This window comes from Triticum aestivum, chromosome 7A, assembly GCF_018294505.1.
Source record: "Triticum aestivum cultivar Chinese Spring chromosome 7A, IWGSC CS RefSeq v2.1, whole genome shotgun sequence".
Taxonomy (NCBI): domain Eukaryota; kingdom Viridiplantae; phylum Streptophyta; class Magnoliopsida; order Poales; family Poaceae; genus Triticum; species Triticum aestivum.
Window position 1 is genome coordinate 363,260,545 of NC_057812.1, and position 72,089 is coordinate 363,332,633.

The 72,089-nt window shown below is 42.6% G+C and overlaps 1 protein-coding gene across 2 annotated transcripts; it reads left to right on the forward strand.

Moving 5' to 3' along the window:
• The first annotated feature begins 19,268 nt into the window (after positions 1–19,268).
• Positions 19,269–23,801, forward strand: LOC123154873 (YTH domain-containing protein ECT1). 2 transcript variants are annotated; one of them, XM_044573486.1, is made up of 9 exons: positions 19,269–19,533; positions 20,348–20,421; positions 20,503–20,677; positions 21,212–21,288; positions 21,375–21,657; positions 21,783–21,850; positions 22,008–22,496; positions 22,711–22,923; positions 22,999–23,801. In XM_044573486.1, the coding sequence occupies exons 1-9, from the start codon at positions 19,497–19,499 to the stop codon at positions 23,353–23,355; spliced, it is 1,773 nt and encodes a 590-aa protein (XP_044429421.1). In that variant the 5' UTR covers positions 19,269–19,496; the 3' UTR covers positions 23,356–23,801. The 2 variants fall into 2 exon arrangements, with proteins under 2 accessions (XP_044429421.1, XP_044429422.1); XM_044573487.1 differs by having other exon boundaries at positions 19,288–19,533; positions 22,011–22,496.
• The last annotated feature ends 48,288 nt before the right edge of the window (positions 23,802–72,089 follow it).

The window sequence follows — 72,089 nt, forward strand, 5'->3', positions numbered from 1 at the left end:
AATCATCGCCGCGGGCCATGTGGATATGAAGGAGATAATCCTCGATCCATACCACAGGATCTATTGTGCCATCATATGATTCGATGTTTATGGGTTTGAAACCCTCGGGGATTTGATGATCCATTATTTCATCTGTGAAGCATAGTGGGTGTGCGGCGCCTCTGTATTGGGCTATATCATGACGTAGCTCCAATGAGCTTTGTCTACTGTGTTCGGCCCTGCCGAATTTGTGGCCGGCGTGACGGTTACCGTCTCGAGCCGTGGGGCGCCCCCGCGATCCGTAGATCGATCTTGTTTGCCTTGCCTTGTCCTCCAACATATCTCATAAGTCCGGCGCATATTCCCGTGCCTTGGTACGGGGTGCGGCTTGAGTGGAGGGCCGAGAGGCCTCTCTGTCGCGGCCACGGGGTGGCCGGTCGGCCGCATCAAGTGCTTCCTCCTCTAATCGGGGTAGCCACCTGCGCTTTGGGTAGTTCTTGGAGGGGCGTTCGAGTTTATGCTCTTCGGCCGCAAGGACTTCAGTCCATCTGTCGACTAGCAAATCTTGATCAGCTCTAAGTTGTTGCTGTTTTTTCTTGAGGCTTCTTGCCGTGGCCATAAGCCTACGTTGAAAACGCTCTTGCTCGATGGGATACTCTGGCACGATAAATTCATCGTCGTCGAGGCTTGCCTCGTCTTCGGAGGGAGGCATATAATTATCATCCTCGACCTCTTTATCTGCTACTCTCTCATGAGGGCTGGTTTCTCCATCCTCCTATGCTAAATCTTGCTGGAGGGGGTTTTCTTCAGCACTTTCCGGAGTATTATTATCTCCCGTGCTGGAATCACCGTATTTGTTTTGGCGGGATTTTGAGCGGCGCCGCTGACGCCGGCGCTTAGGCTGTTTCTTGGAGGGGTCGTCCTCCGCTGTTCCATCACCATCTCCCTCTTTTGGGGTGCCCACCATGTATATGTCATATGACGAGGTGGCTTTCCAGGGCCTAGTAGGCGCTGGTTCTTCATCATCTCCTTCATCGGCGTCCATACCGTCGATGTCTTCGGAGTCGAAGTCGAGCATGTCGGTTAAGTCATCGACAGTGGCTACAAAGTGGGTGGTGGGTGGGTTTTGAATTTCTTCATCGTCCGTACCCCAACCTTGCTGACCGTAGTCCGGCCAGGGCTCTCCTGATAAAGAGAGAGACTTCAGTGTCTTCAGAACACCGCTGAAAGGCGAGTGCTGAAAGATGTCCGTGGCAGTAAACTCCATGATCGGCGCCCAATCAGATTCGATCGGCAGGGGCACGGAGGGTTCGGAGTCCAGAGAGGAGTCCGGCTCCTTGGAGTCACGAGTCTCGCAGAGTACGGGGCTGGTGTTCGGCTCAATCGCCATTTGGATCGCAACCCTCGAGGTGGCGTCCAACCGCCCATCCTCGATCGGCGCAGTTGGCTCCGAATTAAGGGTCGAAGCTGATGCGGGTGCGGCCTCCAGGGCACTGTTCGGCGGCAGAGCTAGATCATGCTCGTCAGGACAGTGCGACGCGCTCGGCAGTGGCTCGAATCCGTCGAAGATCAAGTCCCCGCGGATGTCAGCCATGTAGTTTAAACTTCCAAATCTGACCTGACAGCCAGGGGCGTAGCTTTCGATCTGCTCCAGACGGCCAAGTGAATTGGCCCGCAGTGCGAAGCCGCCGAAGATGAAGATCTGTCCGGGGAGGAAGGTGTCACCCTAGACTGCATCACTATTGATGATCGTAGGAGCCATCGAGCCTGACGGCGATGACACAGAGGAACTCTCAACGAAAGCACCAATGTCGGTGTCAAAACCGGCGGATCTTGGGTAGGGGGTCCCGAACTGTTCGTCTAGGCCGGATGGTAACAGGAGGCAAGGGACACGAAGTTTTACCCAGGGTCGGGCCCTCTCGATGGAGGTAAAACCCTACATCCTGCTTGATTAATATTGATGATATATGTAGTACAAGAGTAGATCTACCATGAGATCGGAGAGACTAAACCCTAGAAGCTAGCCTATGGTATGATTGTTGTTGTCTATGTTGTCCTACGGACTAAAACCCTCCGGTTTATATAGACACCGGATAGGGTTAGGGTTACATAGAGTCGGTTACAATGGTAGGAGATCTGCATATCCGTATCACCAAGCTTGCCTTCCACGCCAAGGAAAGTCCCTTCCGGACACGGGACGAAGTCTTCAATCTTGTATCTTCATAGTCCAGGAGTCCGGCTGAAGGTATAGTCTGGCCATCCGGACACCCCCTAATCCAGGACTCCCTCAGTGGGTGTGACAAGTTGGTAATCAGAGCCTTCCCCGACTTAGGAGCCCCCTGCTTGATCAAATCGCATCAACAGGGCGCACAAGTGTATTATTTGTCGTCGTTGTAAGGGAAGAGGACATTTTGTGAGAGAATGCAAATCTCAGCGTGTGATGATTGCTACTGAGGATGGTGGGTATGAGTTCGCTAGTGACTATGATGAGGAGACTTTGGCTCTTATTACATGTGAAGAACACGGTGGAGATGATTCTGATCATGAGATGCAATACATGGCTGCTGAAGATGTTGATAGGTATGAATGTTTAGTTGCTCAACGTGTTTTGAGTGTGCAGGTTACACAAGCTGAGCAAAATCAGAGGCATAATTTGTTCCATACAAAGGGAGTTGTGAAGGAACATTCTATTCACGTCATCATAGATGGAGGGAGCTGCAACAACTTGGCTAGCATGGAGATGGTGGAGAAGCTCTCTCTCACCACAAGACCGCATCCACATCCTTACTACATCCAATGGTTCAACAACAGCGGCAAGGTTAAGGTAACACGTACCATTCGTGTGCATTTTAGTATCTCTACATATGCTGATTATGTTGATTGTGATGTGGTACCTATGCAAGCATGTTCCTTATTACTTAGTAGACCATGGCAATTTGATAAAAAATTGTACACCATGGTAGAAACAATCAGTATACTCTTGTTCATAAGGACAAAAATATTACTTTGCTTCCTATGACTCCTGATTCCATTTTGAAAGATGATATTGATAGAGCTAATAAAGCAAAACAGGAGAAACATAAGAGTGAAAATCAGATTGTGGTAAAAGAATTTGAGCAACACATGAAGCCTAATAATAAACCATCTAATGTTGCTTCTGAAATTAAATTGAAAAGTGCATGTTTACTTGCCACCAAATCTGATATTGATGATCTAGATTTCAGCAAATCTGTTTGCTATGCTTTTTTGTGCAAAGAGGAATTATTTTCATTCGAGGACATGCCTTCCTCTTTGCTTCCTATTGTTACTAACATTTTGCAGGAGTTCGATGACGTCTTTCCACAAGATGTGCCACCGGGATTACCACCTATTCGAGGGATTGAGCATCAGATTGATGTAATTCCCGGTGCTTCACTACCCAACCATGCACCATACCGTACCAATCCAGAGGAGACGAAGGAGATTATGCGTCAAGTCCAGGAGCTGCTCGACAAAGGTTATATTCGTGAATCCCTTAGTCCTTGTGATGTTCCTATTATTCTAGTGCCGAAAAAGGATGGTACATCACGTATGTGTGTTGATTGTATACGCATTAATAATACTACTATTTGTTATCGTCATCCTATTCCTAGGCTAGATGATATGCTTGATGAATTGAGTGGCTCTACAATATTCTCCAAAGTTGATTTGCGTAGTGGATACCATCAAATTCGTATGAAATTGGGAGATGAATGGAAAACTGCATTTAAAACTAAGTTTGGTTTATATGAGTGGTTAGTCATGCCCTTTGGGTTAAATAATGCACCTAGTACTTTCATGAGATTAATGAACGAAGTTTTACGTGCTTTCATTGGACGATTTGTGGTAGTTTACTTTGATGACATATTGATTTATAGCAGATCTTTGGAGGAACATTTGGAACATTTATGTGCTGTTTTTATTGCTCTACGTGATGCACGTTTGTTTGGTAACCTTGGGAAGTGCACCTTTTGCACCGACCGAGTATCTTTTCTTGGCTATGTTGTTACTCCACAGGGAATTGAAGTTGATAAAGCCAAGATTGAAGCTATTGAGAGTTGGCCGCAGCCCAAAACGGTCACACAAGTGAGGAGTTTTCTTGGCCTCGCTGGATTCTATAGGCGTTTTGTGGGAGATTTCAGCACCATTGCTGCACCTCTCAACGAGCTTACAAAGAAGGATGTGCCTTTTGTTTGGGGTACCGCACAGGAAGAAGCCTTCACGGTATTGAAAGATAAGTTGACACATGCTCCTTTACTCCAACTTCCTGATTTTAATAAGACTTTTGAGCTTGAATGTGATGCTAGTGGAATTGGATTAGGAGGTGTGTTATTACAAGATGGCAAACCTGTTGCATACTTTTCTGAAAAATTGAGTGGGCCTAGTCTGAATTATTCTACTTATGATAAAGAATTATATGCTCTTGTTCGGACTTTAGAAACATGGCAACATTATTTATGGCCCAAAGAATTTGTTATACATTCTGATCATGAATCTTTGAAACATCTTAAAAGTCAAGCTAAACTGAATCGTAGACATGCTAAATGGGTTGAATTCATTGAGACTTTCCCTTATGTCATTAAACACAAGAAGGGAAAAGAAAATGTTATTGCTGATGCATTGTCTCGTCGCTATACTATGCTTTCACAACTTGACTTCAAAATATTTGGTTTGGAGACCATCAAAGATCAATATGTGCATGATGCTGATTTTAAAGATGTAATGCAGAATTGTAAAGAAGGAAGAATGTGGAACAAGTTTGTCGTTAACGATGGATTTGTGTTTCGTGCTAACAAGCTATGCATTCCAGCTAGCTCCGTTCGTCTTTTGTTGTTGCAGGAGGCGCATGGAGGAGGATTAATGGGACACTTTGGCGTGAAGAAGATGGAGGACGTACTTGCTACACATTTCTTTTGGCCAAAGATGAGACGGGATGTTGAGCGTTTTGTTGCTCGATGCACTACATGTCAGAAAGCTAAGTCACGACTCAATCCTCATGGTTTATATATGCCTTTGCCTGTACCTAGTGTTCCTTGGGAGGATATATCTATGGACTTTGTTTTAGGTTTACCTCTAACAAAGAAGGGGAGGGATAGCATATTTTTTGTCATGGATAGATTTTCGAAAATGGCACACTTTATACCATGTCATAAAAGCAATGATGTTGTTAATGTTGCTGATTTGTTCTTTCATGAAATTATTCGCTTGCATGGTGTGCCAAATACTATTGTTTCAGATCGTGATACTAAATTTCTTAGCCACTTTTGGAGATGTTTATGGGCTAAGTTGGGGACTAAACTGCATTTTAGTACTAGTTGTCACCCCCAAACTGATGGACTAACTGAAGTAGTCAATAGAACATTGTCTACTATGCTTAGGGCCGTTTTGAAGAATAATAAGAAAATGTATGAAGAATGCTTGCCTCATATTGAATTTGCTTATAATCGTTCATTGCATTCTACTACTAAGATGTGCCCTTTTGAAATTGTGTATGGTTTCCTACCTCGTGCACCTATTGATTTGTTGCCTCTTCCATCTTCGGAGAAGGTTAATTTTGATGCTAAAGAACGTGTTGAATTGATTTTAAAAATGCATGAGTTAACTAAGGAAAAACATTGAGCGTATGAATGCTAAATATAAACTTGCTAGAGATAAGGGTAGAAAACATGTTGTGTTTGCACCTGGAGATCTTGTTTGGTTACATTTGCGTAAAGATAGATTTCCTAATTTTCGCAAATCAAAACTAATGCCACGTGCTGATGGTCCTTTTAAGGTGTTAGAGAAAATAAATGATAATGCATATAAACTTCAGCTGCTTGCAGATTTTGGGGTTAGTCCCACTTTTAACATTGCAGATTTGAAGCCTTATTTGGGTGAGGAAGATGAGCTTCCATCGAGGACGACTTCATTTGAAGAAGGGGAGGATGATGAGGACATCAATACCATTGTTACACCCACAGCCCCTGCTGCTATACATACTGGACCAATTACTAGAGCTCGCGCACGCCAATTACATTATCAGGTACTTTCGTTTCTTGGTAATGTTTCTAATGTTCATGAGAATATGATGCTGCCTAAATTGGATACATTTGTTTTGCTTACAAATGAAGAGCCTGGCATGGATAAGAGCGGTGAACATTGGAGCAAGACCAAGCATGGAGATGATGACATGCGCAAGGGGGATCAAGTATGGAGTTACAAGTGATGATTTCAGGACTTTGAAGCCACCATAAGGAGTGCATGAAGCCTTGGACGAAATATACAAGATGCCACTTCATAAATTTCGTCCAGAGGCTATTCTAGGTGTTGCGTCACCTTATTATTGGGCCAGGCCCATGTATTTTCGAAATACTTTAGTATAGGTTGTTTTTAGAGTCCGTATGTGTGGGGAAACAAGAGTTAGGGTTGGTTTCGGGACCCCTCCTCCAAGGGCCACGAAATTCCCCCCTCTTCCTCCATATATACAACCTTTAGGGCGTCGTTTAGACTTTGGATTTTGTTTAGATTAAAGTTTGCCATAGCTGCAACTTCGCGTACTTCGTTTGTGTTCAATGACCAAACAAAGGCATCACAGAACCCCACCTTGATCAATAAAGCTTTCCTCTTATATTCGCAATATCCAGATTGCAATTTTAGTTTCTTGCTTGTTCTTCGTTTGCCTGCAGGAAAACAGACCTTCATGGTCTGGTTGATCGTGCTCCGGCGTGGTCAATAACCTCTCAGAGTTGGTTTAGCGATTGCTAAGGCGCGACGTCCTCGCACGATCGTAGTCGGATCGTCAAAGTCGACTTCCTCCAAAATGATGGCCACCATCTCATCGAAAGACAGGACACCTTTGCCTCTATCACCAAGTTATGTGATTTCTCAAATACCAACAACAATGATTTTATTGGCACCCCGCTTGCTCCTCCCGCCACTAATGTGGAGACTTGTGATATTAATACTACTTTGCTGAATCTTGTTATGAAAGACCAATTTTCCGGTACTCCTAATGAGGATGTCGCGTCCCATCTTAATACCTTCGTGGAATTATGCGATATGCAAAAGAAAAAAGATGTGGACAATGATGTGGTCAAGATGAAATTATTTCCATTTTCCTTGCGTGATTCTGCAAAAATTTGGTCCTCTTCTTTGCCTCGTAATAGTATCGATTCTTGGAATAAGTGCAAAGATGCTTTTATCACTAAGTATTTTCCTCCCACAAAAATTATTTCCCTTAGAACCCAGATCATGAATTTCAAGCAACTTGAACATGATCATGTTGTGCAATCCTGGGAAAGGATGAAAATGATGCTGAGGAATTGCCTAACTCATGGGTTAAATATTTGGATGATCATACAAAAAAATTATGCGGGATTGAATTTTGTTTCTCGTAATCTTCTAGATTCCGCCACGGGTGGTAATTTCATGGAAATTACTTTGGGTGAAGCTACCAAATTGCTTGATAATATCATGGAAAATTATTCACAATGGCATACCGAAAGAGCTCCTACTACTAAAAAGTTAATTCGGTTGAAGAAATTTCTTCTTTGAGTGAAAAAGTTGATGCTCCTGTGAAATTGGTTGCTAGTAGAAGTGCTCCTATTAATCTTAATGATATGCCTTTGTCTACTTTGATTGAGCAAAATAGTGATGCCATTGATGTGAATTTTATCTCTAGAAATAATTTCAACAACAATGCTTATAGAGGTAATTTTAATCATAGGCCTTTTCCTAGTAATTCCTCTAATAATTATGTAGTTCCTATGGAAATCAATCTTATAATAATAATAATAATAATAATAATAATAATAATAATAATAATAATAATAATAGGAACACCTCTGATCTTGAGAATAATATTAAAGAATTTATCAACACACAAAAAGTTTCCAACACTTCCCTAGAAGAAAAGTTGAACAAAATTGATGATTTGTCTAGAAGTGTTGATAGAATTGCTCATGATGTGGAAAATCTCAAGATGAAATTTTTTGTGCCTAAAGTAGGTGAATTAATTAAAGCTCTTTATATTTCTATGGATGAAAGTAAGAAAATAACTGCTATGCTTAGAGCTAATTAGAATTTTTGGAAAAAGCTTTTTCTAGTGATTATTCTTGCAAAAGTGATGAAGATATTAAAATGATTGGTGTTTCTTCTATTTATTCCTTGTTTAGTAAAGATAAGAATGATGAAAAAGGGACTGGAGAATAGTCAACTTTAGGTAGAAGGCGTCCCAATATTTCGGAGGGTGAAAATCTTGTTGAGAAAATTGATGAAAGTGGGTTTGAAGAGGTCAAAACTTTAGCTAGTGATGCACCCACTATTTTGGATTACAAAGACTTTAATTATGATAGTTGCTCTTTGATTGATTGTATTTCTTTGTTGCAATCCATGATAAATTCACCCCATGCTTATGAACAAAATAAAGCTTTTACTAAACATATTGTTAATGCTATGATGAAAGCTCTTGAAGAAAAATTGGAATTGGAAGTTTCAATTCCTAGAAAATTGTATGATGAATGGGAACCTACTATTAAAGTCAAGATTAAAAATTATGAGTGTTTTGCTTTGTGTGACTTGGGTGCTAGTGTTTCCACAATTCCGAAATCTTTATGTGATGTGCTTGGTCTTACTAATCTTGAAGAATGTTTCTTGAATTTGCACTTGGCGGATTCTACTATTAAAAAGCCTATGGGAAGGATTAATGATATTATTATTCTTGCAAATAGGAATTATGTGCCCATAGATTTTATTGTTCTTGATATTGATTGCAATCCGTCTTGTCCAATTATTCTTGGTAGACCGTTTTATGCACTATCGGTGTCGTGATTGATATGAAAGAAGGCAATATTAAGTTTCAATTTCCTTTTAGGAAAGGTATGGAACACTTTCCTAGAACTAGAATTAAGCCACCTTATGAATCAATCATGAGGGCGTCTTATGGATCTCGAACCAAAGATGACAAAACTTAGATCCTTCCTATATGCCTAGCTAAGGGCGTAAAACTATAGCGCTTGTTGGGCAACCCAATGAATAAAAATTATTTTTGCTTTTTGCTTCCTATTCTTGAGTGTTAACACAATTATGCTACTGTTATGATTATGTTTTACGTTTTAATTAGTGTTTGTGCCAAGTAAAGCCTTTAGGATCTTCTTGGGCAATAGTTGTTTGATCTTGGTGAAAAAACAGAAAAGTTTGCGCTCATGAAATTAATTTTAATCTTTTACAAGAGAGATATAAAATGCCCATTCCAATTGCAGTAGATCAATATACAAATTTATCTGGCCGTCCTAATTTTTCAGAGTTTTTGGAGTTATAGAAGTATTCGAAATAGTCAAATTGCTGCAGACTGTTCTGTTTTGACAGGTTCTATTTTCTTTGTGTTGTGTGCTTATTTTGATGGCTCTATGGTTTTCTTTGATGAGTTTTTGCCATATAAAAGTTGGAATACAATAGATATAATACAAAAACAAAATATGAATTGGTTTGATACAACACTTATAGTAGTGGTTTATTATTCTTATACTAACGGATCTCACGAAGGCTTTGTTGAGTTTTGTGTGATTGAAGATTTCAAGTTTTGGGTTATTTTGCGATGGATGATGGAAGGATGTAAGAGCCTAAGCTTGGGGATGCCCCGGCATCCCAAGATATTATCCAAGAATGAGCAACCAACTAAGCTTGGGGATGCCCCCGACTGGCATCCCCGCTTTCTTCCAACAACTATCGGTATTTTACTCGAGACTATATTTTTATTCATCACATGATATGTATTTTGCTTGGAGAGTCTTGTATGATATGTGTATTTGCTTGTTTAATGTTGTATTTTAAGTTATCAATCCTTGCTGGACACACCTATTTGAGAGAGCCAAAATTATGTCATGACTTGTTAGAATTGCTCTCTATGCTTCACTTAAATCTTTTATGAGCTAGGACTTGCTCTAGTGCTTCACTTATATCTTTTTTAGCACGGTGTGCTTTGTTATTTTCGAAGAAATTCTCTCTTGATTCACTTAGATTTGTTTGAGAGTTAGTAAAATTTTCAAGAAATTTTCTCTTGCTTCACTTAAATTAATTTGAGAGAAAGAAAATTTGTTATGCTCATGATCTTCACTTATATTTGGTTGCGCTTATGAAAAGCAACTCATGAAAATTAGTCCCAAAGTGATAGATATCCAAGAAGGATAAAGTAAAGAAAATGTCATGGAGATCATTGGACAAAATAAACTTGGTTCTTAGTAATAGTTTTGAGATATGATAATGTGATATGTGAGTCATCTTGATGAGTAATTGTGCTCTAGTAAGAATATGGGTGTTAAGGTTTTTGATTCCCTATGCAAGTACGAGAGTCAATAGTCATGCAATGAAAATTATATCCTACTTGTGGCGCATTATTCGGTGTTACTTATGCTTAATGCTTGCTTATGAGATTATTCGTTTCTTGGTTGGTCGCTTCCCAATCTTTTGCTAGCCTTCATTTTGCACTAAGTATGACCTCTACTTGTGCATCCAAAATCCTTTAAACCAGTTTTGCCACATGAGTCCACTATATCTACCTATATGCGGTATTCTTTTGTCGTTCTAAGAAAATTTACATGTGCCATCTCTAATTTTCAAAATAAACTTCTCTTTTGTGTGTTTGTTTCGCTCACGGAGCGGTGAGGGGTGACTAATATTTTCCATGCTAGATGTGTTATTCTCAATATGAGTGTTTATTCACTTGTCATTGCACGAGAGTAAGGCAAAGGTATTAGGGATGCCCAGTCCCGAAATGCAAAAAGAAATGAATTTACTTTATGTTGTCAAATAATAAATTCCTTGGAAAGTGATGGTATGGAGGGCACCCTTGGATACGGTTAGCCATGGAAAGTAAAAGTTATGGTGGAAAAAGGAATAAACTTTATTTTCTGTTTGGGAACCACCTATGATATATCTATGCATGGAAAGTATTGGGAACTCTAAGTCGCTCTCGTTGGTGGGATGGATACACCCCCCAAAATGTTTTTACCTCAATTTTTCACTTTGAGCTCTGGCACCTCTACAAATCCCTACTTATCTCTGCGAAGGGAATTTCTTTTACTTTATGTAATTTTTATTTTGAAATTTAAGTCTCCATCTTCTCTTACAAAAAGCACCAACTAGGAGGCAATATGATCATGCTCAAGTTTTGGGTGTAGTTAATATTCGAGTGTGTTTCATGAACGGATCAATGTTTCAGCATGATGGGCTAGGGATAACTTATTTTAGCATTGATATTTTGAAAGACATGGTTGCTTGTTGATATGCTTAAGTATCTAAATTATTATGTCAAAACTAGACTATTGCTTCGAATCATATAAAAGTCCAAATGTCCATGCTATAAAGAAAAGAATATGATATGACTTGATGAACAACACTCCACATCAAAAATTCTGGTTTTTTTCAATAACCTACTCGAGGACAAGTAGGAGTTAAGCTTGGGGATGCTGATACGTCTCCAACGTATCTATAATTTTTGATTGTTCCATGCTATTTTATTATCAATCTTGGATGTTTTATAATCATTTTATAGTCATTTTATATCATTTTTTGGTACTAACCTATTGACATAGTGCCCAGTGACAGTTCATGTTTTTTACATCGCATGAAATCAATATCAAACGGAGTCCAAATGGCACGAAACTTCACGATGATTTTTATGGGCCAAAAGGAAGCATATGGGCCCTGGTTGCACCTGGGGGGTGCCTCGAGGGGGGCACAACCCACCAAGGCGTGCCAGGAGGCCCTGGCGCGCCCCCGTGGGTTGTGCCCACCACGAGTGCCCCCTGGACCGCCTCTTTGGTCTATAAATACCCCAAAAATACCAAAACCCTAGGGGAGTCGACAAAATATTCATCCAGCCGCCGCAGAGTCCAGAATCACCAGATCCAATCTAAACACCATCACAGAGGGGTTCACCACTTCCATTGGTGCCTCTCCGATGATGCGTGAGTAGTTATTTGTAGACCTTCGGGTCCGTAGTTAGTAGGTAGATGGCTTCATCTCTCTCTCTCTTGATCCTCAATACAATGGTCTCTTGGATATCCCCAAAGGTGTCATGTTCCATACCGAAACCATTACGCTTGTGTGAGAAGCTTATACCCAAACCTGCCCCAAATGGGACAAAATTTTAACCACGGCATGTTGATGCCGCTCCATGATAGCATGCCAAGTTTCATGAATTTCAGACGAGTTTTGGATTTACTAGAATTTAAAAACCAGGTATCTCAATGTTTGCGGCCGAGTGACGGTGGCAGAGTGTTTAAAATTCATTCACATTTCTTGCATGGGACCTAAGCATGCAAGCAAGGACACATATTTGATTTTTCAACTAGTTTATATGCACTTGGGCATGTGCGTGTAGTTCAAATTTGAATTATGCACATAAAATGCCTAAAAAACCCAGTTAATGTATAAAAACGTCCAAACGAACCCTGAAAAATTCCAAAATTAAAGACAACACTCTTGTTGTTCTATGTTGACACTCGAAAAAATTTGAAAGCTATAAGAGGCAATGGATATCGTTTCGTCCCCAAAGGTGGTGCGTTCCCTACCGAAACCATCACGCTTGTTGTGAGAAGCTCTGATTTGTGAGAACCTTATACCCAAACCTGCCCCAAATGGGACAAAAATTTTACCACGGCATGTTGATGTCACTCCATGATAGCATGCCAAGTTTCATGAATTTCAGACGAGTTTTGCATTTATTGGAATTTAAAAACCATGTATCTCAATGTTTGCGGCCGAGTGACGATGGCAGGATGTTTGAAATTCATTCTCATTTCTTGCGTGGGACCTAAGCATGCAACCAAGGACACATATTTGATTTTTCAACTTGTTTATATGCACTAGAGAATGTGCATGTAGTTCAAATTTGAATTGTGCACATAAATGCATGGAAAACCCCGTTAATGTATAAAAATGTCCAAACGAACCCCAAAAATTCCAAAATTAAACACAACACTCTTTTTGTTCTATGTTGACACTTGAAATTTTTTGAAAGCAATAAGAGGCAACGGATATCGTTTCGTCCCCAAAGGTGGCACGTTCCCTACCGAAACCATCATGCTTGTTGTGAGAAGCTCTGGTTTGTGAGAAGCCTGTACTCAAACCTGCCCCAAATGGGACAAAATTTTAACCACGGCATGTTGATGCCGCTCCATGATAGCATGCCAAGTTTCATGAATTTCAGACAAGTTTTGGATTTACTAGAATTTAAAACCAGGTATCTCAATGTTTGCGACTGAGTGACAGTGGCAGAGTGTTTGAAATTCATTCACATTTCTTGCATGGGACCTAAGCATGCAACCAAGGACACATATTTGATTTTTCAACTAGTTTATATGCACTGGAGAATGTGCATGTAGTTCAAATTTGAATTATGCACATAAATGCCTGGAAAACCCAGTTAATGTATAAAAATGTCCAAACGAACCCCGAAAATTCCAAAATTAAACACAACACTCCTGTTGTTCTATGCTGACACTAGAATTTTTTTGAAAGCAATAAGAGGCAACGTATATCGTTTCGTCCCCAAAGGTGGCACGTTCCCTACGAGACCATCGCGCTTGTTGTGAGAAGCTCTGATTTGTGAGAATCTTATCCCCAAACCTACCTCTAATGGAACAAGTTTTTTACCACGACATGTTGATGCTGCTCCATGATAGCATGCCAAGTTTCATGAATTTCAGACGAGTTTTGGATTTACTAGAATTTAAAAACCATGTATCTCAATGTTTGCGGCCGAGTGACGGTGGCAGGATGTTTGAAATTCATTCCCATTTCTTGCATGGGACCTAAGCATGCAACCAAGGACACATATTTGATTTTTCAACCAGTTTATATGCACTGGAGAATGTGCATGTAGTTCAAATTTGAATTATGCACATAAAATGCCTGGAAAACCAAGTTAATGTATAAAAATGTCCAAACAAACCCCGAAAAATTCCAAAATTAAACACAATACTCTGGTTGTTCTATGTCGACACTTGAAATTTTTTGAAAGCAATAAGAGGCAACGAATATCGTTTCGTCCCCAAAGGTGGCATGTTCCCTACCGAAACCATCACGCTTGTTGTGAGAAGCTCTGATCTGTGAGAAGCTTATACCCAAACCTGCCCCAAACGGGACAAAATTTTAACCATGACATGTTGATGCTGCTCCATGATAGCATGCCAAGTTTCATGAATTTCAGACAAGTTTTGGATTTACTAGAATTTAAAAACCAAGTATCTCAATGTTTGCGGCCGAGTGACGATGGCAGGGTGTTTGAAATTCATTCCCATTTCTTGCATGGGACCTAAGCATGCAACTAAGGACACAGATTTGATTTTTCAACTAGTTTATATGCACTCAAGAATGTGCATGTAGTTCAAATTTGAATTATGCACATAAATGCCTGGAAAACCCAGTTAATGTATAAAAATGTCCAAACGAACCTCGAAAATTCGAAAATTAAACACAACACTCATGTTGTTCTATGTTGACACTAGAATTTTTTTGAAAGCAATAAGAGGCAGCGGATATCGTTTTGTCCCCAAAGGTGGCACGTTTCCTACGAAGCCATCGTGCTTGTTGTGAGAAGCTCTGGTTTGTGAGAAGCTTATCCCCCAACCTGCCCCAAATGGGACAATTTTTTTACCACGGCATGTTGATGCCGCTCCATGATAGCATGCCAAGTTTCATGAATTTCAGACGAGTTCTGGATTTACTAGAATTTAAAAACCAAGTATCTCAATGTTTGCGGCCGAGTGACGGTGGCAGGGTGTTTGAAATTCATTCCCATTTCTTGCATGGGACCTAAGCATGCAACCAAGGACACATATTTGTTTTTTCAACCCATTTATATGCATTGGAGCATGTGCATGTAGTTAAAATTTGAATTATGCACCTGAAATGCCTACAAAACCAAGTTAATGTATAAAAACGTCCAAAAGAACCCTGAATAATTCCAATTTTTTTGACGATGCACGTATAGTTGCATGTTCACTACAGATAAAAGTTCTAGCAATTCAAACAGCATCCTTTGCAGCTGTGACCCCATTACGTAATTCAAATCAAGACGATAAATCAAGTAGATCGCACACAGTTTATTATCACCAACCGTGTGAGATGCAACACAAAATATCTTGGAGCACCATCGGTGTATAGTACGCCTATGGCTTACGCGAGAAGGCGCGTCGGCTACAGTCCACAGCCAGCGTGTCAAGCACACTCGCTCACTCCCTAAATATCATTTCACTTTTCATTCGTCGCCGGTGAAAGATGGGTGTCGGTGTCGAACCGGCAGATCTCGGGTAGGGGGTCCCGAGCTGTGCGTCAAAGGCGGATGGTAACAGGAGGTGGGGGACACAATGTTTACCCAGGTTCGGGCCCTCTCTATGGAGGTAATACCCTACATTATCTTGGTATCATGAGCGAGAAGGCGCGTCGGCTATAGTCCACAGCCAGCATGTCAAGCACACTCGCTCACTCCCTAAATATCATTTCACTTTTCATTCGTCGCCGGTGAAAGATGGGTGTCGGTGTCAAACCGGCAGATCTCGTGTAGGGGGTCCCGAGCTGTGCATCTAAGGCGGACGGTAACAGGAGGCGGGGAACACAATGTTTACCCAGGTTCGGGCCCTCTCTATGGAGGTAATACCCTACATCATCTTGGTATCATGAGCAAGGTTGATCATTGTTTCGGAGCCCCCTCTCTATGGAGGTAATACCCTACATCATCTTGGTATCATGAGCAAGGTTGATCGTTGTTTCGGAATACCAAGTCGTAGTCGAGGTGGTCGTTGTTGATGACCGGTGTTGATGACGCGTCCGTGGCGAAAATGAGCGGCGGTGATGTCGATGTCGAACCGTACCTAGGTAGCCGAAACACAAAAGGATACGGTACCGCAACTCAAATTCTCAAAACCAAAGGCGACCAAAATCGTCGGAGAAGGTGGCGGTTAGGTGGTGGTGTGGGTAGGGATATTGGGACGGTTTTGCGGAAGTTGGAGGTGGTGTAGAGGATGATGTTGTGGAAGTAGCGGTCGTCCGGGCGCGGACGAATGTCCGGTCACCGGTTGTCCGGTAACGTCGGACGTCCGGTGCTTCCTGGGTCGCCAGACGTCCGGTGATGTGACGGTCGTCCGGTGGTCGGGGCCAACGCTAGATTTTAGATCCAGGAGGTGATTTTGGGGGGAATATGGGGAATTTGGGAGGGATTTCGAGGTGGAGATGGTGGGGGAAGGCTAGATCTACTTGCAACGCAACAAATTCACGGATCAAAACCAACAAAACATCATCACAACTCACAAAACACAAGAAAAATTTTGGGGCTATTTTTGGTGGGGATTTTCGGATTAGGACGAAAACCAACAAAATCAAGCTAGAAAAACAAAGAGGGGGGCTCCGAAATCGTGATCAACCTTGCTCATGATACCAAGATGATGTAGGGTGAAACCCTAAATGGCCGATCTTTCACGAAAGGAGCGGATCCCAAAGATAAACACGAAGAACACGAGGGGGATTCACGAGGGAAAACACGAGAGAATCACTCAAACCAACAAGATTCGATTACACATGTGCTAGATCCTCGAAACACAAAGAGATACACGATGATCCAAGGTCAACAAAGGACGATACAAGTAACCGGTTCTTCTCCTAGAAGGAGGTCTTGATGGGGCCGCCCAAGAGGGGGTCTTGAATCCAAGTTGATCTTCTCCGAAGAGGGGCCGCGGTCTCTCTCGAGGAGGAGATCGGTATGGATGAGCGAAGCTCTATCTCAAAGTATGAGCTAAACCAACGCTAACCCTAGCTAGGAGGTGGGAGAGGTCTATTTATAGTCTAGGTGCAAATGGGGGCGAAAGTAGGGGTACATGGGCCTCGGGCCCGAATCTGGACGCAGCCAGGTATCGGACGTCCGTTGGGGACCGGTCGTCCGATGTCTCAGGAGCTGCCGGACGTCCGATGTCCTCCGGTCGTCCGTTGGTTCTGCTCTGTGATGGGGGTGCCGGACGTCCGGTAGCTCTGGACTTCCGCTGATGTTGGCTCGGGTGCTGGTGCGCCGGTCGTCCGGTCCGGATCGGACGTCCGCTCGTTCGCTTCTGGTGCAGGGGCACTGGTCGTCCGGTCTGGGCCGGACGTCCGCTCGCTGGGGTTCGGCTGAGGCTTCAGGCGCCGGACGTCCGGTCCCGGCCGGTCGTCCGTTGGCTGGGACTTTTCCTACATCCCTTCTTCTTCTCCGTCTTCTCGTCCATCTTTCTCTTCTCCTTGTCCTTACTCCTTAGCTTCTCCATTGTACCTGAGTATGCACAAAGTATCCATATGAGGTAGTAGCAATGCTTCATGCGCATAGAAGTGGAATTGTGAGAGGAGAGATGTCACCTCGGTTTCAAAGGCTTTTGCACGTGATCGAGTCATGGGTCCGGTAGGCACTTGATGAGACGATGGTAGGTCCATGGGGATGACCTTAGAATGCTCCGCATCAGGCAGAGTGTCGGAAAAGGCCTCTAGATTGGATCTCCTTGTTCTAGAACTTGCGGCGCGAAAACAGTATTTCCTCGACTCCCCTAGGGGTTTTGGGATTTTAGAGTATTTATAGAGGCGGGAGTAGGTCAAAAGGGTGCTCGTGGGCTCCACTACCCACCATGGCACGCCTGGGGCCTCTCACGCGCCCTGGTGCCTAGTGGGACCCACATGCCTCCTCTTGTGTGCTCCTTTGGTTCTCTGGGTGTCTTCCGGGCAGAAAAAATCTTCAAAAAGTTTCGTCGCATTTGGACTTCGTTTGGTATTGATATTCTACAAAGTAAATAAAACAAACAAAAAACAGTAACTGATACTGGGCACTATGTCAAAAGGTTAGTCCAAAAAAATATAAAGTTACTAGTAAATGTATATAAAACATTCAAAATTGACAATCTAACAACATGAAACAATAAAAATTATAAATATGTTGGAGACGTATCAGCGACCCGACCGAGAAACTAGAGATTAGAGAGTAGAAACAATCGGGCAAATTGGGACAAGTATAGAATCAGAAACGTAAAGTAGCTACTCGTTGGGACGAAGAAAGACAAACATGCAAACATACCTACCCGACGACGTTGGTGTCGAATTGAGGATGCGGCCCCGCAAAAAAAAGGAATGGAAGATGCGGCGATGCCTCTTGGTGTTTTTCTAGGGCAAGGTGATTCGTCCTGGTGTGCACACTCCAACATCTCTCTGTACTAGCCGACATAAGCCTGGGCCTCGTTCTAGATTTTTAATACGCACATTGCCATTAGAATTAGAATGAAGAGTAGTATAAGTACATGTATGTATCTAGGATGGGCCACTTAGTTTTCGGGCTCGAGGCGTCCGCCCCGCTCGCCTTGCCCTAGGACCGGGTCTAAAAGCTACCACATTCATTACGACATGACAACAAATTAAACAATTCATTAAATAAATCATGTCAAATGTGTAACAAATATCACATCCAAAATGACTATGTCAAATATTGCAATGAAAGGAAAAGACACAAAATCATGGCAACGCAGGTGTAACACACAACACACACTTGAAAATGACAAAAGTAACCAAGCTGCATAATGGGGCATGACGAGAATTACAAATACCCACACCCTGGACATGGCAAAAATCCTACATGGACACAAGCAAAAGGAGGAGCACAACAAAAATGAGGAAAAATTGCCCCTAATAAAGAAAAATTGTCGTGGCCGCCAAATGCCTCGTGTGATGATCTTTCGGCCTAAGCCACGATGCTTGCCACTGTAACACCGAAAAAATCGCAGATATGCTATTGTGTTCTTTCCCGCCGCAGTGACTACATGCAACCACATTGAAACCCTACCCCTCATCACCGTTATGTGCCGGCATCACCCAACCCCAACGAACGACGATGCAACTGCTGCCAAAGTGACGTCCGACATTTTTCTTTATTGGGGGAGTAAGTAGTTTTTTCACATTTTTCGTTTGGTACATATACATGAGTGAGACCTGCGAGGCAGGTTTTACTTTCACAAACCGGACCGGGATTGTGCGGGAGAACAGTAATCTGGTGCTACCGAGACTTAAATGCTACCGTGATACAAGCATCTGGGTCGTCGGATTCTTAGATCGGATGACATTTGATAATTGTTGGACCCGCTGGACCTACGCGCAATTTTTGGACTCTTTGGAAGATTTTTTTTGGAAATATTGCAGAGTCATTGAGAACCGTCCGATCTGAAAATCCGACGGTCCAGAAGTTCATATCACGGTAGCACCTAAGATAGCACTAGATATTTTCCCGGACAGAACAAGCCGGCACATGTCCGGTTTTTAAAGCCCGCGATGATTAGCGTGGCCGGACCTCTTCCTCCTCGTCTCGCGTACTCACCAGCGTCAAACCTGACGGTGGAAGGAAACCTCTCCTCGCCGACCACCGACGGCCTCCGTGTCTCCTCCAGCCGGAGCACGTAGCTACGCTAGCCATCTTTTCTCTCCTGCTTCGTCTCTCTCCTCCTCGCCCAATCTGCCGGAACATGGCGTTGAGCGGAGGAGATCCGTCCGGATTCGTCGGTAAGCCCTATCTTTGCTTTGGTAGCTCCAATTCGTCCCCGTGCTTCCCTCGCCGGGAGTGATTGAGGACGAATTTACACTCCTGTTTGTCTGGAGCCTTCTTCTGCTCCAGACCTCGCGGTGCTACGAGGGTGTTGGTTGTAACCCTAAACCGGAGCGCGTAATTGTGGTTTGTTTACCGAGAATTAGCACGTTTGGGGTACGCACCTACCGCTGCAAGGGAGGAATTCCTCCAATAACAACTTGGTTGTGCTGAATTGCTGTCTGCACGGTGCCCCGTGTAGGGGTCCGGAGATTAGTGCCTTTTTGCCAGCTGCGGATATAGCAAATGAGCAACATGATATAGGATGTATTAGCTCGACAATCGCCTCTACTCGTTGCTAACAGATTTTGTGTGGTAAAGGCTCATAAGTACTTTTAAGCCTGCCTGAAATTTGAGTTTGGTGGTTCACTGAATTAATTAGTTTTGCTACTGATACACTGAGCATCACAAAGCTATTTTACAGTCACATGGGTGTCTTGAGCAAAGGACATGGGTGTGACCAATGGTAAATAATTTGATAAGAGGTTGCTGGTAATTGCTTCAGAAGTACAAGCACTCTTTTTTTGCATGTGTCTTTAGGTTTGCAGTTTTTTCCTCTCAATAACTTAAGCAATCTGTCTCATGTGAAATACCTGTCAATCAAAGAGTGCTTTAGCATGTTGGTCGTACAATTCTCTGGCTTATATGATGCAATTTCAGTATGTACCATGGCAAAACTTTCTGGAAATTCCCCTTTTCAGCTTATGTGTGCATGCGCCTTCCTTTTTGTAGATTGCACAATTCTGCTGCAATCAGAAATTGTAGTCGATAATAACCCCTCCAAGAGTGTAAATACCAAAGAGCAGGTAATGTGCCTGTACAGTTTATTTTCTCCCCTTCTGTGCAAACATTGAAATATTACTGATAGTTGATCTTTGTTGCATCAGATTATTTCTATTACAGCTGAGAAAACAAGTGCTACTGATGCGCGTGGCTCTACCTCCTTAAAGTCACCAAAAGGTGCACAGGAGAAGGCTAATTTTTTGGGAAAAGGTGGAGAACAGCCTTATGTCTACCAGACCAATGTGTATGCACCACAGCCACAGACAGTCTATTCTGGAGGTTAGATTGCTATTATTTTCTGTGTACTAATAATGCTGATACTTATACATATTCTAAGCATCATTTGCACATTGCAGAGGCCAAAATACATACCCAGAACACTAAGGCCCATGCTTGGAATGGGTGTAAATTCCTACACCTGTATTTATTCTACAGATGTAAATTACCGGTCATAGCTAATTTTCCACCTGGAAACAAAACCACCAGTCTGGGCGTGTATCCTAAACTGTCCGAATACGATTGAAAACGCTAATCCAAGCGGGGCCTAAAGGGTCAAGTTTGCATTGTTGCCCACTATATTTGTTTTTTACTATCCATACAATTGATTTTTTTGCTTCACTGGTCTTCTTTGTTCACCACTGCTACCTCTGTAACTAAATATAAGATGTCTTATATTTAGTTACAGAGGTAGTAATATGAAGTCCTATTGAAGTGTTATATCTTGATTCTTACGAGGTTAGATGGTAGATTATTTGGTATATCCTTTTCATGGAATGCTTTTTTTATTTTGAATATTATTTTGATCTTCTGTAGGATACATCAATCCTTCAGGGCAATGGGAAGAGTATCCCTATTATGTGAGTATGGAAGGACTCCATTCTGCGTCACCTGTAAGTAGCTGGCTGTTGAACTTGTTTTACTTTCTTACTTATGTTTCCAAGTGTTTTTGCTGATGTAATTATACAATGTTAACTAGTCAATCATGCTATCTCCTGGGTATGCGAACAACCCCCAAATGATGTATGGAGCTTATTCTCCTGTTGCAACTGTTGAAGAGGGCCAGTCCTATTCCCCTATGCACTTCCCCTTCTCATGTCCTTACTATCAGCCACCGGCTTCTCTTAGTATGGGATACTCAAATTCTAGTACTGGAATGTCTCAAGGAGACCCTATGCTTCAGCAAGAGTACTTTCTTCCTGATGGTCTTCTCTATTCACCCACAACTGTGTACCACCAACCATTTGAGTCATACAACAGAGGTAAGTTCTGTATCTTTCAGTCTCCGGTATTATTCCAGGCAAAAGTATATTGACTGGAAGCAATATGTGTTGTTGTGATAGATCTGTCAGAGCCATTTCAAACTAATTGTGAGTTTCTTCCGCAGCGGCAACACAACCAAACAATGCTCCGGGATTATTTGGGCAAGGGAATGCACCATTGGTTTCTGGAATGGTATGTTGTCATGCAATTTGGACTGTTTGCACAAGCTTCCCTGGACACGTTCAGTTCAGTAAAAATGGGGCAGTTATTATTGGACCTCAACTTTGGTTATTTGTTAAGCTTACTGTGCCCTGAAATGTCCAGTATTGACTATGCATGTTATTTGCAGCAGCATGGATCAATGTATAATTCTGGATCCTACAAGGCACGCCAACAAGCTAGTAAATATGGAGGCATTACTCCTAATTGGGGTTCTGCTGGTCGTAGATTTAATAATTTCGACTACAACTCCAGTCAACAAAGGGGGAGCATGCCATTCAGTATCCAGAATGGTGCGCTGGAGTTTCTGAATGAGCAAAACCGTGGCCCACGTGCTGCAAAACCAAAGAAACAAGACAGAGAGAATTCTTTAGTAGATGACAAAAGCGAGAAAACCACTCAACTTATTGACAGTGAACTGTACAATTGTCCTGATTTTGCCACGGAGTACAAGGATGCGATTTTTTTTGTAATTAAATCATACACGGAGGACCATGTACATCGGAGCATTAAGTACAATGTTTGGGCCAGCACAGCTAGTGGCAATAGAAAGCTGGATTCAGCTTATCGTGCGGCCAAACAGAAAGAAGACCATTGCCGTGTTTTCTTGTTCTTCTCGGTAAGACCAGCCCCTTTCTTTTTATAGTTTATATGTTTGTGTTGATGTAAAGATGAGGCTGAGAATGATGCATTGGATCTATGTACTCCCTCTGTAAACTAATATAAGACGTTTTAGATAGTGATCTGAAACATCTTATATTAGTTTACAGAGGGAGTACATGGTTTGTGTCTTTAGAGATGTGAAATTTATTCTGATTCATAACTGCTTATAGGTTAATGGCAGTGGTCAGTTCTGTGGTGTTGCTGAGATGATTGGACCTGTTGACTTTGACAGAAGTGTTGATTATTGGCAGCAAGACAAGTGGAGTGGCCAGTTTCCTGTGAAGTGGCACATTATTAAGGATGTCCCAAACACCCTACTCCGGCACATCACACTTGAGAATAATGACAACAAACCTGTAACAAATAGCAGGGACACCCAGGAGGTAAAAACAATCGAGTTTTTATGGGGAATACTTGAAAAGGAGAGGATATGTTAACCAAATGAACAACTCATGCAGGTCAAGCTAGAGTATGGTCTCCAGATGCTAAGCATATTCAAGAATCATGAGGCCGAGACAAGCATTGTGGAGGACTTCTACTTCTATGAGCAACGGGAGAAAGCCTTGAAGGAAAATAGACGTCAGCAGCAGCCTGGCAGCGCAGAGTCCCTGAAGCCAACAGACGCTAAGGCTGTAGGGAATTCTGTTACTCATATCGCGGACTCATTTTCTCGGAGTGTCCAGCTGAAAGAAATTGAGAAAAGTGATAACAAACGTGATGGTGCCATCTCAATGAATGATGCACAGACAGCTACCATCAAGGCCGAAGAAAGCAACGCAAACAAAACTAAAGGTCCTGTGGAGGAGAGCAGTTGATTTATCTTCTGCCATTTACTAGTTTGGAGCAGCTATGATTTGATGCTCGTCTGGAGTTGAGAAGGGAAAAAGATGCCGATTCGAGTTCAGGCGTGGGCTGCTGCTGCTTCAGTTGTGAACATCATAGTCCTTATTTCGCCTCCACTTAGGTTATTATAGTTTCAATATCATAGTTCCAAAATTCTTGTTCGTGGATCCTTGCTTCCGTGTTCTTTCTTGTTTTCTTCTCTTTATTTTTTACTTGTGTTGTGTTGTGAATGCTGTTCAGTTTTAGTGGCCTTCTCATCTCCTTTTGGTTTACCCGTCTATCATAAATGCTGTCGAGTTTTAGTGGTACCTGCATCGTGTTGTGAATGATGTTCCCTTCTACTAGTGTTTTAGCCGTAAGAAGGGACGGATTTATGCATCAATAACATTCCATAATCTACAGCTCTGTGATAGTTTCATCTCTATGCCTCCTATCTTTTCTCATTCTCATTACGTTATAATCCTGTTATTCTCTTGTTGTTCAGCTGTGCCCCTTTATTGGTCAGGATGCTTCCTAATATTCGTTGAAAATTTTGTGTTGCTGCTTGAGCCATATGAGATGAGATTTTCATACACGGCGGTACTAAAATATATTTGCCATAGCATGTATTTGAGATAACATTATTTGTTCTCTAATTGCTTATTTTAGTTGCAGTTTCATACAAAAGAATATAGTGAGCGTGCACATGCAACACACATTTCAATTAATTGCGACCATATATTCACGATCTAGCATCATATGCATAGAGTAAAGACGCCTAATTATCTCAGTATGTCATGATACACTAACAAGTTCTTGTGCAACATCAAGGATTCATGTTGTCTACGGCTTCATTCTCAATATGAGTAGATGCACCAAGAATCCTTTTCTTACCTCGCAACTATCCTCTATGAAAACCATAGGTCATTATCTTGAGAGTTTTCATGAGGTAGAATTCAAAAAGGTAGCAATATGAAATACTCGCCATGCAAATTGGTTGGTTCAATTCTTTCTTGTTTCAAGAGTGCATAAAACCAAAAGCCAAATAACCAGAGAGACATGCTATATTGAAACTAATGGAAAGCATGTCCGTGAGTGCATAAAACCAAAATCCAAATAACCAGGGAGACACGCTACATTGGAAACTAGTTGAAATCATGCACTTTTGATTTGCATGCTTTCTTGTCTATGGGACAGCCGCTTTGAAAGCAGCCTACAGTGACAATTGTTCTTTGCAAAATCAAGGACTTGCTCGCTCCTACTCCCTCCTTCCGGAATTAGTTGGCGCTCAAACAGATGTATCTAGCCGTTCGAGCATTATCTAATTCCGGATGGAGATACTAGTAAACATGCACGTGCCTTTTCTCAATAGACAAATATGACATCATATATATCTTGAGATAACTAAATATAGAAATCTTTACTACTTAAAAAGAATGTAAGGTTTCCATTTCACCTTTCTTCCCACCGTCCCTTTATCCAACCTTCCATGTATATGATAATCAATCACCTTAATTTACTTACCTTCTGAACTAATTTCACTTTAATTTCCTTACCAAACTAATACTCAAAATATAAGATAATTCACGGTTAGAATTTGATGAACATTTATTTGCACAATCGCATTATTATTGACAGATAAACCACAAACTAACGTACTAGAATATTTATATCCCGTTGCAACGCACGAGCATTGTTCTAGTTTCTTAAAAAAAGCTATGCCAGCCACATCTGAATTCCCTTCTAATTCTTGCAACCTCATTTGAAATCTCAACAAATTAAAGTACTTTATGCATATTCAGGAGTAACAGAATAGTTCAACTCCGTGTATCATGAATACAGAATCATAACTGCGAGACCATACCATATTGTATTTACAAAAATATTTCCAAGTGAAAACATGCTTTAATAAAGGGGATTTCTATTTCCGTGCCCCTCCTTCCTTAGTTGTGCTCAGTTTTGCCCCACCCATCTAACATTTCTCACTTCCTCCTCCTCTACTCTCCTCCGCCTTACAAAAGGCCAAACAGTGTCATGCTATCGGGTCAAAGACATTGACCGTTACTTCACCCGGTACTGACACGTGGGACCATTGAAATGCTGACAGGTTTTTTTGAGGATATGAAATGTTGACAGGTGGGAGTGTCTAGTGGATGGCTGGGTCATTTGTCTAGAAAGGGGGACGCAATCTCTCTCTCTTCCTCTCCCTCTCTCTCCCACATCCCCCCGTAGCCTGAGCAACCCACCTCTACCCCCTCCCCACCCCCAATCCTGTAGCCGATGTCGGCGATGACGACACCATTGGAGATGTTTTGTGCCGGCGATGTTGTCTTACTAGAGAAGTGCAAGGAGATCTGCTCCTGATTTCCAAGCACCAAAACTCTGGTGCAGCATGCGTTGCAATTGTTGATAGATGCGAGGATGGATGAGACCCGGCGGATAATTCCAGATCGATTCAAGGGGGTGACTTGTATCGGGGTTTTCGTCTAGACGATGCGTGAGTCAATGGAGTCACCGGATCCTCAACAGCGAGCTCGCTGGTATTCATACCGGTTTCGACGTGGCCCGCCGGATCCATAGGTCAAACAAGGTCTCGCTGGTATTCCAGGGTGATCTACATGCAGCCTCCCCCTAATATGTCTCTAGACATAATTATGCCTGATAATGTAGATGAGTTTCTGAGGACCGTCGAAAGGCCTGCGCCCGACGAAGAGAAAATGGTGGAGGAGGATGAGGATGAGGACGAGGATTGGTTGTCAAAGCCTGCTCCGGCCACCGATGTGCAGATGGTGTAGGAGGATGAGTATGCAGAGGAGGATAGGTGGCCGCTTATCGTAAAGCCTGTGACGGAAGCCGGCGACATTTTAGGGGTTCTCACGTACAAAGCGAAGCCGGAGGATAGGTGGCTGTTCATAGTTGTGTAATTGCAATTGTCATATAATGGAATCTCTTTTGTTTACCGACGATTGTTGCAATGTTGTGGATCCGATATGTGGATGCTACCTCATGTACTGAACTTTGTTTTGTTTATCATCGATTGTTCCAGTGTTGTGGATCCGAGATGTGGAAGCTACATCATGTATTGAAGTTTGTTTTGTTTATTGTTGACTGTTCCAATGTTGTGGATTCAAGATGTGGAAGCTTACCTCATGTACTGAAATTCATAATGTGCAAGCTAAAAATATAGCAAGAACACTCTGAAATTTCTCACACTTTCTTCACAAAAAGTCACCGTGGGCACTAGGAAAAGGAAGAAATAACTTTTTAACCAAACCTGTGATACGTCCATTTTGCATCATGCTTTTATATTGATATTTATTGCATTATGGGCTGTTATTACACATTATATCACTACTTATGCCTATTCTCTCTTATTTTATAAGGTTTACATGAAGAGGGAGAATGGCGGCAGCTGGAATTCTGGACTGGAAAAGGAGCAAATATTGGAGACCTATTCTACACAACTCCCAAAGTCCTGAAACTTCATGGAGCATGTTTTTGGAATATATAAAAAATATTGGGCGAAGAAAATACCAGAGGAGGGCCACCAGCCAACCACAAGGGTGGAGGGCGCGCCCCCGTCCTTGTGGGTCCCCTGGTAGGCCTCCGGTGCCCATCTTTGGCTATATGGTGTGTTTTGACCTGAAAAAAAATCAGAAGGAAGCTTTTGGGACGAAGCGCCGCCATCTCGAGGCGGAACCTGGGCAGAACAAATCTAGGGCTCCGGCGGAGCTGTTCTGCCGGGAAAACATCCCTCCGGGAGGGGGAAATGGAAGCCATCGTCATCACCAACAATCCTCTCATCGAGAGGGGGTCAATCTCCATCAACATCTTCACTAGCACCATCTCCTCTCAAACCCTAGTTCATCTCTTGTATTTGATCTTGGTCCCAAAACCTCAGATTGGTACCTGTGGGTTGCTAGTAGTGTTGATTACTCGTTGTAGTTGATGCTAGTTGGTTTACCCGATGGAAGATTATATTTTCAGATCCTTAATGATAATTAATACTCCTCTGATCTTGATTATGAATATGCTTTGTGAGTAGTTACGTTTGTTCCTGAGGACATGGGAGAAGTCTTGTTATAAGTAATCATGTGAATTTGGTATTCGTTCGATATTTTGATGAGATGTATGTTGTCTTTCCTCTAGTGGTGTTATGTGAACATCGAATACATGACACTTCACCATTATTTGGGCCTAGGGGAAGGCATTGGGAAGTAATAAGTAGATGATGGGTTGCTGGAGTGACAGAAGCTTAAACCCTAGTTTATGCGTTGCTTCATAAGGGGCTGATTTGGATCCATATGTTTCATGCTATGGTTAGGTTTACCTTAATTCTTCTTTCGTAGTTGCGGATGCTTGCGAGAGAGGTTAATTATAAGTGGGAGGCTTGTCCAAGGAAGGGCAGAACCTAAGCACCGGTCCACCCACATATCAAATTATCAAAGTAACGAATGCGAATCATACGAGTATGATGAAAACTAGCTTGACAGTAATTCCCATGTGTCCTCGGGAGCGCTTTGCTTTATATAAGAGTTTGTCCAAGCTTGTACTTTGCTACAAAAAGGATTGGGCCACCTTGATGCACCTTAGTTACTTTTATTACTTGTTACCCATTACAATTTATCTTATCACAAAACTATATGTTACCGACAATTTCAGTGCCTGCAGAGAATACCTTGCTGAAAACCACTTGTCATTTCCTTTTGCTCCTCGTTGGGTTTGACACTCTTACTTATCGAAATGACTACGATAAATCCCCTATACTTGTGGGTCATCAACATGCAAACTTTTTTTTTGGAATTATTGATCAGAATGGTAAAACCCTTGCCAGTGCCAAAAATGGACATGTTATCATGTACGATGCCATGGAGATTCCCATGGGCATGGTTATATGAAATAGACCATTTTTTAAGTTTTTGATATTGCGAGTGTATCATTTTCCCACAAGCTAGCGCACATGAAAGGCCCCAATGCAAAAATGATTCCAATTTTTGAGTCTTTTCTCGTTTTCTATTATTTCTTTCAAATTAGTGTCAAAATTGCATGGGTGACTAATAATATAAATTGGTTGGGAATTTAACCTTTCTTTGTGGCTACTGCCTACATTTCTAATGTGTAAGCTAGAAATTATTTTCCACAATTTATAGGGCCAAACTAGAGTAAACTTGTAGTTCAAATTTGAATTGCTTGACGTAAATTGCTAGAAATTCAATAAATCCATGATATATAGCAAAAGCACTCTGAAATGTAGGCAGTTGGAACCCATCTGGTCTACTTTAGGTGAAATTTAAAGGGCACAATTTACAATCTTATTTGTGACACTTGCTTTAGAAAAAAGTCATCTTGGGCACAAGGAAAAAAGGAAAAATAACTTTGAATTTGTGGTATTGGCAGTTTATCATTTTTCCCACAAGCTAGTGCACATAAAAGGTTCCCATGCAAAATAATTTAATTTTTGAGGCTTTTTACATTTTTTTTAATTTCTTCTAGATTGTTTCCAAAATTGCAAGGATTACTAATCATATAAAGTTTTTTGGAACTTGACCTTTGTTTGTGGCTACTACCTTAATTCCTAATGTGCAAGCTAGAAATTACTTTCTAGATTTTATAGAACCAAACTAGAGCACACTTGTAGTTCAAATTTCAATTACTTGATGTAAATCGCTAGAAATTCCATAAATCAATGAAATATAGAAAAGTACTACGAAATTCATGAAAATTTAGCAATTGGTATCCCACGTGGTCCACTTTATGTGAAAACTGAAAGGGCACATTTTGCAATCTTATTTCTGACACTTGCTTCACAAAAAAAATTCATTTTGGACACCCATTTTATGATTTGTACACATATTCAAACAAAATTCATACAAATCATGATTCATTCCACGTGCATGCAAACAACTCAAATACACTCCAATTTTGGCATACGAGATTTATACAAATCATAATTTATTCGAATAACATGACAACTTCTGTGACGCGGAGCATCCCAAGGTCATCCCCATGGACCTACCATCGTCTCACCAAGTGCCTAGCGGACCCATGACACGAGCACGTGCAAGAGCTCTCGAAACCGACGTGACATCTCTCCTCTCACATTTCCACTTCGATGCACATGAGACATGGCTACTACCTCAAATGGAGACATTGTGCATACTCAGGTACCAAGTAGCTAGCCATGGAGAAGCTAAGGAGCAAGAAGGATCGGGAGCGGAAGATATGCATGAAGATAGAGAAGAAATCAGCCAAGTCCCAGGCTGGCCGGATGATTCGGACGAGGTCCCGGATGATCCAGACTCAGCCCGTATGATCCGGACCCCAGCCTGGACAATCCGGACAATTGAAGACCCGAGAGCAACAGGAGATGCCCTGAAGCCGGATCATCCAGACCCAGTCCTGGATCATCCGGACATACCCGAACTTCCAGACCAGGACCCGGACATCCGGACCTCCCGCAGCCCCCTCGACACAGCCGGACGATCCGGACGCCGACCCGGATCATCCGGACCCCCGAAGCTCGGATCATCCGGACCAACATCCGGATCATCCGGACCGTGCCTACGTGCATGATGTTGGACCGAGGCCCATGTACCCCTTCGCCCCCTTTGCTTATATAAACGACTCCTCCTCTACTTTTCTAGGGTTAGCATTGGTTTAGCTCATTTTAGAGATAGAGCATTGCTCATCCACATCGGATCTACTCCACGAGAGAGAGCACGGCCCCTCTTCAGAGAAGATCCCTTTGGATTCAAGACCTCCTTGCGGAGAAGATCATCAAGACATCCTCACGGAGAAGACCGTTACCTTTTTTATCGTCCCTAGTTGACCGTGTACCGTATGATCTATTATGTACTCGAGGATCTAGCAAATGTGTGACTATTTCTTGTTGGTTTAGTGATTCTCTCGTGTATTCCCTTGTGTTTCTCCTCGTTTTCTCCCTCGTGTTCTTCGTGTTCATCGCGGGATCCGCTCCTTTCATGAAAGATCGCCCCCTAGGGTTTCTTCCCTACATCATCTTGGTATCTAGAGCCACGTTGATCATGATTTCGGACCCTCCCCGTTGTGTTTCTAGCCTTGTTTTTGTTGTTTTTCGTCCTAATTCGAAAATCCCCACAAAAATAGCCCCCAAATTTTTTCTTGTGATTTGTGAGTTTTGATAATGTTTTGTTGGTTTTGATTTGTCAATTTGTTGTGTTGCAAGTGGATCTTACCTTCCCCCACCATCTCCACCTTGCAATCCACCCAAAAATCCGCAAAATCATCGAATTTGCCACGATTTTCACGTTCTTCCCGAGCCTTTTCCCGAGCGATTTGACCAGCCCGGATCATCCGGATCCGCCTGGATCATACGACTCCTGGCCCGGATCATCCGGCTACCCCTGACAAAACTGCATTTCCTGCAGTTTTAATACACCGCTGCCCACGCCTTCGCATACACCCCTCGACCACCACCACCAAACTTCCAACGACACTCTCGATACATCCACCACTTGACCGCTACCAACTCCGACACTTTTTATCGCTTTTGGTTTTGAGAATTTGAGTTGTGGTTCAACATTTCCTAGGGTGTTTTGGCTAACTAGGAATGGTTCGACATCGACATCACCGCCGCTCATCTTCGTCACGGACGCGTCCTCAACAAGGACCTTACCGGTAACCTCATCTTGGGTTCGTGACACCCTCAACCGTAAGCAAGGACGGTAACTTCACGACATCTTTGTCCACCCCTTGCCATTACATTGATAGCCACATTAGCCTTATCTTTTTGCGTAGCTTACCCATCGAGACTAGCCTTTGAGTATTGTCGGCAACGTGACTTGTGCACATTAGTGATCATAGTTCCCATAGCATACATACATCATTGGTGCATATCTTGGTATCATCTCTTGTGTCACAAGCTTGTCATCGCATACACAATTGCTATCTTGGTTCATGAAGCATTACATGGGAAAAGAGCTCAATACACAAAGAGCCAAACAAGCTTTTAAGCAAAAGGAAAAGATAAGCAAAAAGCTTATAAGCAAGAACCATAGCATCATACAACATTAAGATTATCATACTAGATCATCTTGGATCAGATCATCGAAACACCATACATAGAGCATACTTGGGATAGAAGTCACTGCATTTTTGCTTATTAGGTTGTGCACAAGTTCATATCCGCCTTTTGTGCAATCGTGCTAGCATCTCTCTAGTGTTGTGCAACACGAGCATTTTCGTGGATTCCACATTTTGGCTCATCCTTGGTTGCACAGCCCCACTTATCTCTTTGCGTGTGTGTTTCCGTGTACCTTCCATTGCTTGGTCTACTTGTTGCATTTGCAAATTTGCGAATCTTTTCCAACATTATTGAATCTTGCTTACTTTCACATCAAATTTTGTGCCACCATCCTAACCAAGCTCCACCATAAGATTTTACGTGTGCAGGTGTGAGAAACCGACGAGAATTGGTACCAATTATGCTATTTCCTTGTCCACATTGGAGTGATCATTAATCCACCTTCAACTTCGGTCAAGGTACATTTGGTATTCGTTCTTCGCTTTCTACCACTCACATTTTTCTCTTGGAATGATGGATAGGCCAAGTACTTCTACCAAGCCACTCTTCATTGAGCACGACGACGACATGAACTCCTACGTCACCAAGAGCCACCTCTTTGGTGCACAACGTGCTTTGCATCAAGAGCAACAAGCAATGAGTGAATGCATCGACAACCTCGCCGCCGACTTGCGACTCTCCGAGCAATGTATAAGGGACTACTTCGACAACAAGCTCGATGATCACAAGCAAGAGAACGACACAAGAATGGACGAGATTCGCGCTTTGTTGCTCAACCGCTCTTCTTCCACTTCGTCCTCATCAAGAAGGAGCCACTCAAGTCGTCACTCTGACTTCACCCTCTCCGGCTCAAGTACACTGACATCGAACACTCTTCGACGTGCCGCGCACAACGATCGTCAAGCAAGCCTCAATCCTCTACGCGACACCAACTCTCAAGAGCACTGACAACGCCAAACCCAAGAGGCTTTTGCGCAAGCACAAGAGCGGCAACACCAATGCCAACATGAAGAGGAAGAGAGAGCGCGTCTACACCAAGAAGCACAAGATGCCGAGGCACAATGTCAAGCGCAACAATTGTGAGATGCTCAAGCACTTGAGGCGCAACAAGCCCTCCAAGATTCAAGTCGAGCCATAGCCAACCGAGGCCGACAAGCTCGTGCACATGAAGAAGCATTTCGTGAAGAAGCTCATGAACAAAGATTTCAAGGTCGCGTGCATCGTCAAGTTCCTCACGTTCCTCCTCAAGCTCGACAAGCCTCTCCACAAGCCCCTCAAGGACATCAAGTTCATCAAGAGCATGAAGACAATGGGAATCCTCCACAACAAGAGCAACATGAGGTTGACAACCCTCCTCACCAAGAGCAACACGAGCTTAACAATCATCAACAACATGGGCGTTATCATCCCCGACCCCAACACAATGAAGAGCAACGCTACGGCAAGCTAAAGTTCACCATGACCAAGTTCAATGGAAGCAACGATCCCGAATAGTACCTTTCATGGGCATTGAAGGTCGACAAAATCTTCCGCTTGCACAACTATGACGAAGAGAAGAAGATCGCGATGGCATCCCTTGAGTTCCAAGACTATGTCCTCATTTGGTGGGAACAAGTAATCGAGCGCCGAGAGGCAAGAGGTGAACCACCCATCACTACGTGGACGCAAATGAAGGATGTCATGAGAGCACGCTTTGTGCATACCTACTACAACTGCGACCTCTTTAAGAAACTCCAACTACTCAAGCAAGGAACCAAGAGCGTTGAAGAGTACTACAGGGAGATGGAGATTGCCATGATACGAGCCAATGTCACGGAAGATGATGAACAAACTATGGCACGTTTCTTGAATGGACTTAATCACCCTATCAAGAATAATGCTGACTTCCAACCATACTCGAACCACATCGAGCTAGTGCATCAAGCTACCAAAGCGGAACGCCAAGTGCAAGATGATTTCAAGTATGCCAAGTTCTCATCCAAGTCATATGGTTTCTCCAACACCCAAGCTTCAACGACTCCAACACCTTCTACATCAACAAAGCCTTCTCCAAGCAACGTCGACAAGTCGAGTTACAAGAAAGCTTCGTCAACTACAAGTCATCCTACTACAACGAGCAACTTCAAGCCGAGAGATTCATCATCATCTACCCCAACCAATGAGATCGTCAAGACAAGTTCCTTCAAATGCTTCACATGTGGAGGCCGAGGCCACAAGTCCTATGAGTGCACCAACAAGTGGACCATGATCCTCAACGACGACGACACTTATGACTCAATGAGTGAAGGAGAAATGGATGTTCTTGAGCAAGTCGCCATGCACCGGCAAGTGAACGATGAAGAGGAACACGTCTTTTGCGATGAAGATTCAGGTCCCGCTCTTGTTATCTCCAAGGTCTTGACTCTCCAACATCACCAAGAAGAAGACCAACGATGCCACATCTTTCATACCAAGGCCGACATCAATGGATGATCCATCAAGGTCATCATCGATGGAGGGAGTTGTCATAACCTCGCAAGTGAAGAACTTTGCTCCAAGCTCCAATTGCCCAAGACGAAGCACCCACATCCTTACAAAGTTCAATGGCTTAGCGACTCCGGCACTATCCAAGTCGAGCATCGAGTACAAGTCTCCTTCAAAATCGGCGCCTACGAAGACACTTTGGAGTGCGACGTTGTTCCAATGACCGTTTGCCACCTTCTTCTTGAACGCCCATGGCAATTTGATAGAGGTGTCATTCACAATGGCCGAACAAACCACTACATCTTCAAAATGAAAGGAAAGGAGTACGTACTTTGCCCCATGTCTTCAAGCCAAGTGATCGCCGACAAGCAAGCCACCCATCGTGGAGAGAATAGTGAGAGAGCGAGCCACCAAAAAGAGAGTGAGCGCCACAAGCCCAAATCGAGCACCTCCACGATGAGAGAAAAGAAGAACTTAGTTCTATTTGCCACCAAAAGTGAGATAAGAGGAGTGTGTGAGAACCCATCTAGTGTGATACACTATGTCCTTTTATGCAAGGACAATGCAACACAAGCTAACACCTCTCACGCTCTACCTTTAGTGTTGTCTTCTCTTTTGCATGAGTTTCAAGATGTTTTTCCCGACGAGCTACCTCCGGGACTACCTCCACTACGAGGCATCGAGCACCGCATCGACCTCATCCCCAGAGCACCTCTTCCGAACAAAGCCCCCTACCGCGTCAACCCCAAAGAAACCAAAGAAATACAAAGGCAAGTAAAGCATCTCATAGACCATGGACATGTGCATGAAAGTTTGAGCCCTTGTGCCGTCCTGGTCATTCTTGTGCCAAAAAGAGAAGGTAGCTTTCGCATCTGCTCTGATTGTAGACCTATCAATGCTATCTCCGTTCGCTATAGGTATCCCATTCCATGCCTTGATGATATGCTTGATGAACTTAGTGGTGCCACTATATTCTCCAAGATTGATCTTAAAAGTGGTTACTATCAAATCCGCATACAAGAGGGTGATGAATGGAAACCCGCTTTCAAAACCAAGTTTGGGTTGTATGAGTGGTTAGTCATGCCTATGGGTCTATCGGAAGCACCGGATACTTTTATGCGTCTTATGAATCATGTATTTCGCCCTTACATTGGTGTGTTTGTTGTGGTCTACTTCGATGATATCCTTGTTTATAGAAAATCTCTTCAAGATCATGTCACCCATGTTCGAACCATTTTGTAAACTCTTTGAAACAAGCATCTCTTTGCTAACATGGAAAAGTGCCTTTTCGGCGTTGATAAGCTCGTTTTCTTGGGTTTTGTTGTTTCCTCTAAGGGTATTCATGTTAATGACTCTAAGATCAATGCTATTAAAACTTGGCCCCAACCAACCAATTTGCAACAAGTGCGTAGCTTCCTTGGTCTAGCCGGTTTCTACCGTAGATTTGTGAAGGACTTTAGCACCATCGCTTCACCTTTGCATGCTTTGAGCAAGAAAAATGCGCATACATGGATTCTATCTTGTTTCATGGCCTCAAGCCATCTGTCGGAATCTGGGCTCATCATCGCTTCCTCATAGTTCGTAGGTTCATCATGGTCTAGTAACATGACTTCCAGAATAGGATTACCGTACCACTCTGGTGCGGATCGTATTCTGGTTGACCTACAAGGTTCGGTAGTAACTTGATCTGAAGTTTCATGATCATCATCATTAACTTCCTCACTAATTGGTGTAGGCATCACTAGAACTGATTTCAGTGATGAGCTACTTTCCAATTCGATAGAAGGTACAATTACCTCACCAAGTTGTACTTTCCTCCCACTCACTTCTTTCGAGAGAAATTCCTTCTCTAGAAAGGATCCACTCTTAGCAACAAAGATCTTGCCTTCGGATCTGTGATAGAAGGTGTACCCAATAGTTTCTTTTGGGTATCCTATGAAGACGCACTTCTCCGATTTGGGTTTGAGCTTATCAGGCTGAAACTTTTTCACATAAGCATCACAACCCCAAACTTTAAGAAACGACAGCTTAGGTTTCTTGCTAAACCACAGTTCATATGGTGTCGTCTCAACATATTTTTAGACGGTGCCCTATTTAACGTGAATGCAGATGTCTCTAATGCATAACCCCAAAACGATAGTGGTAAATCGATAAGAGACATCATAGATCGAACCATATATAATAATGTACGGTTATGACGTTCGGACACACCATTACACTGTGGTGTTCCAGGTGGCGTGAGTTGCGAAACTATTCCACATTGTTTCAAGTGAAGGCCAAACTCGTAACTCAAATATTCGCCTCCGCGATTAGATCGTAGAAACTTTATTTTTTGTTACGATAATTCTCAACTCCACTCTGAAATTCTTTGAACTTTTCAAATGTTTCAGACTTGTGTTTCATTAAGTAGATATACCCATATATGCTAAAATCATCTGTGAAGGTCAGAAAATAATGATGCCCGCCGCGAGCCTCAACACTCATCGGACCACATACATCGGTAGGTATTATTTCCAATAAGTCAGTGGCTCGCTCCATTGTTTCGGAGAACGGAGTCTTAGTCATCTTGCCCATGAGGCATGGTTCACAAGCATCAAATGATTCATAATCAAGTGATTCCAAAAGTCCATCTGCATGGAGTTTCTTCATGCGCTTTACACCAATATGACCTAAACGGTAGTGCCACTAGTATGTTGCACTATCATTATCAACTTTGCATATTTTGGCATCAATATCATTAATATTTGTATCACTACGATCGAGATTCAATAAACCATTCACCTTGGGTGTATGACCACAGAAGGTTTTATTCATGTAAATAGAATAACAATTATTCTTTGACTTAAATGAATAACCGTATTGTAATAACATGATCCAATCATATTACGCTCAACGGAAACACCAAATAACATTTATTTTAGGTTCAACACTAATCCCGAAGGTAAAGGGAGTGTGCGATGGTGATCTTATCAACCTTGGAATCATTTCCAACACATATCGTCACCTCGCCCTCAACTAGTCTTTATTCATTTTGTAACTCATGTTTAGAGTTACTAATCATAGCAACTGAACTAGTATCAAATACCCAGGGGCTACTATGAACACTAGTAAAGTACACATCAATAACATGTATATGATATATACTTTTGTTCACTTTGTCATCCTTCTTATCCGCCAAGTATTTGGGGCAGTTCCGCTTCCAGTGACCATTTCCTTTGCAATAGAAGCACTCAGTTTCAGGCTTGGGTCTAGCTTTGGGCTTCTTCATGGGAGTGGCAACTTGCTTGCCATTCTTCTTGAAGTTTCCTTTCTTTCCCTTGCCCTTTTACTTGAAGCTAGTGGTCTTGTCAACCATCAACATTTGATGCTTTTCTTGATTTCTACCTTCGTTGATTTCAGCATCACGAAGAGCTCGGGAATCGTTTTTGTCATCCCTCACATATTATAGTTCATCACGAAGTTCCAGTAACTTAGTGATAGTGACTAGATAACTCTGTCAATCACTATCTTATCTAGAAGATAAACTCCCACTTGATTCAAGTGATTGTAGTACTCGGACATTCTGAGCACATGCTCACTGGTTGAGCTATTCTCCTCCATCTTGTAGGCAAAATAATTGCAGAGGTCGCATACCTCTTGACTCGGGCATGAGTCTGAAATACCAATTTCTGCTCTTGGAACATCTTATATGCTCCTTGTCGTTCAAAATGTTTTTGAAGTCCCGGTTCTAAGCCGTAAAGTATGGCACACTAAACTATCAAGTAGTCATCAGACTGAGCTTGCCAAACGCTCATAACCTCTGCATCTGCTCCTGCAATAGGTCTGTCACCAAGTTGTGCATCAAGGACATAATTCTTCTGTGTAGCAATGAGGATAATCCTCAGATCACGAACCTAGTCCGTGTCATTGCTACTATCATCTTTCAACTTATTTTTCTCTAGGAACATATCAAAAATAAGATAGGGGAGCTATGCGCAAGCTTATTGATCTACCACATATATGCAAAAACTATTAGGACTAAGTTCATGATAAATTAAAGTTCAATTAATCATATTACTTAAGAACTCCCACTTAGATAGACATCCCTCTAGCCATCTAAATGATCACGTGATCCATATCAACTAAACCATGTCCGACCGTCACGTGAGATGGAGTACTTTTCAATGGTGAACATAACTATGTTGATCATATCTACTATATGATTCACGCTCGACCTCTCGGTCTCAGTGTTCCGAGGCCGTATCAGCATATGCTAGGCTCGTCAAGTTTAACCCGAGTATTCTGCGTGTGCAAAACTGGCTTGCACCCGTTATATGTGAACGTAGAGCTTACCACACCCGATCATCACGTGGTGTCTCGGCACAAAGAACTGTAGCAACGGTGCATACTCAGGGAGAACACTTATACCTTGAAATTTAGTGAGGGATCATCTTATAATGCTACCTCCGTACTAAGCAAAATAAGATGCATAAAAGATAAACATCACATGCAATCAAAGTAAGTGATATGATATGGTCATCATCATCTTGTGCCTTTGATCTCCATCTCCAAAGCACCGTCATGATCACCATCGTCACCGGCTTGACACCTTGATCTCCATCATAGCATCATTCTCGTCTCGCCAACTATTGCTTCTATGACTATCGCTACCGCTTAGTGATAAAGTAAAGCAATTACATGGCGATTGCATTTCATACAATAAAGCGACAACCATATGGCTCCTGCCAGTTGCCGATAACTGTTACAAAACATGATCATCTCATACAACAATTTATATATCATCACGACTTGACCATATCACATCACAACATGCCTTGCAAAAACAAGTTAGACGTCCTCTACTTTGTTGTTGCAAGTTTTACGTGGCTGCTACAGGCTTCTAGCAAGAACCTTTCTTACCTACATATCAAAATCACAATGATTTTTCGTCAAGTGTGCTGTTTTAACCTTCAACAAGGACCGGGCGTACTCAAACTCGATTCAACTAAAGCTGGAGAAATAGACACCCGCTAGCCACCTGTGTGCGAAGCACGTAGGTAGAACCAGTCTCATGAACGCGGTCATGTAATGTTGGTCCGGGCCGCTTCATCCAACAATACCGCCGAATCAAAGTAAGACGTTGCTGGTAAGCAGTATGACTATTATCGCCCATAACTCATTGTGTTCTACTCGTGCATATAACATCAATGCATAGACGTGGCTCGGATACCACTGTTGGGGAATGCAGTATTTCAAAAAATTTACCTATGATCACACAAGATCCATCTAGGAGATGCATAGCAACGAGCGGGGAGAGTGTGTCCATGTACCCTCGTAGACCGAAAGCAGAAGCATTTAGTAACGTGGTTGATTTAGTTGAACGTCTTCGCGATCCAACAGATCCAAGTATCGAACGTACAACACCTCTGCGTTCAGCACACGTTCAACTTGGTCGTCCCTCGAGCTCTTGATCCAGTTGAGGACGAGGGAGAGTTCTGTCAGCATGACGGCGTGGTGACAGTGATGATGAAGTTACCGGCGTAGGGCTTCGCCTAAGCACTACGATGATATGACCGAGGTGTTAACTATGGAGGGGGGTGCCGCACACGGCTAGGAACAATTGATGTGTGTTCTAGGGGTGCCCTCCCCACGTATATAAAGGAGGGAGAGGAAGGGAGGCAGCCTAGGGCGCTCCCAAGTAGGAGGAATCCTACTTGGCCCCCTAGTCCAATTCGGTTCCCCCTTACCATATTTGGACAAGGGGGAAAGGAAGGAGGGGGGAGGGGAAGGAAGTAGGAGTCTTACCTCATACTTTCCTTTTCCTCCTCTCCTTTCCCTTTCTCCCCACATGGCTAGCCCTATAGGGGGCGCACCAGCCCCTTGTGGGCTGGTGTGTTCCCTTACTTGGCCCATTAAGCCCATATCTTTGCCGGGGGTTGCCTGGAACCCCTTTCGGTGACCGGGTATCACCCAGAACACATCCGATGTCCAAATACCATCGTCATATATATGAACCTTTACCTATCGACCATTTCGAGACTCCTCTTCATGTCCGCGATCTCATCCGGGACTCTAAACAAACATTGGTCATCAAATCACATAACTCATAATATAAATCATCATCGAACGTTAAGCGTGCGGACCCTACGGGTTCAAGAACTATGTAGACATGACCGAGACATATCTCTGGTCGATAACCAATAATGGAACCTAGATGCTCATATTGGCTCCTACGTATTCTACGAAGATCTTTATTGGTCAAACTGCATAACAACATACGTATGTTACTTGCCTGAGATTCGATCGTCGGTATCCTCATACCTAGTTCAATCTCATTTCTTTACTTGTTCCGTAATGCATCATCCCGTGGCTAACTCATTAGTCACATTGCTTGCAAGGCTTATAGTGATGTGCATTACCGAGAGGGCCCAGAGATACCTCTCCAATACACGGAGTGACAAATCCTAATCTCGATCTATGCCAACCCAACAAATACCTTTGGAGACATCTGTAGAGCATCTTTATAATCACCTAGTTACGTTGTGACATTTTATAGCACACAAGGTGTTCCTCCAGTATTCGGGAGTTGCATAATCTCATAGTCAGAGGAACATGTATAAGTCATGATGAAAGCAATAGCAATAAAACTAAATGGTCATTATGCTATGCTAATGGATGGGTCTTGTCCATCACATCATTCTCCTAATAATGTGATCCCGTTCATCAAATGACAACACATGTCTATGATCAGGAAACTAAACCATCTTTGATTAACGAGCAAGTCTAGTAGAGGCATACTAGGGACACTTTGTTTTTTCTATGTATTCACACATATATCAATTTTCCAGTTAATACAATTCTAGCATGAATAATAAAAAATTATCAAGATATAAGGAAATATAAATAACAACTTTATTATTACCTCTAGGGCATATTTCCTTCAATCTACACATCATTAGAACATTAAGGTAACACTCTTCCTTGTTTCTATGCAGCCTAGGATTCATATTTAGACATTAAGTACAGTGCATGTTGCTATGTAGCGTCAGATATATTACATATGGCCCTAGTTGACCTAACGATAAATGGGTTACAGATATATTCAGTTAAAAGTTTGATTCACCGATTAGCCCCTTATCAGCCCCCGACCTATATGGTACAAGCTACCGATATTGTGAACAGTGAGTATAAGCCATGGGATGAAACTAACCTCGATGGAAAATAGCAGTCGTTCCCAAAATTGTCCTGTGTAGGTACGTCGAGAGGCATGTTAAGCACAACAGGCTAAACATCAAAAAAAATTATCCATGGCAGACAAAATAATCTCCAAAAGATAGCTTCAGTGTGCAGGTTTAAGCACGCTAGTAAAGCAAAGCAAGTGGAAAGGTATGTTAACTGTAATAGGCCTAACATTTAACAACAAGCCAACATAGTCATTCAAACTGGTATTCTGCCAATCCAATTACACTGGTTATTGTTAAATAAAAATGGAAAGGCATGTTAACTATAAGATGCAGCAACCAAATCTAGTCATTCATAGTGGTATTGTTGAAACTGGTACTGATGAAATTGAACTGCACAGTTCATACTTGCACATATAGAACATCATGTTGTGAATAACTGGAATAAACAAGGCATACTACAAACAACCAAAGATAACATTTGAAAGTGGACATCTACTAACTACAAACAACTGAACAATAAAAAACCCATAAAAGAGGCATATGCTAGCTATAACAGGCTTAACCGCAAGCAAATATATGCATTCCTATCGGTATGTTTAAAACTGGATTGATGAAATGTACTGCATAGTAAATAGTTGCACATATAGAGCATCACATTGTGAACAACTAAAATAAACAAGGTATACTGCAAACAACCAAATATAACAATTAAAACTGGACATATTCTCACTACACTACAAAAGGGACTCGACAAAACAAATCATGGGTTCCCCCTGTGAAGAGGCATGGCAAAACAAATCATGGGTTTCCTCACTTGTCACAGATGGGCTCGTTCTCATGGGAAGAGCACGGACCCTGGATGCGCTCCATGTTGTCGCAGATGGGCTCCTTCCCCTTGGAAGTGCATGGCTGTAGGGTGCCCTCCCTAATGTCGTAGACGGGCTCTTTCCCCTTGCAAGAGCAGATGGGCTCTTTCCCCTTGGAAGAGTCAGAGAGGGTGCCCTCCTCGTGGTCGCCATCTATGAGGTCTGACTTGGAAGCTGTGGATCCAAGCCAGTGTCGCAGAACGTGTCCTTCAGAAATGACAAAAGGGGCTCAATGGCGATGTAGGATGGCAAATTGTTGACAACAAGCTAGAGGAGATCAGCGGCGGGGCCATGGATGAGATCGACAATGGTTGAACCCGAGGGGTTGGGGTGGGCCACTTAACCTGTGACATAGCCCGCCTCAGGCCGTCGCTGTCGATGACCTCGATGTCATAGTCGGCGTCCGAGACATACCCGCATACTCTAGACTGCTGCTTGAGTGCCCGCGGCCAGTAATGGTCACCAGCTTCCTCGGCGACGTCGGGCGAAGAGACTGCGATACAACTCTTTTGGGCCAGTAGCTCCTCGAGCTCCACGGGAAGCGTACCAGGGCTTAGGCTGCGACGCTCTGGAGTGGGGGATGGGGATCTTGTTGGGGAACGTAGTAATTCAATTTTTTTCCTACGATCATGCAAGATCTAACTAGGAGATGCATAACAACGAGAGGGGAGAGTGTGTCCACGTACCCTCGTAGACCGAAAGCGGAAGCGTTTAGTAACGCAATTGATGTAGTCGAACGTCTTCACGATCCAACCGATCCAAGCACCGAACATACGACACCTCCTTGTTCAGCACATGTTCAACACGATGACGTCCCTCAAGCTCTTGATCTAGTTGAGGACGATGGAGAGTTCCGTCAGCACGATAGCGTGGTGACAGTGTTGATGATGTGACCCGCGCAGGGCTTCGCCTAAGCACTACGAGAATATGACCGAGGTGGTAAACTGTGGAGGGGGGTACCGTACACGGCTAAGACAATTGATCTTGTGTGTTCTAGGGTGCCTCCTGCCTCCGTATATAAAGGAGGAGAGGGGGAGGCCGGCCGGCCCCTGTAGGGCGCTCCAGGAGAGAGGATTCCTACTAGGACTCCAAGTCCTAGTAGGATTCCACTTGGTGGAAGGGGGAAGAAGGAAGGGAGAGGGAGAAGGGAAAGGGGGGGCACGCCCCCTCCCCTAGTCCTATTCGCACTCCCCATGGGGGGGGGTGCCACCTCCTTGTGGCCTTCCCTCTCTCTCCCCTAAGGCCCATGTTGGCCCATTACTTCTCCGGGGGGTTCCGATAATCCCTAAGGCACTCCGTTTTTACCCGATACCTCTCGGAACTCTTCCGGTGTCCGAATAACATCGTCCAATATATCATTCTTTATGTATCAACTAGTTCGAGACTCCTCGTCATCTCCGTGATCTCATCCGGGACTCCAAACAAACTTCGATCATCAAAAACACATAACTCATAATACAACTCGCCATCGAACGTTAAGCATGCGGACCCTACGGGTTCGAGAACTATGTAGACATGACCGAGACACATCTCCGGTCAATAACCAATAGCGGAACCTGGATTCTCATATTGGTTCCTATATATTCTACGAAGATCTTTATCGGTCAAACCGCATAACAACATACGTTATTCCCTTTGTCATCGGTATGTTACTTGCCCAAGATTCGATTGTCAGTATCATCATACCTAGTTCAATCTCGTTACCGGTAAGTCTCTTTACTCGTTCCGTAATGTATCATCCCGCAACTAACTCATTAGTCACATTGCTTGCAAGGCTCATAGTGATGTACATTACCGAGAGGGCCCAGGGATACCTCTTCGATACACGGAGTGACAAATCCTAATCTCGATCTATGCCAACTCAACAAACACCATCGGAGACACCTGTAGAGCATCTTTATAATCACCCAATTACGTTGTGACGTTTGATAGCACACAGGGTGTTCCTCCGGTATTCGGGGGTTGCATAATCTCATAGTTAGAGGAACATGTATAAGTCACGAAGAAAGCAATAGCAATAAAACTAAACGATCATTATGCTAAGCTAACAGATGGGTCTTGTCCATCACATCATTCTCTAATGATGTGATCCCGTTCATCAAATGAAAACACATGTCTATGGTCAGGAAGCTTAACCATATTTGATTAACGAGCTAGTCTAGTAGAGGCATACTAGGGACACTCTGTTTGTCTATGTATTCAAACATGTACTAAGTTTCCAGTTAATACAATTCTAACATGAATAATAAACATTTATCATGATATAAGGAAATATAAATAACAACTTTATTATTGCCTCTAGGGCGTATTTCCTTCAGTCTCCCATTTGCACTAGAGTCAATAATCTAGATTACATAGTAATGATTCTAACATCCATGGAGTCTTGGTGATGATCATGTTTTGCTCGTGAGAGAGGCTTAGTCAACGGGTCTGAAACATTCAGATCTGTATGTATCTTGCAAATCTCTATGTCTCCCTCCTTGACTTGATCGCAGATGGAATTGAAGCGTCTCTTGATGTGTTTGGTTCGCTTGTAAAATCTGGATTCCTTCGCCAAGGCAATTGCTCCAGTATTGTCACAAAAGATTTTCATTGGACCCGATGCACTAGGTATTACACCTAGATCAGATATGAACTCCTTCATCCTTTTCAGGTATTTTAGGATGTTCTTGACCGCTGTCCAGTGATCTACTCCTAGATTACTTTGGTACCTCCCTGCTAAACTTATAGCAAGGCACACATCAGGTCTGGTACACAACATTGCATACAAGATAGAACCTATGGCTGAGGCATAGGTGATAGAGGCGAGGGTCCCGATGTTTTGATGAGATGGTGGCTATCATTTTCTGTGGGAGTCGACTTTGACGATCCGACTACGAATGTGCGAGAAGTCGGGCCTTAGCAATCGCTAAACCAACTTCCGAGGGTTATTGACCACGCCGGAGCATGATCAACCTGACCACGAGGGTCTGCTTCCTACGAGCAAACGAAGAACAAGCAAGAAACTGAGATTGCAATCAGGATATTGCGAATATAAGATGAAAGCTTTATTGATCAAGGTGGGGTTCTGTGACGTCTTGGTCTGGTCGTTGGACACAAACGAAGTACGCGAAGTTGCAGCTATGGCGAACTTTTGATCTAAACAAAACCCAAAGTCTAAACGACGCCCTAAGGGCTGTATATATGGAGGAAGAGGGGGGAATTTCGTGGCCCTTGGGGTGGGGTCTGAAACCAACCCTAACTCTTGTTTCCCCACACATACGGACTCTAAAAATAGCCTATACTTAAGTATTTCGAAATTACATGGGCCTGGCCCATTAATAAGGTGACGCAGCACCTATAATAGCCTATGGACGAATATTATGAAGTGGCATCTTGTATATTTCGTCCAAGGCTTCATGCACTCCTTATGGCGGCTTTAAAGTCCTGAAATCATCACTTGTAACTCCGTTCTTGATCCCCTTGCGCATGCCATCAACTCCATGTGTGTTCTTGCTCTAATGTTCATCCTTCTCCAAGCTAGGCCCTTCATTTGTAAGCAAAACAAATGTATCCAATTTAGGCAGCATCATAATCTCATGAACATTAGAATCATTACCAAGAAACGAAAGTACCTGGTAATTTAATTGGCGTGTGCGAGCTCTAGTAATTGGTCCAGTATATGTAACAGTAGGGGCTGTGGGTGTAACAATGGTATTGATGTCCTCATCAATAGGGAATGACTTTCATTTTCTCTCTATCTTCTGTAGTGGTCGGGCATTGAGGCTGACTCAACTTCACACCTTGTAACACAGGCAAGAACCCTTTCTTGGATTGATCCATTTTGAACCTCTTCAAAACTTTATCAAGGTATGTGCTTTGTGAAAGTCCAATTAAGCGTCTTGATCTATCTCTACAGATCTTGATGCCAAATATATAAGCAGCTTCACTGAGGTCTTTCATTGAAATTTTTTGATTCAAGTATCCTTTTATGCTATCTAGAAATTATGTATTATTTCCAATCAACAATATGTCATCCACATATAATATTAGAAATGCTACAGAGCTCCCGCTCACTTTCTTGTAAATATAGGCTTCTCCAAAAGTCTGTATAAAACTATATGCTTTGATCACACTATCAAAGTGTATATTCCAACTCCGAGAGGCTTGAACCAGTCCATAAATGGATCGCTGGAGCTTGCACACTTTGTTAGCACCTTTAGGATCGAAAAAACCTTCTGGTTACATCATATACAACTCTTCTTTAAGATATCCATTAAGGAATGCAGTTTTGACATCCATTTGCTAAATTTCATAATCATAAAATGCGGCAATTGCTAACATGATTCGGACAGACTTAAGCATCACTACGGGTGAAAAGGTCCCATCGTAGTCAACTCCTTGAACTTGTCGAAAACATTTCGCAACAAGTCGAGCTTTGAAGGCAGTAACATTACCGTCAGCATCAGTCTTCTTCTTGAAGATGCATTTATTCTCTATTGCTTGCCGATCATCGGGCAAGTCAACCAATTCCAATACTTTGGTCTCATACATGGATCCCATCTTAGGTTTCATGGCCTCAAGCCATTTCGTAGAATCTGGGCTCATCATCGCTTCCTCATAGTTCGTAGGTTCGTCATGGTCAAGTAACATGACCTCCAGAATAGGATTACCGTACCACTCTGGTGCAGATCGTACTCTGGTTGACCCACGAGGTTCGGTAGTAACTTGGTCAGAAGTTTCACGATCATCATCATTAGCTTCCTCACTTATTGGTGTAGGAATCACTGGAACTGATTTCTGTGATGAACTACTTTCCAATAAGGGAGAAGGCACAATTATCTCATCAACTTCTACTTTCCTCCCACTCACTTCTTTCGAGAGGAACTCCTCTAGAAAGGATCAATTCTTAGCAACGGATATCTTGCCTTCGGATCTGTGATAGAAGGTGTACCCAACAGTCTCCTTTGGGTATCATATGAAGACACATTTCTTTGATTTGGGTTCGAGCTTATCAGTTTGAAGCTTTTTCACATAAGCATCGCAGCCCAAAACTTTAAGAAATGACAGCTTAGGTTTCTTGCCAAACTACAGTTCATATGGTGTCGTCTCAACAGATTTAGATGGTGCCCTATTTAACGTGAATGGAGCTGTCTCTAAAGCATAACTCCAAAGCGATAGCGGTAAATCAGTAAGAGACATCATAGATCGCACCATATATAATAAAGTACGGTTACGACGTTTGGACACACCATTACGTTGTGGTGTTCCAGGTGGCGTGAGTTGCGAAACTATTCCACATTGTTTCAAATGAAGACCAAACTCATAACTCAAATATTCACCTCCACGATCAGATCGTAGAAACTTTATTTTCTTGTTACGATGATTTTCCACTTCACTCTGAAACTCTTTGAACTTTTCAAATGTTTTAGACTTATGTTTCATCAAGTAGATATACCCATATATGCTCAAATCATCTGTGAAGGTCAGAAAATAATGATACCCGCCGCGATCCTCAACACTTATCGGACTGCATACATCAGTATGTATTATTTCGAATAAGTCAGTTGCTCTCTCCATTGTTTCGGAGAATGGAGTCTTAGTCATCTTGCCCATGAGGCATGGTTCGCAAGCATCAAGTGATTCCAAAAGCCCATCAGCATGGAGTTTCTTCATGCGATTTACACCAATATGACCTAAACAGCAGTGCCACAAATAAGTTGCACTATCATTATTAACCTTGCATCTTTTGGCTTCAATATTATGAATATGTGTATCACTAAAATCGAGATTCAACAAAAATAGAACACTCATCAAGGGTGCATGACCATAAAAGATATTACTCATATAAATAGAACAACCATTATTCCCCGATTTAAATGAATAATCGTCTCGCATCAAACAAGATCCAGATATAATGTTCATGCTCAATGCTGGCACCAAATAATAATTATTTAGGTCTGAAACTAATCCTGACGGTAGATGTAGAGGTAGCATGCCGACGACGCGCACATCGACTTTGGAACCATTTCCCATGCGCATCGTCACCTCGTCCTTAGCTAATATTCGTTTAATCTGTATCCCCTATTTCAAGTTGCAAATATGAGCAACAGAACCAGTATCAAATACCCAGGCGCCACTACGAGCATTAGTAAGGTACACATCAATAACATGTATATCAAATATACCTTTCACTTTGCCATCCTTATCCGCCAAATACTTGGGGCAGTTCCGCTTCTAATGACTAGTCCCTTTGCAGTAGAAGCACTCAGTCTCAAGCTTAGGTCCAGACTTGGGCTTCTTCACTTGAGTAGCAACTTGCTTGCCATTCTTCTTGAAGTTCCCCTTCTTCCCTTTGCCCTTTTTCTTGAAACTAGTGGTCTTGTTAACCATCAACACTTGACGCTCCTTCTTGATTTCTACCTCCGTAGCCTTTAGCATTGCGAAGAGCTCGGGAATTGTCTTATCCATCCCTTGCATATTATAGTTCATCATGAAGCTTTTGTAGCTTGGTGGCAGTGATTGAAGAACTCTGTCAATGACACTATCATCAGAAAGATTAACTCCTAGTTGAGTCAAGTGGTTGTGGTACCCAGACATTCTAAGTATATGTTCACTGACAGAACTATTCTCCTCCATTTTGTAGCTATAGAACTTATTGGAGACTTCATATCTCTCAATTCGTACATTTGCTAGAAATATTAACTTCAACTCCTGGAACATCTCATATGCTCCATGACATTCAAAACGTCTTCGAAGTCCCGATTATAAGCCGTAAAGCATGTCACACTGAACTATCGAGTAGTCATCAACTTTGCTCTGCCAGATGTTCACAACGTCCGTAGTTGCTCCTGCAGCGGGTCTTGCACCTAGCAGTGCTTCCAGGACGTAATTCTTCTGTGCAGCAATGAGGATAATCTTCAAGTTACGCACCTAGTCCGTGTAGTTGGTACCATCATCTTTCAACTTAGCTTTCTCTAGGAACGCATTAAAATTCAAGGGAACAGTAGCACGAGCCATTGATCTACAACAACATAGACATGCAAATACTATCAGGTACTAAGTTCATGATGAATTAAAGTTCAATTAATCATATTACTTAAGAACTCCCACTTAGATAGACATCCCTCTAGTCATCTAAATGATCACGTGATCCATATCAACTAAACCATGTCCGATCATCATGTGAGATGGAGTAGTTTTCAATGGTGAACATAACTATGTTGATAATATCTACTATATGATTCACGTTCGACCTTTCGGTCTCAGTGTTCCGAGGCCATATCTGCATATGCTAGGCTCGTCAAGTTTAACCCGAGTATTCTACATGTGCAAAACTGGCTTGCACCCGTTGTATGTGAATGTAGAGCTTATCACACCCGATCATCACATGGTGTCTCGGCACGACGAACTATAGCAACGGTGCATACTCAGGGAGAACCCTTGTACCTTGAAATTTCATGAGGGATCATCTTATAATGCTACCGCCGTACTAAGCAAAATAAGATGCATAAAGGATAAACATCACATGCAATCAAAATATGTGAGATGATATGACCATCATCATCTTGTGCCTTCGATATCCATCTCCAAAGCACCGTCATGATCTCCATCGTCACTGGCTTGACACCTTGATCTCCATCGTAGCATCGTTGTCGTCTCGCCAACTATTTCTTCCACGACTATCACTACCGCTTAGTGATAAAGTAAAGCAATTACATGGCGATTGCATTTCATACAATAAAGCGACAACCATAAGGCTCCTTCCAGTTGCCGATAACTTTTACAAAACATGATCATCTCATACAACAATCTATATCTCATCATGTATTGACCATATCACATCACAACATGCCCTGCAAAAACAAGTTAGACGTCCTCTACTTTGTTGTTGCAAGTTTTACGTGGCTGCTACGGGCTTCTAGCAAGAACCGTTCTTACCTATGCATCAAAACCACAATGATTTTTCATCAAGTGTGATGTTTTAACCTTCAACAAGGACTGGCCGTAGTCAAACTCGATTCAACTAAAGTTGGAGAAACAGGCACCCGCCAGCCACCTGTGTGTGAAGCACGTCGGTAGAACCTGTCTCATGAACATGGTCATGTAATGTCGGTCTGGGCGCTTCATCCAACAATACCGCCGAATAAAAGTAAGACGTCGGTGGTAAGTAGTATGACTATTATCGCCCACAACTCTTTGTGTTCTACTCGTGCATATAATATCTACACATAGACTGGCTCGGATGCCACTGTTGGGGAACGTAGTAATTCAAAATTTTCCTACGATCACGCAAGATCTACCTAGGAGATGCATAGCAACGAGAGGGGAGAGTGTCCACGTACCCTCGTAGACCGAAAGCGAAAGCGTTTAGTAACGCGGTTGATGTATTCAAACGTCTTCACGATCCAACCGATCCAAGCACCGAACATGCGGCACCTCCGTGTTCAGCACATGTTCAGCACGATGACGTCCCTCGAGCTCTTGATCAAGTTGAGGACGAGGGAGAGTTCCGTCAGCACGACGGTGTGGTGACGGTGTTGATGATGTGATTCGCGCAGGGCTTCGCCTAAGCACTACGACAATATGACCGAGGTGGTAAAATGTGGAGGGGGGCACCGCACACGACTAAGAAAATTAATCTTGTGTGTTCTAGGGTGCCCCTGCCTCCGTATATAAAGGAGGATAGGGGGAGGCCAGCCGACCCCTGTAGGGCGCTCCAGGAGAGAGGAGTCCTACTAGGACTCCAAGTCCTAGTAGGATTCCACTTGGTGGAAGGGGGAAGAAGGAAGGGAGAGGGAGAGGGAGAAGGGAAAGGGGGCCGCACCCCCTCCCCTAGTCCTATTCGGACTCCCCATGGGAGGGGGGGGCACCTCCTTGTGGCCTGCCCTCTCTCTCCCCTAAGGCCCATGTTGGCCCATTACTTCCCTGAGGGGTTCCGGTAACCCCTCCGGCACTCCGTTTTTACCCGGTACCTCTCGGAACTCTTCCGGTGTTTGAATAACATCGTCCAATATATCATTCTTTATGTCTTGAGCATTTCGAGACTCCACGTCATGTACGTGATCTCATCCGGGACTCCGAACAAACTTCGGTCATCAAAAACACATAACTCATAATACAAATCGTCATCGAACGTTAAGCGTGCGGACCCTACGGGTTCGAGAACTTTGTAGACATGACCGAGACACATCTCCGGTCAATAACCAATAGCAGAACCTAGATGCTCATATTGGTTCCTACATATTCTACGAAGATCTTTATCAGTCAAACCCCATAACAACATACGGTATTCCCTTTGTCATCGGTATGTTACTTGCCCGAGATTCGATCGTCGGTATCATCATACCTAGTTCAATCTTGTTACTAGTAAGTCTCTTTACTAGTTTCGTAATGCATCATCCCGCAACGAACTCATTAGTCACATTGCTTGCAAGGCTCATAGTGATGTACATTACCGAGAGGGGCCAGAGATACCTCTCTGATACACGGAGTGACAAGTGCTAATCTCGATCTATGCCAACTCAACAAACACCATTGGAGACAGCTGTAGAGCATCTTTATAATCACCCAATTATGTTGTGACGTTTGATAGCACACAAGGTGTTCCTCCGGTATTCGGGAGTTACATAATCTCATAGTCAGAGGAACATGTATAAGTCATAAAGAAAGCAATACCAATAAAACTAAACAATCATCATGCTAAGCTAACGGATGGGTCTTGTCCATCACATCATTCTCTAATTATTGATCCTATTCATAAAATGACAACACATGTCTATGGTCAGGAAACTTAACCATCTTTGATTAACGAGCTAGTCTAGTAGAGGCGTACTAGGGACACTCTGTTTGTCTATGTATTCACACGTGTACTAAGTTTCCGGTTAATAAAAATTCTAGCATGAATAGAAACATTTTTCATGATATAAGGAAATATAAATAACAACTTTATTATTGCCTCTAGGGCATATTTCCTTCAGATCTGTGGGAAAGGGGTGATAACCCACAAGTATGGGGGATCCTTTGTAGCCTTCTTCGATAAATAAGAGTGTCGAACCCAACGAGGAGCTAGAGGCAGAACAAATATTCCCTCAAGTTCTATCGACCATCGATACAACTCTACGCACACTTGACGTTTGCTTTACCTAGAAGAAGTATGAAACTATTTTGCAAGAATAAAACTACGAGCACTTTCCGAGAATAAAACTAAGAATAAATTGCAAGTTAATAGAAGTGGATAGCTTGTATCAACAAGAAAGTCATTTGTCCCTAGGCAATTGATAACAAGTACCGGTAATCATCCTTGCAATTTTATATGAGGGAGAGGCATGAGCTAACATACTTTCTCTACTTGGATCATATGCACTTATGATTGGAACACTAGCATGCATCCACAACTACTAAAGATCATTAAGGTCGTGAAACCCAACCATAGCATTAAGTATTAAGTCCTCTTTATTCCCATACGCCATAACCCACTTATCCGCGTTTAGGCTGCTGTCACCCCCACAACACTGACAATAAGCAAACCATGAACATATTGCAACACCCTGCAACGGCCCCCCCTCACGTTTGCGTGAGATGGAGGGCACCGTAGGACAGCACCATAAATAAAATATACAATCATACCAACCAAGATCACGATTAACCCACAGGACAAAACGGATCTACTCAAACATCATAGGATAACCATAGATCATTGGGAAATAATATATGGAGTTGAGCACCATGTTTAAGTAGAGATTACAGCAGAGAGAAGGGGAGTTACACCGCTGCATAGTGGGGGAGAGAGTTGTTGTTGACGGTAGCAAGATTGTTGAGGTAGATCGCCGTCACAATCCTTGACCCCGGCGGCACTCCGGCGCCACCGGAGAGGGGGGAGAGAGCCCCCTCCTTCTTCTTCTTCCTTGGCCTCCCCCTAGATGGGAGGAGGGTTCCCCCTCTGGTCCATGGCCTCCATGGCAGCGGAGGGGCGGGAGCCCCTCCGAGGTTGGATCTCCCTCTCTGTTCTCTTCTGTTTCGCGTTTCCCCATATCTGGCCGAAAAACGTTTCTTATATTCCGGGAGATCCATAACTCCGATTGTGCTGAGATTTTAACACATTTTTTTCCGGATATGAGCTTCCTTGTGCCCGAAGTAGATCTCCAACCGATGTTCGAGGAGGGCACAACCCACCACCACGCGCTAGGGGCCTGGGGCGCACCCTGGTATCTTGTGGGCTTTGTGGGCCTCCGTTTGTGGTGATTGAAACTCCCAAAAATCACATATATTATAAAATAATTCTCTGTAAAATTTTATTGCATTTGGACTTCGTTTGATATGGATTTTCTGCGATACAAAAAACATGCACAAAACATGAACTGACACTAGGCACTGGATCAATAGGTTAGTCCAATAAATGATATAAAAAGTTGCCAACAATATGTGAAAGTTGTATAATATTGGCATGAAACAATAAAAAATTATAGATACAACGGAGGCGTATCAGCATCCCCAAGCTTAATTCTTGCTCGTCCTCGAGTAGGTAAATGATAAAAAAGATAATTTTTGATGTGGAATGCTACCTAGCATAAACTTGATCATATATCTAATCATGGCATGAATATTAAGACACGAGTGATTCAAAGCAATAGTCTATAATTTGACATAAAGACATCAGTACTCAGGCATCCCAACAAACAATCATGTCTTTCAAAATATCAATGCTAAAGAAAGCTGTCCCTACAAAATCATATAGTCTTCTCATGCTCTGTCTTCTTAACACAAAGTATTTATCATGCACAACCCCGATGACAAGCCGAGCAATTGGTTCATACTTTTTAACGCGCTTAAACTTTTTCAACCCTCGCGCAATACATGAGCGCAAGACATAGATGTAGCACTACGGGCGAATAGAGTATGATGATAGGGGTAAATATAGAGAAGACAAAAAAGTAAGAAAGTCTCACATCGACGCGACTAACAAACGGGCTATGGAGATGCCCATCAATCGATATCAATGTGAGGAGTAGGGATTTCCATGCAACTAATGCACTAAGAGCTATAAGTGTATGAAAGCTCAATATGAAACTAAGTGGGTGTGCATCTAACTCTATAATGAAAAATTCCCACTAGTATATGAAAGTGACAATATAGGAGACTCTCCATATGAAAAACATGGTGCTACTTTGAAGCACAAGTGCGGTAAAGGATACTGACAATGCCCCTTCTCTCTTTGTTTTTTTCTTTTTATTTTTTCTCTCATTGTCCGGAGTCTCATCCTGACTTGTGGGGGAATCATAGTCTCCATCATCCTTTCCTCACTGGGGCACTGCTCTAAAAATGAATAATGATGATCATCACACTTCTATTTACATATAACTCAAAATAAATACAAATTACAACTCGATACATATGAAAAAGTATGACTCTATATGAATGCCTCTGGCATGTACCAGTATGTGTAATGATCTAGCATAACATGTATCAAAAATGATGAACGGTGGCTGAGCCACAACTACTATGTCAGCTATATGATCATGCAAAGAAATATGACAATGAATGCTCAAGTCATCAAATGGAAGCGTGGAAGTCGCATGGCAATATAACTTAGAATGGCCATGGAAAAGCCATAGTAGGTAGGTATGGTGGCTGTTTTGAGGAAGATATAATAAGGCTTATGTGTGATAGAGCGTATCATATCACGGGGTTTGGTTGCACCTGCGAAGTTTGCACCATGTCTCGATGCGAGAAAGGGTAATGCACGGTACCATATAGGCTAGCAAATTGCGGAAAGGTAAGAGTGCGTATAATCCATGGACTCACATTAGTCATAAAGAAATCATATACTTATTGCAAAAGTTTATTAGCTTATTGCAAAAGTTTATTAGCCCTTGAAGCAAAGTACTACTACGCATGCCCCCAGGGGGATAGATTGGTAGGAAAAGACCATCGCTCGTCCCCGACCGCCACTCATAAGGAAGGCAATCAATAATAAATCATGCTCCAACATCATAGCATAACGAGAGGCTATATGTGCATGCTTCGGGAATCGCAAACCTTAACACCAATATTCTTACTAACCACAACCATTTACTAGTACCTCCCACATATTCCATCTCTATATCACAAAACTATTGCAAGGAATCAAACATATCATATTCAGTGATCCATAAGTTTTATGTAGGATTTTATGACTAACCATGCAAATGACCAATTCTTGTTGACTCTCTAAATAGATATAAATGAAGCATGAGAGTTCAATTATTTCAACAAAAGAATATGCTCTAATAAATATAAGTGAAGCAAAAGAACATTCTTCAAATAACAGTTTTCTATGTGAAGAGAAACAGTCAATCCAAACTTCAAATGATATAAGTGAAGCACATGAAGCATTCTATAAAGCCACACTCAAAATATATAAGTGAAGTGAAATGAGCATTCTATAAATCAACCATGGACTATCTCATACCAGCATGGTGCATAAAATAAAAATGAAAAGTAAACACAAAAGACGCTCCAAGATTCACACATATCACATGAACGAAACGAAGACAAAAACATACCGATACTTGTTGAAGAAAGATGGGATGCCTTCCTGGGCATCCCCAAGCTTAGACGCTTGAGTCTCCTTGAATATTTACTTGGGGTGCCTTGGGAATCCCCAAGACTGAGCTCTCGCCTCTCTTCCTTCTCCTCATATCGAGACCTCCTCGATCTTTGATCACTTCATCCACACAAAACTCAACAGAAAGCTCGGTAAGATCCGTTAGTATAATAAAGCAAATCACTACTCTAAGTACTATTGTAAACCAATTTTTTTTTGCATTTTATATAACGTAATATAACTTTTCCATGGCTTACACCACCGATAAAAATCGATAGTTTCATCAAAACAAGCAAAACAATGCATCAAAAACAGAATCTGTCTTAAACAGGACAATCTATAGTAATTTGAACATTCACTGTACTTCTGGTAATCCAAAAATCCTGAACAAATTAGGAAAAAAAATTGTATAGAAAGACATTACAAAAAGTTTCAGAACTGTTTGAGGTTCCAGTAAAAAATCTAAAATCACGCACTACAGCCAAAGTTTCTATTTTGCACCGCACAAACCAACAAGCAATCTAAACATCCTAAAGGAAAATCTTGGCTCATTATTTTTATAATACAATGGAATTGTACAAGGGAATAATTATTTTTGTTGAGAAGTTTCTGCAATTAAAGATTCACGAAGTTTCCATGGGCACGGACAAAGTTCAATGCATGCTCCAGCTTCCACAGTGCTCGTCTATCTCACTTTCACTTTTCTTTTTGTGAAGTTTTAAGTTACCCTCTATATTTTTTGTTTTTAAACTTTATAAAAGCACTCAACAGAAATAAATGGCTCTCTAAAACTTCCGGGTTGTCTCCCTCGCAGTGCTTTCTTTAAATCCATTAAGCTAGGCATAAGGTGCTCAAGTAATGGATCCACCCGGATCCCAAGGTATATCAAAGCCAATTTGAATTAACAATGATTTGGCATTTAGTAGTGAGCACAAAGCAATGTATATCATGCAATGACGAAGTATAACTCTCTTCCTATGCATCGGCATGTCATACAAGAACAATTCATGCACATCAAGTAAAGGCCAATACATAGCATAAACAGTTTCTTGCAATTTTATCGTGTTGGAAACATAAAGAGGTGGAGATGTAGTTCCTCTGTCATAATAATTGCAAGTAGGAGCAGCAAGCACATGCATATTATATTCATCAAAATCATCATGTGCAATGGTAAATGGCAACCCATCAATGTAATCCTTAATAAGAGCAAACTTCTCCGATATAGTGTAGTTTGGAGAATTCAAAAAGATAATAGGACTATCATGTGTGGGTGCAATAGCAGCAATTTCATTCTCAACACAAGGAACTATAGCAATTTAATCTCCATAAACATAATTCATATTGGCATCTTGGCCACAAGCATATCAAACATCAAGTTCATCAAAAAGGGATATTTCAAAAGAATCAATGGGATCATAGCAATTATCATAGCATTCATCCTTCAGTAAGCATGAAGGGACATTAAATAATGTATGAGTTGTAGGGTTACTCTCATTAGAAGGTGGGCACGGGTATCTAATCCGCTCTTCCTCCTTTTGTTCTTCGCTCTCCTCATCATCTTTTTCATCCAATGAGCTCACAGTTTCATCAATTCCTTCTTCCATAGACTCCTGCAAAATATTAGTCTGTTCTTGGACAGTGGAGATTTTCTCAATAAATTCATCAATATTGGAATTAAATTTATAATTATCATAGCAATATTTAAGGATGGCAAAATTTTTAGGTCTATAAACATCATCATCAAAAGCTTTATACTTTAAAAACAAAGATTCAATTTCACAAGCACCCTTAAAAGCAACAAATTCTTCTATTCATTCCACATCATAATAATCATATATACCATTAGCATAAGAAGCTAAGGTTTTATTATCATTAAATTTTCATGAAAAGGGAAGGTGTGGAGCATTCATCCTAGAGCAACAAGTAAAATCATATCTCAAGCATAAATCCCGAGCATACCAATGCAACATATAAATTTGATCCCATAAAAGTTTCCCTTTTGTGTCAACCGATGATCCCTAAAGTATTCACGTTGATCCAACATTACTCTCGTTATCATGTTGAATGGGGTTTTCTCAGGATTATCAAAGTAGTGCATAATATTTTTCACATAACTAGCATAGAGGGTTTTAGGAGGTTCCCCATCTCCATGAGTAGCAAGTACCACTAATTTTTTTGGTGTTTCGAGTTCCATATCCATAACCAAAGATAGAAACAACTTAGAACAGGAAATAAAAACTACTTAGTGATAAAGCAAACAAGCACACACGAGAATATTCACCCCACGCTATTGCTCCCCGGCAACGGCGCCAGAAAAGGTCTTGATAACCCACAAGTATAGGGGATCGTTTGTAGCCTTCTTCGATAAGTAAGAGTGTCGAACCCAACGAGGAGCTAAAGGTAGAACAAATATTCGCTCAAGTTCTATCGACCACCGATACAGCTCTATGCACACTTGACGTTTGCTTTACGTAGAACAAGTATGAAACTATTTTGCAAGAATAAAACTACGAGTACTTTGCGAGAATAAAACTACGAATAAATGGCAAGGCAATAAAAGTGGATGGCTTGTGTTAACAAGAAAGTCATTTGCCCCTAGGCAATCGATAACAAGTACCGGTAATCATTCTTGCAATTCTATATGAGGGAGAGGCATGAGCTAACATACTTTCTCTACTTGGATCATATGCACTTATGATTGGAACTCTAGCAAGCATCCGCAACAACTAAAGATCATTAAGGTCATGAAACCTGATACATCCATTTTGCATCATGCTTTTATATCGATATTTATTGCATTATGGGCTGTTATTACACATTATGTCACAATACTTATGCCTATTCTCTCTTATTTTACTAGGTTTACATGAAGAGGGAGAATGCCGCCAGCCGGAATTCTGGACTGGAAAAGGAGCAAATATTACAGACCTATTCTGCACAGCTCCTAAAGTCCTGAAACTCCACGGGAGTCATTTTCAGAATATATAAAAAATATTGGGCAAAGGAAGCACTAGAGGGGGGCCACCCACCATCCATGAGGGTGGGGGGCGCGCCCTACCCCCCGGGCGCGCCCCCTGCCTCGTGGGCCCCCTAGCAGGTCTCCGGTGCCCATCTTCTGCTATATGAGGTCTTCCGTCTCGGAAAAAAATCATAAGCAAGCTCACGGGACGAAACTCTGCCACCACGAGGCGGAACCTTGGCGGAACCAATCCAGGGCTCCGGCGGAGCTGTTCTGCCGGGGAAACATCCCTCCGGGAGGGGGAGCTCATCACCATCGTCATCACCATCGATCCTATCATTAGGAGGGGTTAATCTCCATCAACATCTTCACCAGCACCATCTCATCTCAAACCCTAGTTCATCTCTTGTATCCAATCTGTGTCTTAGATTGGTACCTGTGGGTTGCTAGTAGTGTTGATTACTCCTTGTATTTGATGCTAGTTGGTTTACTTGGTGGAATATCATATGTTTAGATCCTTTATGCATATTAATACCCCTTTGATTATGAACATGAATATGATTTGTGAGTAGTTACGTTTGTTCCTGAGGACATGGGAGAAGTCTAGCTATAAGTAGTCATGTGAATCTAGTATTCGTTCGATATTTTGATGAGATGTATATTATCTTTCCTCTAGTGGTGTCATGTGAACGTCGACTACATGATACATTACCATTGTTTGGTCCTAGAGGAAGGCATTGGGAAGTAATAAGTAGATGATGGGTTGCTAGAGTGACAGAAGCTTAAACCCTAGTTTATGAGTTGCTTCTTAAGGGGATGATTTGGATCCATATGTTTCATGCTATGGTTAGGCTTACCTTAATACTTCTTTTGTAGTTGCGGATGCTTGCAATAGGGGTTAATCATAAGTGGGATGCTTGTCCAAGGAAGGGCAGTACCCAAGCACCGGTCCACCCACATATCAAATTATCAAAGTACCGAACGTGAATCATATGAACGTGATGAAAACTATCTTGACGTTAATTCCCATGTGTCCCCGGGAGCGTTTTCCTTTATATAAGAGTTTGTCCAGGCTTGTCCTTTGATACAAAAAGGTTGGGCCATCTTGCTGCACCTTATTTACTTTTATTACTTGTTACCCGTTACAAATTACCTTATCACAAAACTATCTGTTACCGATAATTTTAGTGCTTGCAGAGAATACCTTACTGAAAACTGCTTATCATTTCCTTCTGCTCCTCATTGGGTTCGACACTCTTACTTATCAAAAGGACTACGATAGATCCCATATACTTGTGGGTCATCAAGACTCTTTTCTGGCGCCGTGGCCAGGGAGTGAAGCACCTTTGGTAGGTGGAATTTGGTAAGGAAACATTTATATAGTGTGCTGAAATTTCTGTCACTTGCTACTATGGAACATAATCCTTTGAGGGGCTTGTTTGGGGTATCTTCACCTCGACCAGTAGAGGAAAGAGTTGCTCCTCAACCTACTGAACCTATTTAAAATGTTTACTTTGAAATTCCTTCGGGTATGATAGAGAAACTGCTAGCTAATCCTTTCACAGGTGATGGAACATTACATCCCGATTTGCACCTAATCTATGTGGATGAAGTTTGTGGATTATTTAAGCTTGTAGGTATGCCCAAGGATGTTATCAAGAAGGTCTTACCTTTATCTTTGAAGGGAAAGGCATTGACATGGTTTAGGCTATGTGATGATATGGGATCATGGAACTACAACCGATTGAAATTGGAATTTCATCAGAAGTTTTATCATATGCATCTTGTTCATCGTGATCGTAATTATTTATATAATTTTTGGCCTCGCGAAGGAGAAAGCATCGCTCAAGCTTGGGGGAGGCTTAAGTCAATGTTATATTCATGCCCCAATCATGAGCTCTCAAGAGAAATTATTATTCAAAAAATTTATGCTCGGCTTTCTATCAATAATCACTCCATGCTCGATACTTCTTGTACTGGTTCTTTTATGATGAAGACTATTGAATTCAAATGGGATTTATTGGAGAGAATTAAACGCAACTCTGAAGATTGGGATCTCGACGAAGGTAAGGAATTAGGTGTAACACCCAAGTTTGATTGTGTTAAATCTTTTATGGATACCGATGCCTTCGTGAATTTATCACTAAATATGGACTTGACTCTGAGATAGTAGCTTCTTTCTATGAATCCTTTGCTACTCATGTTGATCTCCCTAAGGAGAAGTGGTTTAAATATAATCCTCCCCTTGAAGTAAAAGTAGTTGCACCTATTAAAGTTGAAGAAAAGACTATCACTTATAATGTTGATCCTGTTGTTCCTACTGCTTATATTGAGAAACCACCTTTCCCTGTTAGAATAAAGGATCATGCTAAAGCTTCAACTGTGGTTCGTAAGAGTAATACTAGAACACCTACAACCTCTGAGAAAATTAAAGTTGAACCTAGTATTGCTATGGTTAAATTTACTTTTGTGATGAAGCTGCTAGAATTGCTAGACCTGATACTAAAAATAAACTTAGACCTGTTGTAGGCATGCCAATTATTTCTGTTAAAATAGGAGATCATTGCTATCATGGCTTATGTGATATGGGTGCTAGTGCAAGTGCAATACCTCATTCCTTATATAAAGAAATTATGCATGATATTGCACCTGCTGAGATAGAGGAAATTGATGTTACAATTAAGCTTGCCAATAGAGACACTATTTCACCAGTTGGGATTGTTAGAGATGTTGAAGCCTTGTGTGGGAAAGTTAAATATCCTACTGATTTTATTGTTCTTGGTTCCCCACAAGATGACTTTTGTCCCATTATATTTGGTAGACCCTTCTTGAATACTGTTAATACTAAGATAGACTGCAAAAAGGATGTTGTTATTATTGGTTTGGGGGATATGTCTCATGACTTTAATTTTGCTAAATTTCATAGACAACCCCATGATAAAGAATTGCCTAGTAAATATGAAATTATTGGTCTTTCTTCTATTGCTCTGCCTCCTAATGATCCTTTAGAACAATATTTGCTCGACCATGAAAATGATATGTTTATGAATGAAAGAAGGGAAATAGATGAAGTATTCTTTAAACAGGGACCTATTTTGAAACACAACTTGCCTGTTGAAATTCTATGGGATCCTCCTCCACCCAAGGGTGATCCCGTGTTTGAGCTTAAACCATTGCCCGATACTCTTAAATATGCTTATCTTGATGAGAAAAAAATATATCCTATTATTATTAGTGCTAACCTTTCAGAGCATGAAGAAAAGAAATTATTGAAAACTCTGAAGAAGCACCGTGCTGCTATTGGATATACTCTTGATGATCTTAAGGGAATTAGTCCCACTCTATGCCAGCACAAATAAAATTGGAGAAAGACGCGAAACCGGTTGTTGATCACCAACGACGGTTAAATCCTAAGATGAAAGAAGTGGTAAGAAAAGAAATACTAAAGCTTCTGGAGGCAGGTATAATTTATCCCGTTGCTGATAGTCAGTGGGTAAGTCCTTTCCATTGTGTCCCTAAGAAGGGAGGTATTACTGTTGTTCCTAATGATAAAGATGAATTGATCCCACAAAGAATTATTACAGGTTATAGAATGGTAATTGATTTCCGCAAATTAAATAAAGCTACTAAAAAGGATCATTACCCTTTACCTTTCATTGATCAAATGCTAGAAAGATTATCCAAACATACACATTTTTTCTTTCTAGATGGTTATTCTAGTTTCTCTCAAATACCCGTGTCAAAAGAGGATGAGGAAAAGACAACGTTCACTATCCCTTTCGGTACCTTTGCTTACAGACATATGCCTTTTGGTTTATGCAATGCACCTGCTACCTTTCAAAGATGGATGACTGCTATATTCTCTGACTTTTGTGAAAAGATTGTTGAGGTATTCAGGGAAGATTTTTCTGTATATGGAACTTCTTTTCATGATTGCTTAAGCAACATTGATCGAGTTTTGCAAAGACGTGAAGAAACTAATCTTGTCTTGAATTGGGAGAAGTGCCACTTTATGGTTAATGAGGGTATTGTCTTGGGGCATAAAATTTCTGAAATAGGTATTGAAGTTGATAAAGCTAAAGTTGATGCTATTGAAAAGATGCCGTGTCCTAAGGACATTAAAGGTATAAGAAGTTTCCTTGGTCATGCCGATTTTTATAGGAGGTTCATTAAGGACTTTTCTAAAATTTCTAGGCCTCTGACTAATCTCTTACACAAAGATGCTCCTTTTGTCGACTACATGATACTTTACCATTGTTTGGGCCTAGAGGAAGGCATTGGGAAGTAGTAAGTAGATGATGGGTTGCTAGAGTGACAGAAGCTTAAACCCTAGTTTATGAGTTGCTTCGTAAGGGGCTGATTTGGATCCATATGTTTCATGCTATGGATAGGTTTACCTTAATACTTCTTTTGTAGTTGCGGATGATTGCAATAGGGGTTAATCATAAGTGGGATGCTTGTCCAAGGAAGGGAAGTAACCAAGCACCTGTCCACCCACATATAAAATTATCAAAGTACCGAACGCGAATAATATGAACGTGATGAAAACTAGCTTGATGATAATTCCCATGCGTCCTCGGGAGCGTTTTCCTTTATATAAGAGTTTGTCCAGGCTTGTCCTTTGCTACAAAAAGTATTGGGCCATCTTTCTGCACATTATTTACTTTTATTACTTGTTACCCGTTACAAATTACCTTATCACAAAACTATCTGTTACCGATAATTTCAGTGCTTGCGGAGAATACCTTACTGAAAACTGCTTATCATTTCCTTCTGCTCCTCGTTGGGTTCGACACTTACTTATCGAAAGGACTACAATAGATCCCCTATACTTGTGGGTCATCAAAACCCAACCATAGCATTTAGTATCAAGTCCTCTTTACTCCCATACGCCATAACCCACTTGTCCGCGTTTAGGCTGCTGTCACCCCCACAACACTGACAATAAGTAAACCATGAACATATTGCAACACCCTACAATGGTGCCCCTCACATTTGCGCGAGACGGAGGACACCATAGGACAGCACCATAAATAAAATATACAATCATACCAACCAAGATCATGATTAACCCACAAGACAAAACAGATCTACTCAAACATCATAGGATAACCATAGATCATTGGGAAATAATATATGGAGTTGAGCACCATTTTAAGTAGAGATTACAGTGGAGAGAAGGGGAGTTACACCGCTGCATAGAGGGGGAGAGAGTTGGTGTTGACGGTAGCAAGATTGTTGATGTAGATCGCCGTCAAGATCCTTGACCCCGGCGGCACTCCGGCGCCACCGGGAGAGAGGGGGAGAGAGCCCCCCTCCTTCTTCTTCTTCTTCCTTGGCCTCCCCCTAGATGGGAGGAGGGTTCCCCCTCTGGTCCATGGCCTCCATGGCGGCGGAGGGGTAGGAGCCCCTACGAGATTGGATCTCCCTCTCTATTCTCTTCTGTTTAGCGTTTCCCCAGATCTGGCCGAAAACCGTTTCTTATATTCCGGGAGATCCATAACTCGGATTTCGCTGAGACTCTAACACAATTTTTTTGGATATAAGCTTCTTTGAGCCCGAAGTAGAGCTCCAACCGACGTTCGAGGAGGGAACAACCCACCACCACACACTAGGGGCCTGGAGCTCCCTGGTGTCTTGTGGGCTATGTGGGCCTTTGTTTGCAGTGATTCCAAACCCCAAAAATCACATATATTCCAAAAATAATTCTCCGTAAAATTTTATTACATTTCGAATTCGTTTGATATGGATTTACTGCGATACAAAAAACATGTAAAAAATAGGAACTGGCACTAGGCACTAGATCAGTAGGTTAGTCCAATAAATCATATAAAAAGTTGCCAAAAATATGTGAAAGTTGTATAATATTGGCATGAAACAATCAAAAATTATAGATACGACGGAGGGGTATCAAGGGGGCGTTTGGCATGCGTCATCTAAGAAACTCAGGGCGGCCTGGGTATGGAGACCGGTGGGTAAGCTGCACGGGCAAACCGGCAGATGTTGACAATGGAGGCCTTGCGGCGGAGGGGGTGGGGACCTTGCTAGGGTTTCGAGCGAGGGAGGGGTGTGTGTGTGCGCCCGAGGAGGTTTGTGTGTGTGTGTGTGTGTGTGGAGGGGGGCGGGGGTGTGCTTGAGGAAATGACGTGGGTACTGAAAATTTTACTACGCGGGAGTCAAACGCGGGAGTGAAATGCCAGGGCTATTGAAAATTTTGATGATGGTGCATCGCACACGGTCCAGAGATAACAGCCGTGTGTTATGAAACAGAAAAACCCTCGAGGCGGGCATATATTTTCGAGGGATGCAGGCGGGATTGGGAACAAGAAACATCACACACGGTCGAAACACAATAACTGTGTGTTATCAAACAGAAAAAAGCTGCAGGCGGGTAGATATTTTTGAGAGGGGAAGCCTCGTGCCCTCGTGGAGCCCAATGTACTGTGCGAATGTGTGCGTGATAGGGGCACCGACGAGGCACACGATTAGTTTGAGTGAATCGTGTCTGTTGCGTCATCTGACTTGTCTAATGCTCATAAATTTGGTGAAAAATGATGCGGGAGAGGGTCACACACAAACACGCTTGCATGTGGACCAAATTTATGTATGAAAAGGGTGATTTTATGTTCAAATACCAAATGCAACTTCGATGTGGCACCTATCTCGCAAAGCGCACGATATTGCTTGCCCCCCTTCATGTCGGCACGAAGGGAATCCTAAACTATGAATGCATGCCCCCCCCACCGAGGTTCACCTAGCAAAGTGTGAAGTAGCTAGCATCCCTCCTCGTGTCGGCACGAAGGGAATCCTAAGCTATGAATGCATGTCCCCCTCGTGTCGGCATGAAGGGAACCCTAAGCTATGAATGCATGCCCCCCAACCGAGGTTCACCTACAAAAGTGCGAAGTAGCTAGAAGCCCCCCTCGTGTCGTCACGAAGGGAATCTTAAGCTATGAATGAATGCCCCCCAACCGAGGTTCACCTAGCAAAGTGCGAAGTAGTAGCCCCCCCACACACTTTTAGTCGGCAGGCCAGAGAGGCATCTCACCAAGATGGATCGTAAAACGGACCAAGAATAATCCACCTTGGTCGTACAACCTCTTTCTTGTTGTTGATCAAAGTGATGGTCATCCATGCGACCCCGGAGATGGGCTAGCTCGCCGATAGTCACGCAAGTAGCTAGTCCCCGAAGACAACCAATGCATGCATGTGGCCCAAACATATATATGTATGGAGAGGTGTGTTTTTAAATACACAATGGAACAACTTTGATGTGGCACCATGATTTCGAACTAGAAATCCCCACACTGAGTGAGGGTTATTAGGTTGACGATGCATATGTATGTTACACCACACTTCAAGACGATGACGGGGATTCATGCATGCATGCGTGCATAGTATATGCGCTCAAACTTAATTAGGTCTGAATCTCACCATGACCTATACCACGATAACACGAACCAAAGGAAGAATCCGTCATGGTAACCAATGTTGTTGTCGTTCAAGGTGATCATGGATGTCCATGTGGGCCCACAAATATATAGGCTTCTCGCCGATAACCATGCGAGGGAGTGTACTGTTCGAAGAAAACCACTACATGCATATGTATGGAGGTGATGCATGCATGCATGTTTGCATACCATTTCACAACATTGCTGTGGCGTGTGCGTCGAAAATCGTACAGTCCCCACACAGAGCGAGATCAGTTCATGACGTGTCGTTGTACTAGCCACTCGATGGGAGGGGTTCATGTGTACACATGCATGTGTGTGTGTGCTCAAAATGTATCATGTCATCCCAGAGCATGACCTATACATACCATATTACAAGCAAAAAATAATCCCTCCTAAGTCAAATTAACCTCTCTCGTTGTCAGGCAAAAAGTAGTGATGGACCAAGCGGGCCCACAGATGGAAAGCATCGATATCGCTAATAACCGCTTAAGTGGGTGCGAGAGGACAACCACCATCACTTTACATGTGGGCCAAACATATGTTGAATACCCAAAATGCACAACTTTGATGTGCCACATGCCTCAAAAACCATAAACCCCCCACACAGAGCGAGGTTCATGAAGCGTACTGCATATGATGGTCCCCTTCCCCCTCTTCGATGCATACTATATGCTCCTACCGTAATAGAACCCAAAAAGAATCCTCCTCGATGGTGAAATTAATTAACCTCTCCTGATGTAGGTCAAAGTGATGCATGCATCGACGATGGCCTCATGTGCCCACAGATGGAAGCATCACATGTGAGTGTCCTAGCTAGGATTATCACCGCCTGCATGCATGTGGGCCAAATAGGTGTTGTGTGATGTTTGAATAGCCAATTTCACAACTTTCATGTGGCACGTGCCTTGGAAACCGAAAAGTCCCGACACTGAGTGAGGTGTACTTGTTCACGGACGCGTACGTATAGTATATATGTTGGTCCCCTCCCACCTCTGCGAAGCGTATTATATACCACCATAACACAAACAAAAAAGATTCTACCTTGCTGGTCAAATTAACCTCACTACTGGCTGTTCGTCAAAGCGATGGACGACGAACTCGCGGGCCCACAGAAAGTGTCACACGCGAGTATAGAGTGTCATGTAGGATAACCATTGACCGCATGTGGCCAAAACATGTATGTATGAAAGGGTTGTGTATTGTTTTAAATAACGAATTCATGACTCTGATGTGACACCTGCCTAACAAAACAGCCGACCAACACGATGGCTCACAACTCGTAGTGTACTGCGAGCCACCCGCCACCCCCAGACGCACACACCCGCAAACACACTGCGAATCCACCGCAACTATGATGCATGTTAAATTATCCCGCAGTGAACATATGTTACCAGAGGAGGGACGTTTTAATTTCGAAAAAACAGAGATCATTAAGACATTTTAGTATATTAATTGATCGATTTTCTATAGGTATAATGTGCAAAATCAAATTTGAGCTACATGCACACGTGATAGTGCACCTAAATGGATTGCAAAAACACATGTGTCTCACTGGGTGCATGTTTTACTCCCCGTGCAAGAAATATCAAACATTGAGAATCTTGATTTTTAAATTCTAGTACATCCACAACTTATTTGAAGTTCATGAAACTCATCGTGTTGTCATATGGACACCAATACAAAGTGGCATTGTACTTTGTTTTTGTCAAATTTGAGACCAGTTTTGATGTAATCTTTATCTAATTACAAATGGGAGATTATTAATAATTGGGAACCAATATCCCAAACAGATTATTTATTCGAACCGTGAGTGTTAGACCAACAATGGATACGTGACATGCTTCGGTTAAGCAATAAAGCGACAACATTAATCATCCAAATAGAAAAACAATATATGTGCCGCCACGCGACCCGTGTGCCGTGCGAGCAGGCGTGAGTTGACGGGCCGCATGCGAGCAGTCCACCGCGCAGGCAGACCGGGAGGCGTGCGTGCAGGTGTGTGAATTGACTGAGACGTGCTCGCTGTGTAGTGTCATTGGGAGGCGTGCGAGTAGCTATGTGGAATGATGGTAGGCATGCCAACAGTCCGGTGCGTTGGCTCGCCGGGAGGCGAGCCAGCAGTTTGACCGCCACCCGCCTCTCTCCCACTACTCCATATTAATGGTGCACCCGAGCGGCTGCCCCCATCCTCTCCGCACACACAATCCTCTCTCTCCGCTTGCATCCTCGACGCCGCTCTCAGTCCTCAAAGCTGTCAGTGTATGAGGATGCCGCTGAAGCGCCCCATTGGAGGGAGTGGCGACGTCGGGGTGGCTGAAGCACCGGAGCACGGCGTGGAGATGGAGACAGAGGTTGCCGTCACCGGCGGCGAGTTATCACTGCACCCTGATGTCATCGACGTCGTCGAGCTTCCACAGCCGGAGGCGTAGTTCCACACCAACTCTGGTGACGACGCGGGCGACGACCCCAGTGACGAATCCGACGACCACTCCGGCGATGACTCCGATGACAACGGACAACTGGTTAGTGATCTATACTCATTTATGTGTCAAATAGATCCTAGGGTTTCTCTGGTTACTCCTGCCTTCCCCTTTTTGGAATAGAAATCCTATGGTTATGTTCTCCCAATCCATGAAATCTGAGTAAGTTCCGTTAGATCTGTGTAGTGTATTGATTGGTTGAATGATACAAGTGATAAGTGATTAGTTGTTTCATGTGTGCAAATGATTTCTGCTAGTAATTCGACTAGGGTTCGTGTTCCTGCTAATAATTCCTAGCCAAGACTTGACAATTGATTTTGAATGACCTACATATGTTTGTGCCATTATTTTCTTGAAGATTGGTCTGTGCATAGACGACTGTGCTTAAAAATCAAACCATAATATCTGGATATGTATAAATAAATAGCCATAAATTCCTAATCCTACTTCACGGCATGTAAACATGGATTTGATGCCAATTTTTTTAACTATTTGTACATGTGCTGTCTGATGATGTGGACAACAAGGATGAAGATGGCCAGAGGAGGTACAAGAGGCAAATCCCAAGGGAGTTTTATGCGGGAAAACATAACAGGCGTATTAGGACCTGGAACGGCGGCTATGGATGCCCATTTTGCAACCACAAGCTACATGACATGTATCTAAGTGTTCTGGCGCATGCAAGAGGACGGGCCGTTGGCTCCTTCAAGCAGAAGTATTCTCGCAGGGTGGCGAACGATGCATACGCCGAGTACCTGGAGAAGCTTCAGGACCGTGCCGACATGTGAGATGAGATGTGGGATCGAACTATGTACGCTTGAGTATGCTTAATGACGGTTGAACTATGTACTTATGGTTGAACTATGCTTGTGTACGTGTATGCTTATTATCTATGTCTGAGTATGTTTACTCTACATTTACTTATGTCTAACCGTGGGATATGGATGCAATTAGTTCTGTTGATGGAATCTACCTCCATCTTGGTTTATTAGTCCCCTTTGTAATTTGTGTTAAATTTGACCAAAGGTTTAACTGACAAAATGTTAGTGCAGGTCAGCAAAATTATATCGTTGGATGGGTATTTGAGCATAGTGTTCAATGATATAATTTTTGGTGACATGCATAAACATTTCTTAGTCAAATATTTGGTCAAAATTTGGTAAAAATTACAAGTGGGACCAATAAACCAGGAGGGAGGTAGTACGTCAACCACACATGGTTCCCAAAATTGGAACCGTGTGCAATGACTTTCATTTTCCCTGTTGCGTCAATCACACACGGTTGGCTCTAGAAAAATATCGCCTCTGAAATTCTTTGTGGGACAGCAAACCCTCACCACCCAATTTTAAAAAGAAAAAAGAAAACCCTCACGATCCCCACGTCACAAAAACCCTCACCCTGCCCGCCACCCCCTTCGGTCCCCATTCACACCTGACCAAGCTCCTCCGCGTCCATGCATGGCACCGCCTATCGCGGCGGTAACCACTTAGCTCGCCGCCTGCCACCGCCGCCAGGCTCCGGCAAAGCCCACTGCATTTTGCCAGTTCCGCTTGCCACCGCCTATCGCCATCGACTTTCTCGATGTTGCTCGCGGTCGACCCAACTCCGCTCGGTTGGGGAATCTGCCGTACTGAGAGTTCTTTCTCATGGACAACAAGGTAACTAATTTAATGGGATATTATCTCATTTCTTATCCCAGTTCATCTTCCTCCTTTAATCACCCGTTCTAAATCACCGTGAATTCATTTCTATTCGAGCTGGTTTGAGGGTTTTCTTCAATTCATAGAGTGTACAGTGCGCGGACACATCAGGACTTTGCGGCCTCCGCTAGACATTCCATCTCACTGTACCAGATGACTTGAGGATGCGCGCGGTATGTTCAATCTCACCCTAAATTGGTTGGTATGGCCTACTTTCCTAAACATATTCTAAATATTGCTAGATTTGGATAAAAGGTTCCACATGCACCATATACGTCAAAGGGCATTCCCCCCTCTTCTTTCTATATTAGGCAAATTAATGATGTATTGTTCTTTCGATTACTCTCATATTTCCATGACATCATTTTTACCCTATCAGTTTAATTATAGATTTTTGTCCTTCGATTTCAACTGCTGTACAGTTCTTTCAATTTGGGTCCATATTTGCATGTTACCATATTTTCTTTAACAATCCTACCATTTTCTGTAGCGCGTCCCTTGCTATGCAACATAATTTGTAGTGCATAATCTTTTCCTTTACATCAATCAAGACTGCAGGGATGTCATACTGAACACAAACCATGGATTTACAAACGTTGCTACTATAAGACTTGATGAACGTGGTGACTCCTATCTTGGCACTGGCCTTTGTAAAGAAATTTCTAAGCTTTATGTACTGAAAGCTGGCACTATAATTGCACTGCACATAAAAGGGCCTGGTCATGAGATATATGCTAACTTCGCCGACGATATCATCCATCCAGACTTTGTTCGAAGTAAGTTTTCTTTTCAAGTATCTACATGTTGACTTACCCAGAAATATCAAATGAATTGTGTAATATTTAAGCAATCAATTGTTATTCCATTTTCTTACTATATTCCTACCTAATAACTTCTAGTTACCAATACACTTTTCTATTGCCCTGTTTTAATTAAATATTCCCTATACTCCCACTTCTATCAGAAATTGTCGCTAACAAGGAGACTCCGGAGGTGGAGAACGGAGTTGCCAACAAGCGGAGGCGGGGCGAGCAAGAACCACAAGCGACTCCAGCAGGCCTAGACTTCATCAGCAACCTCCTCGATGATACGTTGACAACCATCATCTCCCTCCTCCCAATCAAATATGGGGCCTGAACAACCGTCCTTTCCCGGCGGTGGCGCCCCCTATGGAACCCCACCCCTCTCGACCTCATCGACACCCACGAGCTCTGCCATGGCTATCGCAAAAGCTTGGATGCGTTCTCCAAGATCCTCGGCAGTCACCTTGGCCCAACCAGAGGCCTTATAGTGGGCAAGTTCCGTTCCAACGGCAAGGACCGAGCCAAGCTTGACGATTGGTTCCGATCCCCCGCCCTAGATTAGCTTGAGGAGCTCACTTTTGATGATGGGAATATGCGCTCACTGCCAACGTCCGCGCTCCGCCTCGCGCCGACGCCCGCGCGTCGCCAAGTTTAGGAACTGCCATCCCCCCTTAATGACGGGCCCAGTCTTATTCTACCATGAATGAAGAACCTCGAGCTCATTGCTGTATGCCTCCCGAACATTGACATGGAGCGCCTACTCCGTGGTTGTACTGCACTCGAGTACCTTCGTCTTCAGGCGATCAATGGGTTGAGTAGCTTCCACATCACCTCCATGACTCTCCGGACTATTTATGTGTGTTGTTGGTGCGGTAGGAAGACATCAAAAGATGTGTACCACAATATGGTCATTAAGGACACACCTGCACTTGAGAGATTACTTGTAGTTGATCAAGAAGGTCCAACAAGAATCAATGTCATTTCTGCGCCGAAATTAACAATGGTGGGCTAGTCGTTTGACAAATACTCTGAACTTGTTATTGGATCCACACTCGTTTAGGTACAACAACCACCTTCTACCTCCCCTTCTACAAATTAACATTATTTCTAATTTTGAAGATGTTTCTTCGTCTATTATCCAGGAAATGATTCCGACAAGCTTGACCCCAAAACTGCGCACGATGAAGGTCTTGGCACTAGAATCTACCGGCCC

Coding starts and splice junctions, on each gene's coding strand:
- LOC123154873 (XM_044573486.1), top strand. CDS start 19,497: ATGGCGTTGAGCGGAGGAGATCCGTCCGGATTCGTCG. Junction 20,678..21,211: donor ACAGACAGTCTATTCTGGAG/GTTAGATTGCTA, acceptor GATCTTCTGTAG/GATACATCAATCCTTCAGGG. Junction 21,851..22,007: donor CACCATTGGTTTCTGGAATG/GTATGTTGTCAT, acceptor TGTTATTTGCAG/CAGCATGGATCAATGTATAA.